Source organism: Apium graveolens, chromosome 7 (assembly GCF_009905375.1).
Source record: "Apium graveolens cultivar Ventura chromosome 7, ASM990537v1, whole genome shotgun sequence".
NCBI lineage: Eukaryota > Viridiplantae > Streptophyta > Magnoliopsida > Apiales > Apiaceae > Apium > Apium graveolens.
The window spans coordinates 35411729-35483817 of record NC_133653.1 but is presented as its reverse complement, the minus strand read 5'-3'; the positions used below and the strand labels follow the sequence as shown (position 1 = coordinate 35483817).

The 72089-nt window shown below is 35.0% G+C and overlaps 2 protein-coding genes and 1 non-coding gene across 5 annotated transcripts; 2 read left to right on the top strand and 1 right to left on the bottom strand.

The window, feature by feature from the left end:
- The first annotated feature begins 17875 nt into the window (after positions 1 to 17875).
- On the top strand, positions 17876 to 17982 carry LOC141675703 (small nucleolar RNA R71). Its single transcript, XR_012556343.1, has one exon. It is a non-coding gene; the product is annotated as a small nucleolar RNA R71 (small nucleolar RNA).
- An 8241-nt stretch (positions 17983 to 26223) lies between these two features.
- Positions 26224 to 34836, top strand: LOC141671580 (heat shock 70 kDa protein 16-like). Of its 3 annotated transcripts, XR_012555180.1 has the most exons (11): positions 26224 to 26348; positions 26527 to 27733; positions 29566 to 29778; positions 31202 to 31297; positions 31405 to 31554; positions 31920 to 32117; positions 32803 to 32949; positions 33022 to 33150; positions 33743 to 33873; positions 34379 to 34658; positions 34733 to 34836. XR_012555180.1 is itself a non-coding variant. In XM_074477861.1 (10 exons), exons 2-10 carry the CDS (start codon positions 26570 to 26572, stop codon positions 34476 to 34478), a joined length of 2328 nt encoding a protein of 775 aa, XP_074333962.1. In that variant the 5' UTR covers positions 26224 to 26348; positions 26527 to 26569; the 3' UTR covers positions 34479 to 34836. The 3 variants fall into 3 exon arrangements, 2 of the variants coding, with proteins under 2 accessions (XP_074333962.1, XP_074333963.1); XM_074477861.1 differs by having other exon boundaries at positions 34379 to 34836; XM_074477862.1 differs by having other exon boundaries at positions 26255 to 26348; positions 26555 to 27733; positions 34379 to 34836.
- Positions 34837 to 36082: 1246 nt separating this feature from the next.
- Positions 36083 to 41785, bottom strand: LOC141671581 (putative GPI-anchored protein At1g61900). Its single transcript, XM_074477863.1, has 7 exons — positions 41412 to 41785; positions 40119 to 40298; positions 39417 to 40022; positions 38708 to 38953; positions 37870 to 38013; positions 37712 to 37756; positions 36083 to 36682 (listed from the first exon to the last, which is right to left on the bottom strand). The coding sequence occupies exons 1-7, from the start codon at positions 41470 to 41472 to the stop codon at positions 36612 to 36614; spliced, it is 1353 nt and encodes a 450-aa protein (XP_074333964.1). The 5' UTR covers positions 41473 to 41785; the 3' UTR covers positions 36083 to 36611.
- Positions 41786 to 72089: the final 30304 nt, after the last annotated feature.

The window sequence follows — 72089 nt, the reverse complement described above, 5'->3', positions numbered from 1 at the left end:
CCTTGAAGGAAACAGTGGGAGCAAAATTGAACTTGATGAAGTTCAAGAAGCACAAACTACTACGGATCAAGTGGAAACACCTGTTCTGACTGAACAACCTTTTGTGGAACAGCCCATTCATAGATCAGGGAGAGTGTCTCGCCAACCTGAGAGGTAATATGGCCTTGTCATTGAGAATGACAATGAGTTGTCGATCATTGATGATGACGACCCTGTGACCTATAATGAGGCTATGAGTAGTGTTGACTCAGAGAAATGGCATAGTGCCATGAAATCCAGAATGGAATCTATGTATACGGTATACAAAAGATAGATTATAGCAGATGGCCAGGTGGAGACCTATAAGGCCAGGCTTGTGGCAAAAGGATTCAAACAAAGGCAATGGATTGACTTTGATGAAACCTTTTACCTGTAGCCCTGTTAAAATCAGTTCGGATTTTGCTTGCGATTGCTGCTTACTACGACTATGAGATCTGGCAATTAGCCAGATGGTTTTCTTTCCAAGAGAAATGAAAACCTAGTGTGTAAGCTGCTGCGAACCATATGTGGTTTAAAGCAAGCTTCTCGAAAGATGGAACATTCGTTTTGATGAGACAATCAAAGAGTTTGTTTTATCAAAAACGTAGATGAACCATGCGTCTACAAAAGGGTTAGTGGGAGCGCGGTAACATTTCTTGTATTGTATTGAATAGAGTTGACACACATAACAACATAGCAGACCCACTCACAAAGCTACTTTATGAAAGTCACTTTGATCGTCATAAAGACAAGATGGGTATTAGATACCAGAGTGATTGGCTTTAGTACAAGTGGGAGATTGAAAGGAATATGTCCTAAGTCCAATCATGTATTAGGATTTAGGAATAACTTTTATGTAATCTGTTTTGATTTCATTGATTTTAATAAAAGACTTGTTTTGTTTTTATTACGGGCTCTATCTATTTAAGTGTTTAAATTAGATATACCATAGTTTAGAGTAAAGCTTTTTATGGATTATGATGAGATCATAATAGTGAGACCTAAAAAGATGATAACTCTAAACTTAAATAGTTCCTGGTCGTATGATTACTAACTGGTAATTAATAATCCGCAGAGATCGGTACATACTATGCTTGCTTTATTATGAAGGATGTCTGTTCTCATAGACATTTGTGTGGTGACACTATATGTAATATCCGGGATATATCGTGTAATTATTTTTGCTATTATATAATTATTATGTGTGTTCAGTATCTATTCTGTGAGTTAATTGTTAAGTGTTATCTGTACTTGAATATTCAAAAATAATATTAATTGAGTATTTTAATTTTTATACGTCCAAAATAAAATATAGATAATTGTCATATCTTCCTAATTATTTTTATGTTGGTTTATGGATTTATAAGAATCATATGAAATTTCTAAAATCTTTTTCCGGGTAATTAAAATATATTTTATAAAAACGGGAACCAACCGACGTCAACCGTTGTTACGTTTTTGGAACCCGAAACTCGTTCGAGAACTCCTTCCTAACCTAATTGTAATATTCCGAGCATATTCCATGTTTCGACTTTTTCGATCCGGCTTACGGTTTGTCCTGCGCGGGTCCCGGCGCAACATTTTCGATACAATATTCGTTTCGGTAAATCAATAAAACCCGTATTTTCGATAAACGGGAGCTTTTTATTAAACTATCCCAATTATCACTTCGTAATACGTGTAACCAGGCGCTGAGACCAAGACCGCAGTACAAATTGTACTGATTTGGATAATTATCCCGAAAACCGATACCGTTTGGATCAATTTTTACAAATAAACGTACCGTTTTATATCCGGAATGATCCAACGGGATACAAATTTTCCATAATTATAAATAGCCTTTTACCGTATTTTATTTCGTATCAAAATCATTTGTAGATAGTTAATTATATAATTTTCGGAGAAAAGGCCTAATTTCTTAAAACTGTTCTAAGAATCAAACAGCAAAACGAAGGCGTTACCGATATTTGTTTTTAAAGCTTGAGTAACCAAAACGAAGGATTTGAGGTGTTCTATCAGATTCTGAGCTTTGTTTCACTGCAGAAATCAAGGTTATTTTTCTAAAAATTTATTTATTTTCGAATTTATTTTATTAAAAATATGAATTTTTGTTCGGATGATTGTTTGTATGATTTGATGATTGCATGTTGTAGAGCTTGTTTTCCTGATGATTTTCATATGTCACACGTCTGATTTGGAGTTCAATAACATGCTCAAAAGTGGGTTTAATTTTCGAATTTCAAAATTAGGGTTTATAACCCGTATGAATGTTTTCAATTGAAATTTGGGGGTTTTTGATTCAGGGGTTATTAACTGTTTATTTATAGTGGGTTGTGTTCCTTATAAAATTTGCAATCGATTGATATATAGCTCGTTAACAGAGAATGCTTGAATCGAAGGGAGTTGTGTTTTAAAATTTGCGATGTTCGCCGGAAACCGGCGATGTTCTTGGCCAATTTCCGGCCAGAACAGGGGTGATTAGAATGTTTTGAATGCATGAACAAGTTCCTGGTGTTGTGTAGTGTTGATCTGGAGGTGTTGGTGGGGTGAGGACGCCGGGATCGTCTTCTCCGGCCACCCCCGATTTTCCGGCGACTGAAACTGCAAAATTGCAGTTTAGTCCCTGTATTTTTGGAGATGGTGAAGTTTAGTCCCTGTAGTTTGCAAAGTTTTCAAAAATAGGATTCCTGTTTATAAAATGTTTAAAAATCATATTTCCTATTTATTTTTATTATAAAAATTAATTTTTAATTTCTGAAAATTCTGAAAATTATTATTTTAATTCCGAAAATTATTTTTAATTCACAAATAAATCTGAATTAATTAGTTAATTAATTTCAGTTAATTTATAATTGATTAATTGGTCAATTAATTCGAAAATTAATTGATTAATTGATTTAATTAATTATTAATTGATTTTAATTAGTTATTTAATTAGATTTAATTATTTAAAAATGATTTAAAAATTCTGAAAAATAGTTTCGAGCTTTAAAATATTATTCTAAATTATTTCCAAGGCTCGATAATTATTCTAAAATTATTTCGGAGCCAGAATGGGCCAACCGAACCCTGTTTATTAACCCGAAATTGATCCAACGACCCGTTTTAATTCCGAAAAATGTTTTAAAAATCATTTTAAATACCCGAAAGCATATTTATGACCTGAAACTTCTTTATAGATGATATGTCATTGATTACGTGATGTATTATGTGTTATACGTGACCTGTTGTTTGACTATCGGTCTATATATTCGGTGTTTACTTGGTTATTGCATAGATTCAATCCGTTAATCGGATTTGGGTAAAACGAAGGGTAGATAGAAGTATGTGTTGAATAGAATCCTGTGAGTTGATGATTGATAGATGCTTATGATATGTGAGCAGAAGAGGCAAGGCGTAGGAAAGGGAAACAGGTAGTTGAGGAGTAAGACGATTGTGATTGAAAGCAAGTGCAGGATAATAAGCTAATATCAGGCAAGTGTTCTGAACTCTCTCGAGATATTGTAATTCTTGACAGTCTTGTTGACATTGCAAGTGCTTTGAAGCACGGAAACCTAAATCCTGATTTCAGTTATTGTTCTTGAGCTATGAACCATATTCTTTCTAATCCATTGATTATTGTATACCCAAACAAGAACCACAAATCTACGATACTACTCCACAAATACATACAAACTAAATACCAGACACTGAACTGAATTATTATATACTCAATCCATGATATCTTATGCTTTGAAAGACCAAATCCTTGAAACCCTGAAACATTGTTTCCTTTGTTATCCAATTCTTTCATTACCCAGCATTCAAGCTTTGAAAGTACCTTGTTGATCCTTACAAGGATTGAAACCTTTTCATTGTTAAACATTTATTATTATTAATGATTTTGGTTATTGTTTATTATTGTATATTCTGTTATTATGTTAGAATTGGATTGTTTTTATAAAATTGTGGACCAGATTCGTGGTCAGACCATATAATGGTCAAGTTAGGCCAATGTGTGCCTTGGATCCAGTAGTTAGAGCAATGCTGTATGCCTTGCTCGGGGTTAGTGCGTGACTGATCAGCAGCCTAACCTTGGTTTTTAAATTAAAAGTATAATATCCAATTCTAAATCATAATCCATTGTTCACTTGATATCATAAACATATTGACCTAATGATCATTATTCTCAGTTTTGTCATTGTGACTTGCTGAGCTAGTTAGCTCATTTGTGCAATGTTGTTTATATTCTTTCCAGTTAAAAAGGAACCAGTTGGTAAAGAGGATCCCCAGTCCAGCGCGAGAGCTAGGGGTTCATGTTGAGAAAGCTGAGCTAGTAGGCTTCTTTTGGAATATTTTAAGTTTGTAAAAGTTTGTAATAATGTTTAATACTCAGTTTGAATTTGAAATAGTTGGGATTTGAACGGTTTGTAACATATAGTGTGTTTGGCTTGTGTGCATACTTTAACCTGTTGCGGTCCATGGTGATTGGTAAGTAGGGTCATTGCATATATTATTATTATCTTTATTATTGTTATAAGCAGGTTATAATTAAGGTGTTTGTGTGGACCCCAAACTTCTGACCCGGGTTTGGAGGGCGCCACAATAAATCTCTAAATTTTGATATAAATATTATATTTTGGAAATCTTTCTCAGACCCTTTTCCATAAGCACGGCCCGATAGACCAAATACAGAAAGCTTGCCATTTAGTTCAATATTTCCCCCATCATCATTTCTCGGGACACGATTAGCCTTTGTCAAGACTTCGTTCAAAAAATAGTCTGAGACAAACATAGAAATCTCATTAAAACTGTATGCCTCACATATCGAACCCTCAACACAAGCTCTATTCTTCACTGCCCATTTGAGCATTCCCATCAACCTCTCGAAAGGGTACATCCACCTATATTGAACCGGACCCCCAACACGAGATTCATAAGGAAGATTTATTGTCAAATGCTCCATAAAGTCAAAAAAAACCCAGGTGGAAAGATTTTTTCCAGTTTACACATGATCTCTATGATGTTTTTTTCAAGTATGGACATGTCCTTCTCATTTAATGATTTTGCACATAAATCATTAAAAAAATGACTAAGTTCCGTCAAAGTATCCCATATTGGTTTATACAACTGATCCCGAAATGCTATAGGTAAAAGTCTTTCCAAGAATACATGACAGTCATGACTCTTCATCCCTTTCAGTTTTCCATGCGGGGTCTTATCCGTCACACATCTTGCAATATTTGAGGCATATCCATCCAGTAGTTTCGGGGACTTAATCCATGTGCACACATCTTTAATTTGCTTTTTGGTCAATGTGTACCTTGCATGCGGTTTGACAGTCTTACCATTAGAGGATTTTTGAAGCTCTAATGCGGGACACTTACAAATATCTTTCAAGTCCAAACGTGCCTTATCATTATCTTTTTTCTTCCCTGTAACATTCATAACGGTGTTAAAAACATTGTCAAACACATTCTTTTCAACATGCATTACATCTAGATTATGACAAATCAAATTTGTAGACCAATAAGGTAATTCACAAAAGATACTTGTCTGAACCCAATTATGAGATTCACCAAACCCACTAATTTTCTTATCATTATTACCAAATGGGATGATCGAAAGTCTCATCACACGGGCTCGCATCTCTGTTCCTGACAATTGAGGTACAGGACTATCATTTTCTACTTTACCTTTCCTGAAGTTTTCTCTGTTTCTTCGAAAAGGGTGATTTTCCGGCAAAAATCGATGATGATAATCAAACCAGCAAGGTTTTCGACCTTTTTGTAGAGTGAAAGACTTGGTATGCTCCATGCAATACGGACAAGCCAACTTCCCATCTGTGCTCCATCCTGATAACATACCATAGGCCGGAAAGTCTCTTATAGTCCACATAAGCGTTGCCCTAAGGTTAAAATTTGTCTGTGTTGAAACATCCCAAGTTTGTACTCCATATTTCCACAGTACCTTTAACTCATCTATGAGAGGCCTCAAGTACACATCTAAGTTCTTTCCTGGACTTGTAGGACCAGGAATCATGAGAGAGAGAGAGAGAAACATGTATGGTTGTTTTATACACATCCAAGGAGGCAGATTATAAGGAGTAACAATCACAGGCCAGCATGAGTACGGAACAGCCGAGTGGCCAAAAGGGTTAAAACCATCAGTGGACAATCCGAGCCTTACATTCCTCGGTTCCAATGCAAATTGAGGATGTGTTTTGTTAAAATCTTTCCAAGCCTACCCATCTGCGGGATGATTTAATTCTCCATCTTTAGCCAGAGATTTCGCATGCCAACTCATATGTTCAGCTATTCTTGTGGACATGTACAATCTTGTAAGTCGATCTGTTATTGGAAAATACCTTAGAATCTTGAACGGTATAGATGATTTTTTTGTAATCACCCCCTCTTTATTAGGTTTATACCGATCATGACCGCAAATGGTGCATTTTGTAATCTTCTCATTTTCCTTATAAAATAGCATGCAATCGTTGAGACATGCATCAATCTTTTGGTATCCAAGACCCAACTTCTCATCTTCTTGCAATAGTAATAATTATCTGGTAATTTTTCATTGTCGGGCAACATACTCTTAATAGCTTTCAAGAGCGACTCAAAACACTCATGACTGATATTGTGATCAGCCTTGATGTTAAGTAATGTCGCCACTGCTGATAATTTAGTATTTTTAGTGCAACCATGCCACAAGGGCTCTCTACCCTCTTCTAACAACTTGGAAAAGGCCTTGGCATCAGAATTCATAGGTTGCTCTCTAGCTTGTTTCCAGCCAAAATTTTGCCCTGCAATATCATGAACCATTTCATCCATATAATAAGTGCTACTACTACCCGAATTATTACTTGTAAAGCCAACATTTCTTTTCTCCCCATGTGCCCACCAACACTCTTCGTAATTTCTCATGAAACCATTAACGAGTAAATGGTAGTTTACCACGTGTTTGTCCAGATAATTATTAGTTTTGCATTTCCAATATGGACATCGTATCTGATTATTTTTGTTCACATATTTCGGGTGACTATACGCAAAATCCAAAAACACTTGACAACTAGCTCGAAATTCAGTCGTAACACCTATCTCAGTATTTGACTTCCGTCGTGTCATCCAAATACGGCCGAGAAAAAGTCCATGATATCATAATACCTATATAGAGAGAGTGCATTTGTATTGCAAATAACATAATTAAATAACAAGTCCTATACATAGCACATAAATTAACGAAACCTTGATTATATGGTTATATGTAAATTTCGTCCATATAAATTTCAATTACATAATTAGTATATACATATGATATTGCCTTATGTTAATTAAGCCTCATTTTAGAGAATCAGTAAAGATCCCTTTCCTGAGTTATATAACATCTAAAGTTACTTAAATAGTTAGATACTTGCTTATTATTTTTACTAAAATTGACTAGGTGACTTATATTAGATTTTATTTTACGACAAAAGTAGAAACATAATAAGTTTTAAGTTGTCTTCTAGCTAGTTACCTATTACGTTGTAGCTAAAATGAAGGTAGGGATGGTTGGCACTCATTAAAAGAGGCTGCGAAAATGCTTGTCCAAACTAAGACGTATTTCACATGCATTCGAACATAGTTTTATTTATAGTTATATGATCATAAATTGAAGATTAAATGGTTGAAATACTAACTTTTAGCACTTAAATATTAAAAGAAAAACAAAAGGTCTAGTGAAAATGACAAAAAAATATATATATTGAATTTCTACGTATAACACGTAACATAGTCACTTAAGGAAATGGTGCCTGATGTCTAGATTCGCCGCCTGTGATTTTGAGTTGTATATATATTAAGCCCCTGGGAGATGAATGTAAATACATAAAAAACTTCTTCCTAAATTCATCAGTTTCCTCAACTTCAAGACCTTGTTTGCTTAGTTCTATTTTCTGGTTCAATTTTGAGCAACAATCTTGTTTGCTTCTTGTCTCTGTGCTAAATGTGTCTTGTACGTGTATTAGTTATATACACACACACGATTAGATCTGGAAGTTATGATTGTAAGCCTTACCATATAGTTAAATATATATAAATTGGTAAATTTATATCTATATATAATCCCCTTTGCTGAATAGGTTTAAGAATTGTTTAATAGAATAGAATAAATTATGATTTTATTAGAAACTAAGACACATAAAAAAACATGAGATACAATTAAATATATACACATAATAGGTGTGTTTATAAGCAATGAATAACTATATACAACACCCAGGAAAAGTATTACCACCACCCCGGAACACCCCCCGGAGGACTAGGCCCTAAAACAGAGTATGTACTCTCTGTCTCCAGGTAATTGACAAATATTTATTATGATTAATCTGAAATCTGGGATCACCAATTATTTTCTGAGATTAATCTGAACAACATAGGTGTCACAATTTAGCTACCAACATACAATGCAAATTACTAATAGTAGCTATATCCGAGTAACTACTAGCACCTACGTAAGTAAATAACTAAATCAAAACAATAAATTATTAAAAATATTATAATCTACAACTTATCCTTATTTCCTAAACAGGAGCTATGGCTATTAGGATGAATACAAATTGCCATCCCAACATCTATCTATTTATCTTTATACATCTTTGTAAGTTTTATTTATTAAGTATTTTAGGAGCTATATAACGGAAGATTACTATGTTTAGAATCAGAATTATGTTGAATTTTCATTAATTCTAATTATAATCATAAGTCATTTATTAAGTTTTATACCCGGTAACTAACTATTAGGAGACTTTAATTTATTATGTCTATATATGATTACCAATATATTAAAACACAAGATTTACAGAATGATTCTCAAATATGTATAACCATTAATCTCTTGCAATAGAACATAGGAGAAAGAGATACAATTGGCAGACCCAAACAATCACAAGGGCGGGATGAGCTCAAAGGCAGCGTTCACACAAACAGAAAGAAGATTTACAGAATGATTATCAAATATGTATAACTACCAGTAATCTGTTGCAATGCAATATAGGAGAAATAGATACAATTTATCCAAAAACTACATACAGAGGTTAAGCAATAGACATGTACATATCGATTAAAGAATTAATAAATAGATTACAAAATTAACAATAGATTACCTGGAAAGATGATCGGAAGGGTTTGTACAGTAGCTCTCTTCGCAGAATTGGGTATAGGCGGTATACTGGGGTTATGGGTACAGACGGTTCACCCTTGCATGTATAGTTCTTATTTAATAAATGAAAAATAAAAATTATATTATTTATTTTATTTGTTTTATTTTTTTGATTTTCTTTATATATTTTATTGTTTGTAAGTCTTAGATACTGTAATTTTCTCTGATTCAGATATTATTAAAAAATAATATTATATATCTCAAAATAAAAATATCTAAGAATAAAGAAATCTCTTAATATTATAAAAATAACAATAAATATTATAAACCGCTATAATATAAATAAGTATCGTAGTTTACTAAGCTGCGGTTCGCACCCATATTCTAAATAACACTCTTTTTCTTTATTTTGTACTCTGATGAGATGCTTTCTCATTATTCACAAATTTAATTTAAAAAAATTATATTATTTATTAATCAATAATTAATATATAATATTTTTTTTCTTTTTAATAATATCAAATTTTGAGAGAATTACAAAAAAATATCAAAACGATAAGAGAGGCGCCACCATACTGCAATTGTGTTCTCCTTTATATAAGTATAATATATTGATATAATAATTTTAAAAAATATTTAGGAAAAAATAATTTATTATTGAGAAAATCTAACATTTAATAAATTTTAGGAAAATACAATATAGTGAGTTGATTTTAGGAGAAATGGGAGAAATTGTACTAAAATGAAATTTCGGAGAATATCAAGATTATAAGTTAATTTAAATAGAAAGAAGTTTAAGGGAATGTTATCATGGTAATATTTATTAATTGAAAAGTTTAAGAAAATTAGAAAAATAAAATGAGTCGATTTGAATGGCGGCACATAGACGCCCTTATATTTTCCTTTACATAATTGTATTGATATAATGATGATTGATTCAATATTTAATTGTTAGATACATTAAGTTCACGTTATAACACAACATATACTCGTTGATGACAAAAACCGTCACAAAGCTTCATCACATAGTTAAAATAAATGAATAATTTATTTTTTATTAAAAAATTAATTTCAAGAAATGTTTCCAAATAATTTAGCTTAAAATATAAAATTTAGATAAAAACTCTTTGAATAAAAAATATTATTTAATTTTATATACTTTTCTCATATAATTGTATTCAGTCAATCAGAAAGAGCATTAAATTTCCATATAAAAATGTTTTTTTGAAAATTATAAAATATGTAATTATATAAAATTAATATCTTTGATAGTTTTTTTACAACATTCATTTGCAGTTGCTATTTAATTTGCTATAAAAAAGTTTGTCATTTTTTCATACAAAATTTGCTATTTTTGAAAGTTGATATTAACTAAATTTAAAAATAATAAATTAATATTATTTATAATAAAAAATTATTTTTTTAATATTTATCGTCAGTGACGGCATTCAGTCGCCGATACTTTTCGGTCGCTAAAAAGTGCGCCAAAAACCCCATCCACAAAAATTTCAAATTTGGGGGACTTTCTGCGACCGCAAACAGTCGCTGCTACCTTTCGGTCACTGATACTTCTAGTCGCTAAATTTGAGACCGAATGTTGTCGCTGTTTTTGGTGCTGATATGGAACTATCTGCTACCACTTGCGGTCGCTGCTAAAATTTAGTAGCAAAAGAAAAAGCGCCAAATTTGCGCGGTGATTTTTTTGCGGGGGGGGGAATGGTTGCCACTGAATAGCTAAGGGTTGCGGTCGCTAAATACCTATTAGCTACGAAAGTGTAACCGGTCGCGGAATGCGGTCGCTAATGCTTATTATGTGCTACCGAAGTTCCGGTCGCTAAAAAAGTTGGTCGCTGATAGGCCAGTTTCTTGTAGTGAAATAAGAAAACTAGCATCCAAGATTACAACTTAAAATAAAGAATCATAAAAATAAACTAGATCCTCTTCGCCTTGGTTGAATTGTGTTATATGGTCTTCTTACGCCTTCTCCTTAAACTCTGGTACGTCTCCTTATTGAAAAACGGTCTTAAGTTAACATTATATAGCACCCCATACAGATTAGAAGTCTAGAAGATCAAAATTGTAGTAGAATAAGGATCCTTGAAACCCAACTTGGCGCGCCGGTGAAGCGCGCGGCCGCGCTGCAATTCTGTAACTTCGGCGCAGCCGCGCGCTACCACCGCATTGGCGCGCTGACTTTACGGAAAATCTTTATTTTCTTGTTTTCTTGGCTGGTTTGAGTTGGCAATCCTCGAGCAAACTTCCTGAGCATCATCCTAACACCAATTTAGCACCGAAACAATGTTAAATCTCCTGATTCTTTTATTTATGCCTTAAATACAAAAACACTACAAAAATACATCAAATACACAAATAACACGAGTACAAAACATCAATTCAAGCCTTTATATAGCATTCTAAGTGGACATAAATGCCACTTAACAGACAAGATGATGAATACGAGGATGAAGATCTGATCAGAAAGAGAACAAATTCAAGTGACTAATTAAAGCGGACGATTCAGAACAAGAAAACTGAATTAAGTGGCTGATTAAAGCGTACGATTCAGAACGAGAAAATTGATTTAAGTGACTGATTAAAGCGAACGATTCTGTTTTTTTCAATTTATTTTAGCAAACTCTCGATTTGAGTATCGTGAGTTTGAGGGGGATGATAGGAAAATATGTGGAGATGGTAATAAATTAAAATATCGTAAAATATGATTTGGTTCCATTATTACGAGATCTTAAACTTGTTGACCAATTCTTGTAACCTATATATATTAAATTATTATGAATGAGAAAAGTATAACATTTAAGCATATTTATCACTGGTTCAAAAGGAAAAATATGGTCGCAAAGTAACTCAGTCATAAATCATTAGGGAGCCTGACAATGTAACTTATTAAAAGCATGTAAAATTCTAATATTACGTTTGATCGGAGAGAATGAAATGGAATGAATAAATTAATGAGAAGTATAGAAAGAGGAGGGATGGTCGTATGAGTAATGAAAAGATGAGTAGGTGCAAATTTTGGCAAGAAATAAAGCATTAATTTTAGTTTACCGTGTTAGACTTAGAGGGAAGAATAAAAATATTAGTATGGGCTTTAGGGGTGTACGCGGTTAGGTTTGATGCGGTTGGAAGGTCAAAACCGCACCAAATCACATATAGCGGTTTTCTTAAATCTCCAACCTCAGTCGCATTTGCGGTTGCGGTTAACCGCGACTTTTTCAACCACGCGGTTGCGGTTGGTGCGGATCAACTTGCGGTTCAACCATCGAGTTGTACGATAAATGACAAATAAAAATAGTTCATTATAATTATACTTATCAAATCTTAGAAATTTGTAAAAATAAAAATGTACTACAAAAGTACAAATGGTTACTGAAAATTATATATGGTTGTTTCTGCGTTTGATGATATATATTATTTCCCAAAGCCCCAAACTCTTTATCTTTTAATTTTTATATATGGTTGTTTCTATGTTTGATGATATATTATATATTATATTATATATATAGCGGTTTGTGGTTGCGGTTCGACTTTTGTGATTATTTAAAAATCAAATCCGCAGTCAATCCACGGATATGCAGTTCCTATAATTTCAATTCGCATTCGATCTGTATTTTTCCAGTGCGATTGTGAGCGGTGCGGGCAATTTGTGCGATTGAGCGGATTACCTGTACAGCCCTACTGGGCTCTATGCTAGAAGTTTAGAGGGAATATACTTCTTTTTTTTAAAAAAAATATTCATTAGAGGGTATATACTTTAATACTTGAAATTATTCATTTTTATTCACTAGCAATAATAGTGGAAATTAAGTTGCAGTGCGGTGTAAAAAAGTGGGGTCAAATTGAACACCATCATACTAGAGTTCAAACTCGATTAAAAAATTTGTGTTTGATCAAATTTTTAATTTCAAATTCAAAACTTGTAAAACGTTCGTTAAGTTTGAGATCAATTCTAATACTTAAATCGATTTTATCAAATATTAACAAAAATTTGAAATATATTTGGCACAGGTTGTTAGGGCGAAAACACGCGCTAATATTCACGCAAGTATACGCGTTCGCAAGTAGTATAAGATATAAATCAGATTCGTTTCCACAGAGACTGGTTTAGGTTAAGTTCAATTTATGCACCTATGCAATAATGTATGGTTATCGCTCAAGGCTAAGACAAATAACAAATTGGGTTTTTATTAAACTAAGAAATTATATTAAATAACATTAACTAAGAGAATTGAAGTTGAATTACTATATATGACAAACATGGGATTCTAACTTCATTAAATACTTCATTCAATAGCCTTATTATTTTTAACCTTAGCATATGATGGTGATGACACTAATCAGATAACACGAAACTGATAAACGCCAACTTTCGTTGCACGAGTACCATTCTACCAGACATCCACAAAAGAGATAGAAGCTGAATAGGCACCAATTATATTGAGACCCTATATGTCTATAGAATTTGACAACATAACGGTTTAAGCACAAGTTATCTATCTTGATTACATAGGGCAAGTAAAACGGTTAGAGTTACCTACGAATCATGTATAACAAATACATGAACCTATGCTAGCATGGCAAGTTCTAAACCTCTATATTCACTGTCGCTTCAATAGAGATTAACACGCTATCTTATATGTTAGCTACGCACATAAGACGAATAAGCACAACCAATACTAGGATATCAATCAATCACCACACACCAAGATATCGAAACAATTAATTATTGAAATTCATAAGTAAATCCGCTAGAACCCCATGACAACGATTAGCCCATAATCGAACTCATCGTCACCATGGGTTCCAATGAAAGCATGGTATAAACAAGGTCTTAATAAACTAAATAATAATCAAAGTACGAATAAACGAGATCTAGGTTCAACAAGAATGAAAACGAGCATCCAAAGTTACAACTAATTCAAAGAATCACAAGTTGAAAACAAGATCTTTTTTTTCGGAGTTGTTCTGTGCTTCTAGGCCTTCTTCTTGGTATCCCCTTCGCTTCTTGCGTAAAACACAATCTTCTTCTTCTTAATTTCTTTTTTTCTGTGAAAACGTCTCAAATCTACTTATATAATAGTCCCATAAAACTCAGATTACATAGAAGTTGGAAGCCAAACAGAAGTAGAAGTCTAAAATAATTCAGCAAAATTCCCGACAATGCGCGGTCGCTCAGCATAGCTGCGCGGGCGCGCAGGTTGCTGCGCGGCCGCTCAGCATAGCTGCGCGGGTGCGCAGGCCTCTACTGGAAAAAATCCAAGTTTGCTCCGTTTCTTCGCCGTAATCTACCCGTTCCTTTCCTCTCGCAATGGTGAACACATGCCAAGGCTTATTCTTGATAATTCCTCCCCCGAAATGCAACTAATACCCTGAAATGCATGAACACTAGAAAAACGCATCAAATACACAAAATACTTGATTTCAAGACACCAATGTAAGCCATTTTAAGACGTTCTAAGTGGTATAAAATGCCACTTATCACACCCCCAAACTTAAATCGATGCTTGCCCTCAAGCGTCACAGACTCAAAAACAAATAAAAATATGAATGAATATAATCTATATGAAAATGCAGCGATCCCCCTTACTACAATTAATCAACCAAATTGCCACATCTCAATGAATGCAGTTAGACAACTAAAGATCAATAAACTCATGCAAACGGACATACAGCCAGAAACGTGGTGTGTGCAAATGCTTAACAGATATGCTTCGGAACTAGACCAATTACTATGACTAGACTATCCTCAAGGCAATCCTACGATTATACAAAGAATAAAAATTCCAGGCACAAAGTGATATACAACACTACAAGAACTCTGGAGCTTACTACGGAATCGTGCTTTTTATTTACAACTCAAATGCTTATTTGACCGTGCAATGAGTGAGGTTCACAGAAGACTTATACAATGATATCCATGTAACGAGCGTTAGGTTAGCGGATCCCAGACTCTAAAAGCCTTAGGTCGCTAGGCACAAAGTCCCCTAAGAACTTAATAACTCGAATACCAAAGAGCCCACTCTTGATCAATTATGCCAATTTTTTTTTTTTTAATTTCTAAGCAAGTGCATTTCGCTCCATCTTGCTCAACCCTATACTACTCGCAACATACGCGAGCCGGCTACTAGCCATTTGACGCCTAGCCACAACTAGCAACAACTTCCATATTTTTTTCTCCAAAATTTTTCTTTTTCATGTCTTTATCACTAAGAACCTATAATCGAATTCTAAGCATAATAAGTAGATTGACCTTGAAAACAACCAAATCACAACACAATCTAGCCCTTTCGCATTCTCTAAGACTTAGTGGACTTACAATTGTTTCTAGCATGCATATCAACCTACACAACTTAATATCACTTTAATGCTATCACTACACTCACATCAATATCACAATTCAGTCGATAAATCATTGCAAAAGGGATCATGATAAATGCATGAGCTACATGACATTCATAAAAAAAAACTATATGGCATAAAGTATGCAACTACATGAACTAAACTATCATGAATATGCAACTAAATGACACGCACACAATATTCCTTAACTACCACCCCCATACTTAAAATTTTCAATGTCCTCATTGAAGGCAATAATAAGGATTTCAGGCATACCTAATTAGCGGGAGATTCACCCTCGTCGGGTGGAGGATCAGGTGGCCAATCAACCTCGCCACCAGTGTCTCGAACAACAGTACCGAAAGCATGTGTCAAATCTGCAGCAAAATGACGGTGAATATCGTGCATGGCCTCCATACGCCTAGTTACTCGCCTGTACTGCTCGTCACCAACACCAGTCCTATCAACTACCTGCTGCACATGAGAAGAACCCTCTATAGGCACTGGAGGATCCGTTCGGCTACCCTCTACATCATCAAAGATATATCCCAACCCCTTATCAGGGGGTGCACCTAAGAATGAATAACTCAAGTGATTTGGTAGTGGGTTGAGCTCAAGTGTAGGAGCATCTTCAATAGACGACTCGAGACGATCCTGAGAAATTTTCAGCTCTGCTAACCCAAGAGAATCGAATGGCACATCCAACTTCCTCTTCCACAGAGGTGCATTCAAAACCTGAATTTGCTCTACTTTAAAGCACTCCTCTTTAGCTGTGGGTAATTTTATTTCCTTGAACATATTGAAAGTGACCTTCTGATCATGAACCTTCATCGTAAGCTCTCCTTTTTGCACATCGATCATAGTTCGGCCTGTAGCCAAGAATGGTCTTCCCAAGATAATGGGAATCTTCTTATCTTCCTCGAAATCAAGAATTACAAAGTCAGCAGGGAAGAAGAGTTTATCCACCTTGACCAAGACATCCTCCACTATACCTCGTGGATAAGCGATGGAACGGTTAGCTAGTTGCAATGACATGTATGTTGGTTTCGGCTCAGGCAGACCAAGCTTCTTGAAGATAGATAAGGGCATCAGATTGATGCTAGCTCCTAAATCACATAACCACTTGTCGAACGACAAGTTTCCGATGGAGCAAGGAATAGTGAAGCTTCCAGGATCTTTAAGCTTCGGAGGCAACTTCTGTTACAGCACAGCACTGCATTCCTCCGTTAGAGCAACGGTCTCTAAGTCATCGAGCTTCACTTTCCGAGAGAGAATACCTTTCATAAACCTCGCATAGCTAGGCATCTGTTCAAGAGCTTCAGCGAAAGGTATGTTGATATGAAGTTTCTTGAACACCTCCAGAAACTTCTCAAACTGCTTATCCAGCTTTTTCTTCTGCAGCCTTTTAGGAAAAGGAGGTGGAGGATAGATCTGTTTCTCCCCTGTATTACCCTCAGGAGGAGTGTGTTCCACAGTAGTCTTCCTTGGTTCCACATCTACTTCCTTCTGCACATCTTCTTCAGCCATAACTGCATTTTCTGAATCTTGAGATTTTTCAGGCTCTTTGTCTTGCTGAAGTTGGGGGCTTGCGACCTTTCCAGACCTTAAGGTGATGGCGTTCACATGTTCTTCAACTTCCCTCTTTCCTGGATTGGCTTCTGTATCACTAGGAAGCATTCCTGGTGGCCGATTCAATAAGGCATTAGCAATTTGCCCTATTTGGTTCTCCAGAGTCTTGATAGAAACAGCTTGGCTTTGGCATATAAGAGCCTGGTTTTTGCACATAAGCCTCAACTCCTCTAATTCAGATTTTTCATTCGAAGATAGACCTGCATCATGAGTTTGTTGTTGAAGTTGGAGTTGTTGCTGAAAACCAAGAGAGTTGAACAGCTTATTTCCAAACGGCTGGAACGGCTGTTGCATCACATTCTGATTGTTGCTCCAGCTGAAGTTAGGATGATTCCAGTTGTCAGGATGATAAGTGTCTGGAACTGGTTGCTGCGATCTCTGAAAGTTGCTCACAAACTGAGCTGAGTCGCTAGATATAGCGCATTGCTCTGTCGCATGCGGACCTGCACACAGCTCACAAACACTTATTATCTGCTTAACACCATAGTTAGCCAGAGAATCGATCTTCATAGACAACGCCTTTAGTTGAGCAGTGATAGCCGTAGCTGTATCCACTTCAAGAACTCCTGCTACCTTGCCCTGTGGATATCTCTGGGTTGGATACTGATATTCATTAGCAGCCATCAGTTCAATTAGATCATAAGCTTCCTTATAGCTCTTTGCCCATAATGCTCCGCCTGATGCTGCATCGAGCATGGGTCTGGACTGTGCTCCCAACCCATTGTAAAAACAAGTGATGATCATCCAATCAGGAATTCCATGATGAGGACACTTCCTAAGCATCTCCTTGTAGCACTCCCAAGCTTCACTTAGCGATTCTCCCGTTTGCTGCGCAAATTGAGTAATAGCATTCCTGAGTGCAGCTGTCTTCGCCATAGGGAAGAATTTAGTAAGAAACTTCTGAGCAAGATCTTCCCAAGTAGTAATCGAACCAGCTGGTAGAGAGTGTAACCAGCTCTTAGCCTTGTCCTTCAGAGAGAATGGGAACAGTCTCAGCTTCACAGCATCTTCAGAAACACCGTTGAACTTGTAGGTGTCGCATATTTCAATGAAATCCGTAATGTGTGTATTGGGATCTTCCGTTGGAGAACCCCCAAACTGGACTGAAGTCTGTACCCATTGAATTATGTCAGGCTTGATCTCAAAGGTATTAGTTGTGATAGCTGGCCGGACAATGCTAGATTGAATGTCATTGATCTTGGGTTGAGAAAAATCCATCAAGGCTTTCGTTCGTGCTGCTGGATCTCCCATCGTAATGAGTACCTGAAACACAAACAAATAAACCGTGAAAGTAAAAGAATCCGAGTCAGTGAACTTTAACGACCACTGATGACAAGCACATAAACTAAAAATTAACACCGAGTCCCCGGCAGCGGCGCCAAAAACTTGTTAGGGCGAAAACACGCGCTAATATTCACGCAAGTATACGCGTTCGCAAGTAGTATAAGATATAAATCAGATTCGTTCCCACAGAGACTGGTTTAGGTTAAGTTCAATTTATGCACCTATGCAACAATGTATGGTTATCGCTCAAGGCTAAGACAAATAACAAATTGGGTTTTTATTAAACTAAGAGATTATATTAAATAACATTAACTAAGAGAATTGAAGTTGAATTACTATATATGACAAACATGGGATTCTAACTTCATTAAATACTTCATTCAATAGCCTTATTATTTTTAACCTTAGCATATGATGGTGATGACACTAATCAGATAACACGAAACTGATAAACGCCAACTTTCGTTGCACGAGTACCATTCTACCAGACATCCACAAAAGAGATAGAAGCTGAATAGGCACCAATTATATTGAGACCCTATATGTCTATAGAATTTGACAACATAACGGTTTAAGCACAAGTTATCTATCTTGATTACATAGGGCAAGTAAAACGGTTAGAGTTACTTACGAATCATGTATAACAAATACATGAACCTATGCTAGCATGGCAAGTTCTAAACCTCTATATTCACTGTCGCTTCAATAGAGATTAACACGCTATCTTATATGTTAGCTACGCACATAAGACGAATAAGCACAACCAATACTAGGATATCAATCAATCACCACACACCAAGATATCGAAACAATTAATTATTGAAATTCATAAGTAAATCCGCTAGAACCCCATGACAACGATTAGCCCATAATCGAACTCATCGTCACCATGGGTTCCAATGAAAGCATGGTATAAACAAGATCTTAATAAACTAAATAATAATCAAAGTACGAATAAACGAGATCTAGGTTCAACAAGAATGAAAACGAGCATCCAAAGTTACAACTAATTCAAAGAATCACAAGTTGAAAACAAGATCTTCTTTTTCGGAGTTGTTCTGTGCTTCTAGGCCTTCTTCTTGGTATCCCCTTCGCTTCTTGCGTAAAACACAATCTTCTTCTTCTTAATTTCTTTTTTTCTGTGAAAACGTCTCAAATTTACTTATATAATAGTCCCATAAAACTCAGATTACATAGAAGTTGAAAGCCAAACAGAAGTAGAAGTCTAAAATAATTCAGCAAAATTCCCGACCCTGCGCGGCCGCTCAGCATAGCTGCGCGGGCGCGCAGACCTCTACTGGAAAAAATCCAAGTTTGCTCCGTTTCTTCGCCGTAATCTGCCCGTTCCTTTCCTCTCGCAATGGTGAACACATGCCAAGGCTTATTCTTGATGATTCCTCCCCCGAAATGCAACTAATACCCTGAAATGCATGAACACTAGAAAAACGCATCAAATACACAAAATACTTGATTTCAAGACACCAATTTAAGCCATTTTAAGACGTTCTAAGTGGTATAAAATGCCACTTATCACAGGTCGACATTGACTAGATCTAATATATAAAAATGTGAAATATATATAAATTTTATAAATAATATATATAAGAGAGATTGAGAGAGAGAGCTAGATAATAATGAAAGAGATCATCTTGAAATTATCTATCATAAACAAAGTACAAGCAAGCCTTATATAGACTAGTAGAATGGATGTTACAAGGAAAATGGAGAGCCAAAGGTTGCTAGTAATTAAGATATGAAAGGCTAAGAGTCATCTATTTAATACATAACACTCCCCCTTAGATGACTCATAAGAACACCATGCCTCGTTAAAATCTTACTAGGAAAAACCCTGTGGGAAAAACCCTAGTGAAGGAAAAAGAGTACATGGTTTGCATGTGTAATAATGAGCGTATTATATCTTCCCCTCATTTTGACATAACTATGAATATCAATATAGATCTCGAAGTTTGCACATCTCGATCATGTGTACTAATTTCTTGAATGAAGTGGTTGGAAACGCCTTTGTGAAGAAATCTGCTGGATTCCTTTAATCATTATTCCTTTCATGTGATGCTGCCTCGTTAAAGATTGTATGCAACAATTAAATTCATACCAAAAGAAAATCTTCACTATAATTTATTCAATTTTTGATTCCCTATCACTTTCCGCCTGCAAAATTAGTTTAGAATTTTATAGAATAGGTTAGTGGAGATTAAATAAAATTATCATTTATCCAAGAGTAATTCTGCTTAAATACACCAAGAAACACTTTATCACATAATATAGCATGGAGTATTTTTATTATGAGGTGCAACTCAATTCAATGTCAACTAGAAACACATTCTAGTTTCCATCTGCTTTGGCCAGAGACTTTAAGAGTTATCCTTATAATTCGGTATACATTTATAACATGTATTTTGTGAAATAATTTTATGTCGGACTGTTAGTCCAAATCCCCTTTTTTATTTGAGGAGAGTACGTTCTCGAGAATTTGTCGGACTACTTCTGGCAGCTAATATCCTTCCGGGATAATCATTGTCAAGTGGGTTATATATAGAACTTAAATAAAATCACTCAAATATGGTGAGATTATTTAACAATTAAATAATCATATCCACCACAAGATACTATTTCTCTCCATAACCTATACAAGTTCATCTACGATTATTAGAGCTTTACATTCATAAATTTTTGAAATTTCATTTTGTTTCACACAAATAACCATCTATATTCCACTGACTTGGCACCTTTAGGTGTGTGAACTGCAGTTTCAAAAAGAAAATTTCTCTATTTTAAGAGAAAAATGATTCGCAGTGCACACTATTTGCACAACTTCAGGTGTGGAAGGACTACCAGTCCAAATAAATTTTCTTTATAATTGCCTCAATTATATCCTTTATTCTTTGGCCAATTTCAATATATTTTCTAACAGATTATGCTTCATGATCCTCATTATTATAAATAACCTCAAGTTCTATAAATATTATCGATGTCAATTCGATTAATGGTTCCATTTTATTCTGGACAAGACATAATATATTGAGATCTCAATATTTTTCATTACTTTTATTCTCTCTAATTTGTCATGTCTATAATCTCTTCCTAAGATCCAAATTTTATTGATTTCTCAATCTAGCCATCATCAATTATTGCTCCTTTTCACTTTTTTTCTTATATAAGATTTGGAACCAACTTGCCTATCAGGCTTCAGGCGTTCTTTAGACATAGTAGTATCTTGAGGTTGTCATTCTAATAATATTATTGGAGCATATGTAGTCGGTGTATGTGACACAGTCACTATTTCTGGTCATCAAATATATAAATGAATCATCTTATGAACTTTTGGTTCATATTAATATCCCTTTTTTAGGATCAAGATGAGGCAACAATAATTTATTCTTATAAAAGTATTCACCAACTATTTATTTTCTCCCTCTGATTTCAATCAAGTCATAAAGAAATACATTGATGATTCCAATATATATCCAATGGTGGAATCGATCTTACTATCGTAGTGGAAAATCTATGATGACCAAATAATTTGTTTATGACGGGGACGAAATATGAAAACTTGTTTATATGATGCGAATCAATACAAAATACTCAACAATTTTTAATTATGTCTTACAAGCAAATAACATATTTATCACTGAGAAGAATCTACAGGTTCTTCAACAAAAGTTCATATAAATTTCAGTTAGTGTTCGCATCTTTATTAAATTGATGGCTTGGCTGGTAATGTCCAGCTATAAAGTTATCAGTAAACTTCTGGTTTACTTCAAAATCAATTTCAATAATTTTATAAATAAATATATTCTTCAATTATATGGACAACTTCTGGTTGTTATTAGATGCAACTTCTGGTTACAATCATATACAGTCAATCTATTAAAAACAACGTTAAATAGGTGTTGTCGATAATACCAACATCATTTAACTTAAGTGGGATAAAAAAATCACTTTTACAAATGCTAAGATTAAATCACAGAGGCACATAGTGATTTTATCATTTACCAAAATATCATATAAAGATTTCGAAATATCACTTATTTGAAGCATGCATAATATGTAATACACTCTAATATGTGTGCAAGACAACTTAATACACGTGATATAGTGTGTGCACATAGGCCTTCTCTTTCAAATCATAATATATAAAGTTTTGACTATTTCAAAAATTTTATAGCAAATATAAATATTATATATCAAACATAAACCAACCACTTAAGTGTTCAAACATAAATATTTTAATATTCAAATAAATAAAGCAAGGTAATCACCAACTTCCATACGTGTAAGGTTCGAAGGATTAACTTGGCCTTCACCTCCAAGGTGGGCTTCAAGATGGGAAATTCCCAAAGGATCAACTTCTTCAGTGAAATTAGTTTTAACATTTTTCAAAGAGGCCTGATAAAGATCGACCAGATGCTTGGAGGTACGACATGTACGACTCCAATGAACTTTCATTCCACAGCGGTGACAAGCACTTTCACCCCTTTTATTCGTCATATTTACTTTAGGCTTTTCCTCATTTTTTGTCCACTTCTGGTGGTGAGATTTTCTTTTAAAATTTGAGATTTTTTTAATTATTATAACCTCGACCATGTAAGAAACCACAACCACGAGCATATCCACGAGTACGCCCAAACTCACGCCCACGCCCTCGTCCAAATTGCTTACTTGGCCCAAGATCATTACTGGTCACAACATTCACTTCAGAGAATGGTGTTGAACCAGTTGGACGGGCTTGATGATTTTTCATCAATAGTTCATTATTTTGCTCAGCAAGAAGCAAGACTGATGTAAGCTCATAATATTTCTGAAACTTTCTTTCACGATACTGCTGCTGCAGGAGCATATTATTGGCGTGAAATGTGGAGTAAGTTTTCTCCAACATATCTTTATCAGTTATATTTTCACCACGTAATTTCAGCTGAGAAGTAATCTTAAACATTACAGAGTTATACTCGCTTACACTTTTAAAATCTTGCAAGCCCAAGTGTAACCAATCATAGCGAGCCTTAGCACTGAGATGGATTTCCGCATCTAAAATTCATGTCAAGTAATTTTTTTCGGTGACATCAAGTGCGTTGAACTCAAGTTTTATAAGATTCGACATTTCTTATATTACTATAATAAACATAATATAATTAATCAATTATAATATGCACATTCGGTCAATATTTAAAATACGAAAAAAATACATGTGCATTAATATTTAAGAATGCATGACAATATAACATGTTGATGGTACATTGAATTCAATCTACTGGTACATTGAATGCAATCTACTGTATATGTAGCGTCTATCACGTTGCACCCATTTTCACCTTTATAATTTATCTCACCCCACTCCAAAAAAATATAGTTTCCTAGTATATTAAAGCAAGGAAGGTGTGAACTATTAAAGCAAATAAGGATGAAACATATAGATCAAATATCTCAAATCAAATATCGTACAAAATGGATAATTATGATAATATCAAATCTGATCATTTTCAAAGAATACCAATTTACTCTATGAAAATGATTTTATCTGAAAAACTATAAAACACGAAAAATGTAGAAAATTCCGGGACCTTTCCAGAATAGTAAGGCTCGTTGAAAACGAACAAGTAACGAATTCAGAAAATAAATATTTGTGGACCGTAAAATCAGAACCAACTCCTGATTATGATAGTATTTTGATATTTAAGACATCGAAATCACACTATATGGTAATGGAATGTAAAGACAAAAGGTAGATATCGAAAAGAGATTTACAGAATGGTATGTCTCTTGATATTTAAACAAATATTTAATTTGCTATGAATTTTAGAAGTTACTGCAAATCACCATGAATCATACAATCAGATTACACAAAATACAGATTTTGACATACTTATAAGCATATTTTGGAAAAACGCAAAGAAGAAAGATTGTAGATAATCAAAAATCCTTTACAACAAGTATAAGATCAATAAATTCCTATGGATAATGAATCAGATACTAAATATACAAGAATCAGACACATAATAAACACATAAAGATCATCTTATTGCAAGCGAAACAAAGTAAACTAAAAATAGTGTACTTACCTCATGGACAAACTGAAATAATAAAATTTTCGTAGAATCCTTCTTCTTTTTGGATTTCCAACACCTATTTACATTATCGTGCTAATAACGTGTTATAAATAATATATAAGAGAGATTGAGAGAGAGCTAGATAATAATGAAACAGATCATCTTGTAATTTTTTATCATAAATAAAGTAAAAGCAAGGCTTATATACGCTAGTAGAATGGATGTTACAAGGAGAATGGAGAGCCAAAGGTCGCTAGTAATTAAGATAACCATACGAAAGGTCTATTTAATACGTAACAAATAAAAATATATAAGTAACATAAAAATTAAAATTTTAAAAAACTCGATTAGGAAGTTTCAAAAAAAAGGTGGTGCTAAATGCAGTAAAAATTTGCTCCGCGCAGTAATCAATAATTACTACTATGTCCCTCACCTATAACCATGTCAGCATTAAATAGCAAACTTGTAATCTTGCAAGCATTAAATAGCCAGTAGGACACATGTTTTTCTTTTTTTAAGATTTATTACAAATCTTGTAATCTTTTATTAACCAAAACTAATCAAATTGCACTACTTTTTTAACTGAAATTTCTTGCCTATTATTTTTGATAAAATATTAATTTAATGTAATACAATTATTTAAAAAAATATGGAAATACTATTATTATATTAAAAAATATTTATACTTAATTCAAATAATAATAATTATTGTAAAATAAAAAGTGAACATATAAAAATAAGGTCACAAAATTTAGTAAATTATGTTTGTAATCGGAATAAAATAATAGAAAAAATTGCTTTTAAAAGTAAAAATATATTTTTAAAAAAGAGGAAGGAGGTAAAAAAGATTGAACTACATTGGGTAGATAAAAATAAAACATTTTTTTTATATAAATTTTGATTTTTGCACGTATTTTAATATTTTTTGATTGAATAATTAAAAATATTATTTGTATTTTTTTAAAATAAAATAGACAATATGTACTCCCTCCATCTCTCCCAATTGTTATCGTTTTTGAAAAAGTATTCGGCACGGGTTTTAATATGAAGAAAAAACATAGTTCTTTAACTTTTTTTAAAAATTTTATTTTTCTGAATAAAAGTTTAAACATTCTATTTTTATTCAGAAAAATAAAAATTTTTAAAAAATTTATAGAAATATACTTTCTATTCGTCTTAAGATACGTGCCGAACACTCTACCAGAAACGATAACAATTGGGAGGGATGGAGGGATTATATATTTTAATTTATAAAATATTATTTAAAAATTATATTTTTAACTAATCACTCAAAACATATTAAAATATTAATATATGTACAAAAGTAAAAATATCTGATAATATCAAAGAAGTACTTACAAATACGGAGGACGTGGCCCGCAAGAGTTGACTCAGTTGGTTAAAGAGGGGATAATTATCTTCTTGGTCACAGGTTCGAATTACACGGGAGGAGAATTTATGATTATGCCTCCTGAGTCAGAGCCTGTCGCTTAAATGCGGTTTATCTTGGTTCACGTGGTTTGCAGGCTATTACGTGAGTCTGTAAGGTTTACCCAGTGCGCAACCGAAGGATAGCGGCTGCAGGTTACCTACCATAAAAAAAAATACGGAGGACGTGTATATGAAATTGGGAATTGATAAGTTATTCATGACCATTTAATGTATTACTGATTTTTGTCAATTTTGCACAGAAAAAAATGAGGGACATAATAGTAATTACCGATTACTGGTCGGAGAAATTTTTTAGTGCATTTAACAATTATGAAAAAAGAAGCTCGATGAGGGGTACAGACATTTCAGTTTAACTTGAAATACTCTCAGAAACAAACTTGATATTGCTCTAGGGTTAATCCGTCAATCCTCTCTCCTTCTTTAAAGGTATGTTTCCACTCCAAATACTACACTTGATGCATATCTATACATACAATCTCTGTATATATCTATCTACTGCTTTTCTAATTAACCATCTAATCAATCTTTGCTTAAATCATTTCAATTAACTTTCTATTTTGACTTACTTTTAATGCATTTTAATCTGTCTACATATAAATTCTAGGTACTGAACTGTTTAATCGTGATACTAGTTAGGTTATATCGATATGAGTGTGGTAGGATTCGATATCGGAAATGAGAATTGTGTAATTGGTTATGCTAAGCAACGCGGAATCGATGTTTTACTTAATGAGGAATCGAATAGGGAAACTCCGGCTGTTGTATCGTTCGGTGAGAAGCAAAGGTTCTTAGGGTTAGCGGGAGCTGCTTCTGCGACGATGAACCCTAAATCAACTATTTCGCAGGTTAAGAGGCTGGTTGGGATTAGGTTTAAAGAGGTTGAGGAGGAATTAGGGTTGTTGCCGTTTGAGACGAGTGAGGGGGGCGATGGTGGGGTTTTGATTCATGTGAGGTATATGAGTGAGAGACGGAGTTTTACGCCTGTTCAGATTGTGGGGATGTTGTTTGCGCATTTGAAGCAGATGGCAGAGAAGAGTCTTGAGATGTGTGTGGAGGATTGTGTTATTGGGATTCCGTCATATTTTACAGAGTTTCAGAGACGGGTGTATTTGGATGCGGCGGAGATTGCGGGATTACGTCCGTTGAGGTTGATGCATGACTGTACTGCTACTGCTTTGGGGTATGGTATTTACAGGACGGAGTACCCTAGCAATGGACCTAGTAATGTTGTGTTTGTTGATATTGGTCATTGTGATACACAGGTTACTGTTGCAGCGTTTGAATCTGGATATATGAAGATATTGTCTCACTCGTTTGATAGAAATTTGGGAGGGAGAAATTTTGATGAGGTTTTATTTAAACATTTTGCTTCGAGGTTTAAAGAAGATTATAATATAGATGTTTATTCAAATACCAGGGCCTCTGTACGGCTGAGGGTGGCATGTGAGAAACTAAAGAAGGTCCTGAGTGCCAATCCAGAAGCACCACTTAATATCGAATGCCTGATGGATGAGAAAGATGTCAAGGGGTTTATAAAGAGAGAGGATTTTGAGAAGCTCTCTTTGGACTTGTTTGAAAGGATTAGCATTCCATGTCGAAAGGCTTTGGCCGACTCTGGTCTTTCCGTGGATAAAATTCACTCTGTGGAGCTTGTTGGGTCTGGATCTAGGATACCAGCTGTTAAGAATATTTTAGCTACTATGTTCGGGACAGAACCTAGGCGGAGTCTGAATGCAAGTGAGTGTGTCGCTCGTGGCTGTGCCCTTCAATGCGCAATGCTTAGTCCAGTATTCCGTGTTAAAGAGTATGAGGTTCGTTTCCTGTTAAATCTATCAAGTTTGAAAATTTTCTTTTGCATATGCTTATGTGCATGCTGTTTATCGTTTTTCTTGCAACAATTAAAAGGAATAATAAAGTTTTTGACATTTTCCGGTTCTTACCTGCCAACCTTCATGCTTGATGTGTATACTGAGGCTTTAAATGATTTTTTTTACAAGAAAATTCTGTAATGGTGATCGATGTTTTTCTTAGAGTATACAATAAGACCCAGTCTTCACTTTTTGTTTTTATATACATTTATAGGGACCGGTGTTTTCTCAGCTACAAAATAGTTATGTTTGATTTGCTATCGGCCTTATTTAACCGGTGCTCAGTTTGGGCTTGTCTAATATTTTTTAGTGGAGTAATCGGGTTATAGTCTCAAATCTTAGTATTTTAATTCATATTACACATTGGTTTAAGTTGCAAAATAACAAGTTAAAATTTGAATTGTATATTTGATTTAATAAAACAATAAAACAAGTAATTCGAAGATAACCGTACAATCTATTGTGGAACTTGTCAGGAATTGGTGGTTCCTGAACTAGTTTTGTACCTGTTTCTAGTATTTTCTTATATAAGAGAGATAACAGCTAGATATAGCAAAGAAACAGAAGATTAGAGGCAGAAATAGAGAGATGGAGTCAGAAATTGTAAAGAGAGTGATAGAATCAGATAGAAACTTGAAGAAGAAGATAAATATCTAGAGAGAGAAACCCTAGAGAGAGAAGAGAGAGAGACTTGTGGAACAAGTTCCATTTTCATATATTCGTAATGCATACTGAAAATCAAACAAGTCTTGCTATATATAGGCTACCAACTAACTAAATTAGTAAATGACACATAGACCCTTACTATTCCTATTACCCCCAATACTACTATAGACTACTACTAAGCTGATTCCTAACAGAACTACAGGGTAGAACTGATGATTCTGTATCTATTTGCAATTCTGATTCTAAAACCAATTCATTGCAATAATCAAAACAAACACCTGTAGTGTTTCCTGAACTTTACAGCAGAGATGCTGTTGTCGAAGTGTTTTCTCCAGATAAAAAGTTGGTTAATGTACCAGGATACTAGTATATTTTCCTCAACTTGCATGTTTTTAATATGCTGAAGTCATAGTTCCGGCTCATCTGCTCCTGCATTTCAGACATTGTTATTGGATAAATTTTGGCTTACGTTATGGCAGTTTTTTTATATCCTTTTTTTAATCCACTTGGCTCATCTTATGCTGAAGTTTTGGTCTTCATACAAACCTAAATATGTCTAATTGGTGAAATGTATATCAAGCCTACCCTTTAATTCCTATGTTCTTTATTGAAAGAGATTCTGATAATATAAATATGCCTTTAGTATATCTAAGTGGCTCAAAAAGATGCATCTTATGCATGAAGTGTGGAATTGAACATTCTACACATTTTTATTTTCTGCACGAAGATAACAATTGATTCATTGCATGCTTCATTACATGATTGTGGGTACTAATCTAAAGTCTTACTTCTGTAGCTGTATTAAATGACATGCAATTGTCATTAATAGACCTGGAAATTAATAGCGCTTGTCATGAGAAATTTGCCAAGTACATATCATCAAGAACTATTCTCTCCCCTTAAAAAAACAAATCTCGAGTCATCTGACAAAATTTCTAATTATTATAACAAAAATCATTTTTTCACCTTGAGATATGTAGAGATCCATCTGATAATGAGTCGATCTTGACTAAGAAATTTCTTTGTCTGAGTTCTATACTTCTATGTATAAATGTCATGCTCTTGTATATTCTTTAAAGTGTCAAATTTTATTTTCATGTTATATACAGGTGCAGGATATATCTCCATTCTCTATAGGACTTTCATCAGATGAAGGTCCAATCAATACAGTATCAAATAGTACGCTGTTCCCAAAAGGCCATCTACTTCCAAGTGTAAAGATAATTACACTGCATAGAAGTAATACATTCAATCTGGAAACCTTTTACACTGATCAACATGAATTACCTTCTGGTATATCACCCAAAATCAGAAATTTTATCGTAAGTATGCCATTATTCTGTCTATTTTTTTATTTCAAACATGATAGAAATATGCCTGAAGAATTGCAATGAATTGGTGGCTTAAAAGTTCGGGTTTTTTTTCCTCTTCAATTTAGTATATCAAACACTACTGTTGTTTTTTTTTGGCAAGTGGCAACAAATTTAGAGTAGTCCCTTGACTTGAGAGATTAGCTGATTTTATTTCGCATGAACTCTCAATTTTCTCTAATTGTGATTAACACTTGAATAGAGGGATGCAGGCTATGACAGAAAGCTTAAAAAATGACATTCCTATATCCATAAAGAACATTATGTATTTATTCTGAGTTCTGGACTATCAATACTAATAGAATAACAATAGAATAACTATATTAAAAGAGGAAGCTCTATATGCATATGCTTGTTAAATTTAATTAAAACTGAAAAATAAATTCATTTTCTGTATTGTGATATGAAAACTAATGTAATTAACCTACTATTCTATAAAATTAGATACTATAGCTGATAATTGTAAACAAAAGTTTTGGTATTAATCGGTTATAGCAATTTAAATCTAGTGTTTCTAATTTCTGGCAGTCTTTAATTTGACTAGTGTGATTTTAGGAATTTTAGTTTTGCGGACATTTTCAGGAAACTTGGAAATCGTTGTTGATGTTTTGTTCATATGAATTTTTGTGCATTGTTCAAGAATGAAGCGAGTAATATCTTGTTAGTCTTTTTTTAATTAATATTAATGTTAGTAATATTAATGTTAGTAATATTAATTTCAACATTCATTTTTATGTAGTTGTTGTTATCTTCATATTGATGTCAGGACTAAGCAGAAAGTAACCGGTCTCATTTCTAAAACTGATTAAATGTACCCTGATGAGTTGTAACAAACTTGAGTGTAAAAGCCAAATCTTGGTTTGGTGACTAGATGTATGGTGGCAATATTTAAGGAGGACTAGTAACTTAACTGTAACGTAACTAAAGGGGATCATTGTTTCGCTCAGAAGATCGTCTATTATCTGTTTTTAAAACTACAAGTTTTATCGGTCTGCACGAAGCCTATACCTCTGGACTTTGTTTTTGAATACTATTACCATGGCAGTTGTCATTTATCAAGGATCCTATTTGTACCTTAGCCAAAACACTTGCAACTTTATAATTTATTTTTAAAATCACAATATAGTATAGATTCTATGCATGCATTGAATAAAGATAATCTCATCCAAGGCAATTACATTTTCTACCTAATATCTCAGTTAAATTATCATATTATGTGATCCATCGAAAACAAAAAACCAAATGAGACAAAACAAACAAGTGCCTCAAACCTTCCATATATAGGATGGATATTTTAAACTAGCTTTTTTTTTTTTTAATTCATGTTTTTTATTTTCTGTTTTTCAAGCTGAAAATTTATTATTTAATTTTGTAGATTGGTCCACTCGAAGTGATTGATGCAAAAAAATTTAAGATTAAAGTCAAAGTTCAGCTAAACCTCCACGGTATTGTTACTATTGAGTCAGCCTCTGTAAGTATAGATTGTTATGTTCTGTTTATGGGACACCTAAATATAATTTCTTTAAGTTTGTGGGTATTAATAAAAAACTTCTTGGCAAAATTTAATGTTCCATTCAGCTTATAGAGGAATGCAGGGACATTTCTGCTAAGAGTAAGGCTCATTCGACTTTGGGACACATCGAGGGTGATAATGATGTTTCATACGATGTGGAAACTGGTGCAAATGATTCTAGCAATGCAGAGTCCAACCTCTCAAGGAAGCACACTGTATGTTTCATTGGCAGTTCATTTTTTATGTGGTTGCTTTTGAGATTTTAGTTTGCAGATAGACTTTATATGATGTTTCTTATCCTCAGAAAAGAAACATGTTTATAGTTAATAAGACTCGAAACTTGTTGATGCTATACATTTTTAATGTGGCAAGTGCTTATTCCGGATTATATGGTAGCTCTGGGTCTATTGAACCACCATACTCCATTGATATTAAGGAGGGAATTGTCTTGACCATGTACTGGCATGTTTGGACGTCCAGGGGCATATAATGATTCTCTTGCTGAGGGATAGTTTGAGTAGTTTAAGCTAGATAATTTCTTGAACTTGAAATTAAAAAAGACAAATCAATCTTTCTGCAGGCTGATAATATAAGAAAGGAACAAACACGTAGACGGGATATACCAGTTAGCGAGAGTGTCCATTGTGGAATGACAAGGGATGAACTCTCAGAAGCTCAAGAAGAGGAACTCTTGTTGACCCAGCAAGACATAAAGATGGAGCAAACTCAGGAAAAGAAAAACTACCTTGAGTCTTACGTCTATGAGATGCGTACAAAGGTAATGCTCTAGTTAGTACTTTGTAATTCTCTGTTCAAAATATCACGTCCGGTATTGTTAATTATCTAGATTACCCTGTATGGAGCATTTGTTATTTTTTTGCAAGATGCTTTAAACACAAACCTCCTTATACTTGAAGAAGCTTAGCCTCATAATTGAGACCTGATTAAAACTTGTGCGCAAACGTGTACCTGTGCACAAGGAATAACTCCCGTCATGTGCTATTATGCTTATGTGGTGTTATAGATTCTAGTGCTTCACCCGTGTTTATTGGATTTAATGATATATCATGCAGCATATGTGCTTGTCAGGAAAATTTCAAATAATTTTATGTTGCGTAACATGTAGTGAATAGCTTGTAGTAAAAGGTGTATTGACCTTGTAATCTTTTTTTTTACTTGTTCAGAGCAAAAGAAATAGAGTGTTTCCTTACATAAAAAGTAAAGAATAAATAAAAATATCGTTACCTCATTAACCTTAACTTGGGTATTTGGTTAGAAGTCTTGTTATGTATGCATATGCAAGTTTCTGCTGCCTTTTTTACTTAATACTTCCATCCTGTGTTTGTCATCTTGTATGTCTATATCCTATTCTCCGACATATCTGGTTGGTTAATTATCAATCAGTTATTCGTCTTTTAAATTCTCTTCTTTCGAAAATGAGTTTAATAGATATTTATTTGTAGCTTTTTGATACACACGAGAGCTTTGCCACGGAATCTGAGAGGGAGGGGATCTCTGTAATATTACAACAGACAGAGGATTGGCTTTACGAGGATGGAGATGATGAATCTGAAATTGTCTATACCGAGAAACTAGCAGATTTAAAAAAGGTCTTTGTAAAGTTTTCGGTTTCATGTCTCCTCAGTTATAAATTCTCACTCAATAGTCTTTTATTTTGACAGCTAGTGGATCCAATTGAAAACCGATATAAAGATGAAGAGGCCCGAGTTCAAGAGACAAGGAGGTTACTAAATTGCATTGAAGACTACCAGAAGGTTGCAGATTCACTTTCCTCTAATCAAAGAGAAGCGGTATGGCTGAACCTGTTTATTTTTACCCGTGAAAAGTAGGTCACTTTTTTTGCATGCTTAATCTGATGAATTGAGGGTTAAAGACACTTTGAGACTCTTCTTTATTTGCAAAACACTTTGCAAACACTTATAAGTCTGCACAATGACTCGGAATATATATGGAGCCCATTGCACTATCAATCAAGAAACAAATGGAATTTTATATTACAAAATAAGTACTGTGTTAAATTTGCATAATATGCAGTCAAATAAGTAGTTTGTATACAGTAATATGTTTCACTATGGTACTTCTACTACCTCCATACTTAAAAGGAAGAACCTTTTTCGTAAAACTGTAAAAGAACTAAGAACTGCATTTATCTTTGTCGAGTTGTAAATTGCAACAACTTGCGACGTTTTGATTTGGATTAATCTAAATATAATATTGTAAGGCCTAAGCTGCATTTTTTTCTGGTTTCTGTCGAAGACTACAGAAGATAAAATACAGGATAATTAAATTGAATTCTGAAACGAATTATAAAGTGTGTCCACAACAATGACTAAGATGTTGGTTTGTGGCAGATTCTAAACCTATTTGAGTTTTGCTTTGTAGGTTGTGGCTGAATGTAACAAGGCAGAACAATGGTTGTTAGAAAGAAAACAACAGCAGGAGTTGATGCCTAAAAATGCGGATCCAGTTTTGTGGTCGAGTGAAATAAAGAAAAAAACAGATATTCTTGATGTGTATGTCTCTGTCTCTGTCTCTGTCTTTCTTCTCTCTTATAATAGCAAAGATGTGTATGTACCTCATGTTACTTATATTTTCAAACAATTGAATGTTAATACAGAAAGGAATTCCATGTCAAAATCTTTGTTGGAGGAATCCTGAGCTATCATTGTTGTGTCAGTTGTAATGTTAATAATTTGTGGTAGTGTTAATGTAGACAAGGATTGGAAATGGTCTTTCTGCATCTCCCTTCGGCTAATGTACTAAAATTTGTCTTTATGTACCAGTATCAATGACAAATTTGGGTGAAAGAGCAAAAATAGGTTTGCTCTGTGTGATAGTACTGAAGTAGTCAATATCTATAGATGATTTAGTGATACATGCTACCAAGTGATTCTGTTTATGAACAGTCTTTAGCAAGGGGAATGTTGCAGCAGGAACTTCTATTTTTGTCTTTCCTCGTGCTTTTGTTGTCCGATCCTTTTATCGATCTGATAGGAATTTCTTTGCTCTGTATGTCAGGATGTGCAAGCATATAATGAGCTCCAAGGCCTCAGCTACAACACCAGATGAAATAATGGAAAGAAGAAACAAAGAGGATGATGACATGTCAATAGATTGATGTTCATAAATTTAGACATGTAGCACAACACGATGGGAATATCCAAAATTAACAACTTGATCGACGAGCAACTGCTCAACGAGTACTTTGCAGTTATACCAATGATGAAAATGCTCTTTTGACCATCAAAGCTGATTGCACCCAAATTACGAGAGGACTAACTTGGTTAATATACCTTCAGTGAGTTGATATTATTATACTTAATACAGGTTTGCATATATAATTTTATCAATGATTAAACATTTTCATAACAGAGATTTCAGGTCTGATGAAATGATGACTGGATTATGGATCTCTGTGGAGATTTTTTTAGAGCTTATATGTGTTGGTACCTTTAATATGCTAACTTCAATTTTCAGTTGCTTTCATTTTTTTCATCTTTGTATTTGCATAATGGAGTTGAGAAGACATATTGACTATTGTCATATCAGTGCTTTCTAACATACTTGGAGAATATGTTCAGGACAACATGTGGGTAGTCAGGTTCCTTTTATTGTTGATGGGGAAGAACCGAACCCAAAGTGGTTTATTTATGTGGCTGTGTGCCCAATTTACATTCTCGCTTTACACATTAGCAGATGGCTTCTGAAAGCTGGATCAATGTCGTTTCCGAGCCAGCTGTGTGACTGAAGAGTGATCACCCTTATTTTTTTCAAAACTGTTCCAAGTTTTACATTTCAGCCGAGGAAACAATGCACGCGTCATTCTTATATACAGTCTTGGAACCCACAGTGATCTTTGGTAATCCTTCATACCCTCATCAGAGATTGAGTATTTCACAAATACTGGTCCAAGCTTTCCCAGCCTTCTCTACCTGCGATTTTACAATTGCAACAATCACACTAGATGAATACAATTACTGTTCAATTACTTTAGAATCTCAGAAACAACTTGCTGAAATTTAGAAACACTCTTTTAATTACTGTTCTATTAGTTTTCAAAGAATCTTAGAATAATATAGTGAAGAGGAAAAGAAAAATTAGAATGGTTGTGACTAATATTACAATATACTGAAATGTTAGTCCGTTCATTTCTGAGAGTGTAACTTGTTATTTTTCTTTACATTGATCAACTTATAGTAAGAGTGATATTTTTTTGGGGGGTACTCTTTCCTTTTTTTCCCCAGCTTCTGTCCTCTAGATTAATCCAGGAGAACAACATAATTAATTTTCCGGAAAGATGAGAGCAATAAAATGCAAGGCATGTTGAATGATTGGCATAGCAATTTTCTTAGACGGTAAAACCCGATTCTGTACTCAACCCAAAGCTTGGTTGCTGCAATGCGTGCATCTGTGTGAATGTTTCGGTTTGATAGAAAGTGAACCAATATATCTTTGGCTATATGCCTATATGTATCAAAGCATACAAGGCCAAGTGATCACCCAAGAGCAGATAAGTTTCTGGTGATGCATTTCAAACTGGCAGATAGAACCACTTTCCTCCTTTTTCCAGAGGCAGATATATTTGTCTTACATACAATATAACAACATATAACAATATTATCTTATCATGGTATTTCACCATGCTTATTACCATATTGCCTTTTTCAAAATTTCTAATTAAATAATTATGAGGATCAAAATTTGAGAAATTACAACATGACATGCCAAATACTTTACATTAACCACATTATCCATTAATTTATACAATGAAGAGATGCATTGGACACACTTTTAGTCCTTGCCCTTTTCTCCATTCAAAAGTATAAAGTGATTTCAAGTTACAATAATTACATAGCTATCATTCTTTTCTGTTTTGCTAATTTTCAACAAAATAGACATGCACTCTTCTATCACTACTGAAGTTTGAAACTCCAATCTTTTGCTACTACAAAGGGTGGTAAACTATTGTGGGATACATAAAGTAAACTGAAACCTTTTCAAGGGAAAAGAATAATGAACTAAATATATGTGGCAGGACTTCAAATTCGAATTCCTCTCTGGTAGATTAACTCTGAAGCTCAAAAGTTTCCTTGGTTCGTATTACTCAGGCGTGCTCAACATGGATTGAACCTACTTTCATCAGTGCAATTCCCTTTGATTTTCCTCTAGAGCTTTAAACCATGTAACATTGTTCAGACAGAAAGGAAAATTTCTATCACGTAAAATAGAGAACTGGACTGCTGGACTGATTTCACAGTTTTATAACCAGAACCAATGAGGCAACAATGAGAAGGAGATATTTTACATCTTTGTCGTAAATACCTAAAGAATGAACAAATGATAAGTCAATAATTGTTCTTATAAATATATATATTCAAGTCCAAGGGCAATATGTAGCAAATACACCCGGTATATCTCTAGTAAGTAGGGTATGTGGAGGTTAAGATGTACCTATACTTTACTCCTACATCTAAAATTAGGGAGTTTTGTTCCTTGGATTTAAGAAAGTATAGTAGAAAAGTTACAAAAGATTTTGAAATCATGAATATTTATCTAAATTCTTGGTTTTAAAAAAAAACAGTTGTGATTGTTTTGAAAAAACTGCGGAAACTGCAAATATATAAATAAATAAATAAACCATCTACAAGAGATAAATAATGTAAAAAAAGGAAAATTATCTGATTGAACAAATAAAGGCATGTAACAAAATACGATAACATCAAACAACATAGAGGATATTCATACTATGATAAACAGCAAAGAAAATAGAAATAAACATTGAAAAATTCCACGAAACTTCACTTCCATGGAAAAGAAGATTTCTTTTGTAGCCTCGCCATAAAACTTTCAAAATGAGGAATTTATGCATTTAAGCTTATGGTCTGTAATGGGTGCACAAATTGTGACTCCAGTACTTAAGGGTCAAGACTTCATGGTTACAAATAAAGAACAATTTTAATCATTTTAGCAATTATTTATGATGAACCGTTTGCCAGTTGATAATAAAATAATACTTCTATAGGTTATTGTCTTCGGGAGCAATAACAAAATTATAATAATATTATTCCAAATGCTATGTAGCTGCTACTAAAGTAGTCTTCTTACTAGTTCTCATGTTATTACCATAATTAAACTGCTACATAGACAGTTTTCTAGCTTCTATTATCTTATCTTTAAAGAGTAAGGATAACTCTCTAACTATAAATATATAATTTTTTTTTAAAAAAAACTGTTTTCAGGACTGTAATCACTAAATCGTATTTGTCCAACTTTACAAAGTAGATATCCCCCTAATCTTTTTTAAATATAAGGCATCTCTACATTAGCATATTTCGAAGTAGTAAACCTTACTTTTCTGTCCAGATGCTGCCGCAGGAAGCGCAGGAATTTTGACAGCTGCAATGCAACAATAATATGTCTATAAGAATATTCTAGAAAAGCTGACCATGTATAACACTGTACTAAAGAAGATTATGTTATGAACTTTTAACATAAACCAATTTACTAACTCTTATTGCATGATTGAGCTGGCAACTGAGAAGTAGATGGCCAAGGGGCAGGGATGTTATCATTCAGATCACAAAGGAAGCTGATCCCTGAATATTGGTCAAATATTACATCGGATGGCATGCTAGGTAAAAGGCATCCCGACTCTGAAAAGAAAGTGAAGTGAGTTATTGATGCCAAATTATTATATAAATGTATCAATAAAGAGAAGGCAATAAGTTCCGGCTGGTGCCTCCCTCAGCTACTTAGTTTTCACTGAAGTATATCAACAGTTTGAAAAACTAGATCAAGTTGGTGGGTATAAGGAACGTCAACAGAGAGAAAATTAAGTAGGCAGAGATGCTGAGAAATAGATTTCAAAGAGCAACAGGGGCTGAGGCTAATTCATGAAGAGAAACAGAACGCGACATTCATTAATATAATGTGGGATCGCTATTTGACACAGTTAATGATTTCTTCTCTTTTTTTGAGGGAAGTTAATAATGACTTAATTTAATATTATAATTTTGTTTTAAGAATGGTTTCTGGTCTCAAAATGGGTTGCAAAAAAAAAATTGCTAGCAGATATCTTAAGAGGTACAAAATTGCTTTCAACAGAATCAAAGTTTTCTGATTTCTGGACGTCTCTATCAACATATATTATCTCTATGTTTCTTTTTAAATAAAATGACTTGCTAACAAAATAGTTACCTTTTGGTCCAACTGGGCGCATTCAAAAAGTTCATTCCCACGTTGAGAACACCAAACACAAAGAAAAAGTGTATTAGTCTTAGCATTGAGGATGGGACATTGACGCACACGTTACATTCACCTGGATTTGACATCATCAAAACGACTAACCTTGGAGGGAAAAGTCCTTTAGACTAATATGGCAGAGCTCATAAACATTTTTGGTAATGTTTTCTTTCTGAAGTTTCATTCCCAGTGTTGCAGCACAGTCTAAAGCTTGCAAGTTGGTTGTGAAGCTCTGTTTCTGCAAATGAGATGCATAGCCTGCTATGGCATTGCAGCATGCTCTTTGGTCACTTACCCCATCCTGACAACCTAACTTAACAGGGCTCACATTGGGGAAGACCAATGGGCAAACTGAAAAAGATATTAAAAATCAGCACAAGGATATCAATAAATTGATAGCAGCAGTGGATATGAAAGCAAGGTTAGCATCATCTATTCTAATCACATAGCGAAACAAAGAACTGAATTCTCATCAGAAGTATGAGAAAATAATAAATTTGTAAGAAATATATAAAGTTACACATGTAGCTATTTTGCAGGTAGAATGATAATCAAATATTCTTTTTGACTCCTAATACACAGAGTTAACTGTAGGATGTCAATCTCTGATTAGGTTTGGCAGAGCTATGTAATTGATAATAACTGTTGGGTAGCACCTAAGCCTTTTCCAGAGCAATTATAAGAATGCATTCTCCAACTGTAAATACTATGTGAAACTTATAATAGTTGTTAAATTTCTATTTCAATACTTTGCTACAATATTAGATTTGCATGCAGCAATGCAACGTAAGGAGTATGCTCATTCCTAGGTCACCTTTGTTTATCTTGCAATTAGATAATCCTCTAAGGACCTTTTTTGCTTGAGAAGGATTGTGTTTGTTTGCCAACCATCGTAGTACAATATTTCTGCAATCACCAACCCTAGTAGACTGGTCAGTCACTGCATGACGTCCATCAATGCTCATAAGGTCATAAGCTTTCAATGCAAGCTTTTTAGCAGCTTCTGATATAGCATTCTGGCAAACTTGCTCACAACATTCATTAACGAGATCAATCTTTTCACAGGCGCTGATAAGATTAGATGTATCAACTACGCTCTCAAATTCATCAACATCTTTGACTGGGCAAGAACCTTCTGTGAGGTTTGACGCATGAATTGAACATATCTGCTGCAAACTATTGTTGGCACCCTGACTCACTAGAATTTTCTGAAAATCTGACAGGCAGTGCTTTGCAGATGTTCCATTCAAAGCAAGCTCTTTGCTGATTTTACTTGATTGACCAATAAGGACTGTTAAAGTCGCTTCCACTTGTGGACAGCATACAACATTAGCGAGATATGGTGCAAATGTTGCAACACAATCAATGGACGCGTCATTCATCATGCTCTGAACAGCACCAAAGTCTAGCAAACATTGTCCTGCAAGACCAAAAAGGGCTCAGCATGCTACTGATGAAACATGTATTTAAGTCTCTTGCCTTTGGGCCCCTGCCCCTCTTAAGTGAAAAAAAATACCTGATAACTTTGGGACACTACTATAATTAGTAAATGGTGCCAGTGGAGAAGGAGCCAAAAGAGGAAGAAAGGGCTGAGGAGCTGCAGTTGGGGAGATTAAAGGCAAAAGAGGTTCGCTGTTTCCATTCAATATCGCAGGACTCGGATTTTCCAATGAATTGCAACAGGATCCAAATAGGCCTAAGCACACAAGTTCCATAAAAAGTATTAGTTCCATATCTGTTACTTACTATGGAAGATTAAACATTATTTAACACAAGAGCACGCAACTTAGCAAGCAATAAGAGGTTGCATGAATGTATTATATATTGGGAACAAAGATAAATTAGAAAATGCATAACATTACAAGGATGGAAACATAGGAAACAATAGATACACAGCAGTAAACCGTGTCAAAGCTGGCATGGATATATTTGTGCTCGGACACAGATGCTAGTTAATAAAACATGGGTACTATATCTTTTCCATACATGTTTCATTTTTATTACTTAATAATGGAAGTTCACAGGAACAAGTTAACAAAAAATAAAGTTCCCAGGAATGAAATCTTTGGTTGGAGCTTCATTTTACATATCCAACATTGACTTCTCATCAAGTATGACCACTGTTTGATTTATAGAATAAGGACATAGCTTTTGGTACACAATGAGCCAAGCGACACTCTAGAGAGATCATATGCAAGTCAAGTTACAAAATATTTTAAATAAGTAAATGGTTCATTATAGGCTGCCCTTAAATCTAGTAACTTAAATCTTGATAACTAAATCTTACTATTGGCATGGAAATATATACAAAATATAAACCGAAACAAATGTAATAGCAGAAATCAGCTTCTTCCAGCACCACATTATGAAAAAAAATGCTACAATTTGTAAAGGCTCAAATTGTACTTATAAATCATTCAATTATTCTATAACATAATAGTTCCTAACTAATCTTCTAAGAGAAAGCTACTGAAATTAACACAAAACTTCTCCTAGGCCATCTTTTTAGTCACAAAACATGCTATTTGAGCAACACTGATACAATGTAATGCCGGCATTATTAACAAAAACCAAGGAACTAAAAAGTACTAATCCCAAAAGGGTACAATTTAAACCAAAAAAAATACCCATTACAGAATGTTTTAAAAAAAATTAGATACAAATTGGAATCTAAGCCCAATAATGTGGAAAGTTGTGAACTTTCAAGAAACCCATCAACTAAACACCCAAAAGAGCACAGATCACACATTAACAAAGAAACCCCAGTTCAGAAATTCAAGAATTAACACAAGAAAACACAAATACTTACATACAACCACAATGAGAAGATAGAGATAGATACACATATTTTGCACCACCAATTGCCTCATGCCAGCTGCTCTGTAAAACCCAAGAAATGTCTGTTTATTAGTGTGTCTCTATATGTAGACTAAGCAGTTGAAGAAGCTAAGAGGGATGGTTTGAGCTGAAGTTTTGTGTTAGAAGTTGAAATTAGAAAAAGAGGAGAGAGAGAGAGAGAGAGAGAGAGAGGAGGGTGGGGTTTGAAGTAATAAAGAAAGGAGTGAAGAGGGAGTTGAGTTTGGGGGGGTGCCATGAATGAATAAGGAGCAGCAGGTAAGTATTGTGGGGTCAAAAGCAGCCCATCAGCTATGTAATAGCTGTCTCCAAATTAATACCCCCCCTCCTCCTTTACTACCCCCCTTGAACTATAAATATTTATACACTTTCATCTACTAGTATTTCTTTAGATTTCTGAAAAAAAAAAAAATTGATAATCAAGGGTCTAGAACCTGCTAATCCATATTTAAGTCAATTTTAAAAAGAGTTAGCACCTTATCACACCATATGTTGAATGCATGTATTCACCTGTAATCTAAAATTTTGGATGGCAAGCTCTTGTACTACTGGGGACTCTACTGTTGAGCTAGCCTGGTAGAGTGAGATTTCGAAGTTGGACTTTTGTATTTATGTTTTCATGGACATTCGAGGAAAAATTATAAATTTAAATTATTTTAATTAATTTAACAGCACAACTATAACTTCATCCGAAAACACACCAAATATACTTCTCCGAAGAAAGTGATGGAATTTAGTTTCCTAGTCATGTGCAACTTGTTTCGCATTAAAATCCATGAATGCCCTTTTTATATTTCTCTTGAACAGCCTCCTGTAATCCTATTACACTTCACATCAACCACACGTCATATGTGAAGAAAGATTCCACCTCATTTTATATTTGTCTTTTCTTTTCTATAATTGGATGTTTAAATAAAAGATTTTATTCAACACAATAAACTCTGTTACAATATGGAACTGTCCTCTCTCAGTGATGAACAAAATATCACGAGAGCTGCTAGGGTTACAATGAATAATAACTTCGATAATGATAACACTTATAGTGTAAACCCTATGTCTGTGTTTATATACTACACAGTTACAAGATAAATTCTAATTGATATGGAATATAATTCTGCTTCCTAAAATATATCAACTAGTTATCTTTTCTTCCAAGTATTCTATTCTTCATAGAATTCTTTCTTCATGCATAATTCTTTCTGTCTTAGTCTCGATCTTCTTTCCTTTCAATCAGCCACCTGCTTTATCTAAACGTCATCTTAAGTCCTGATATTATCTCCTGATAAATATCTTCTGATAACTTAAGTTCTGATATTTTAAGTTTTGTCTTCAGTATAAGTGCTGATTTTCAGTTAAGTACTGATTTTTCCTGTTAGGTAAGATCTGAAAACTAAACACAAATCATATTACACATGACATTATCAAATATATCTAACAATCTCCCCCAACTTGTAAATTAGCATAATATACAAGTTCAATAGATATTTGATGATGTCAAAAATATTAAGTACAAATGCATGAGAATTTGACTAGATAACTACAACTTACAGTCCTTTCAGCTTTACCATCTTAAGGTCTGATAACAGTTTCAGTCTGTATACACTTCAGAATTTAAGCAGTTGTAGATCTTTGACTTGGCTTCAATTTCTGATCTCTTTGATATCAGGAGCTGTTCTGAGATAGTTCTTCAACAAACATCTCTCAGCATATTCAAGTTCATTGACCATCCTCCTTTTAGCATTTATCAATTCAGCTGTATCTTCACCAGTTTGAAAAATAGCTGCTCTGAGATCATTTATCTTAGCTTTTCTTATCTCCTGATCTAGTCTGATCAGATATGCCTTGTCAGACTCTAGATTGAATTCCACAGCCTTATAACCTAGAAAAGTAGTTATAATCTTAGCAGAGTTAGGCTTCATTTCGAAAATATCACCTCTGTGATCTCTATACTTGGAACAGTATGTGCTGTCAGACTTTACAGAATAAAGCTTCTTATGTCTTTGAATTTGAGATTTTAAATAACCTGCAACACTATCTGTTAATCTGTCTTTCACTTGAAGTAGGAATAGAACATGTTCCAGTTCCTCAAAATACTTCAGTGGTATAGCATTCTGCCTAATCTGGTATACCCTTCCATCTGTCATAAAATATAACAAGATGTGTTCTTTCAAAAAGGTATGGTAAACCATTTGTACAGATTCAAGTCGATTCAATCTTTCAGGAGTTGCTCCAACACCTGATTCACTTAAGGAAGTTGGATCATTGGTAGTGTTATGTACTCTTCTTTCATCAGAACTACCCAATCCAGATTTATCTCTTGCTTCCTTTCCTTTAACAACTCTTGCTTCAAAACTACTTGTTGCAGTCTTCAAAGGTTGAGCCTGTTTAGCTTTGGTGAATCCTGGTAGGAGTATCTTTGAAGGTTTAACATGAGCAATGTCAGAGGTTTCCTTTTCCTTATCTTCTGATATCAAGCCAACTTGAGCTATGTCAGAGGTTGCTTGCTTCACTGTCATATCAGAACTTACTACATCTTAACTCTGAACAACATGAGCCATGTCAGATGTTGTTTGAAAAATCTTCTTTTGCATCAGAGTAAGATTAGCATCTTCTTCATCATCAGTTATTTCTTCATCCATGACTGGCATATAAACCTTTACAGGTTCATCAACTTTTTCTTTGCCCTTGGATCAATTTCCACTTGTGATTTGGCTTTGGTTGCCTCAGAACTTGTTCTTTCCTTTATCACAATACCCTTAGGCTTTGGAAATTTCTTTTCAACAACAGAAGCTTTAGATTTTGTCTTGACACCTTCTGCTTTGAGTCTAGCTTCTTCTTCCTTTAGACTCTGGTCTGTCTATCACCACAAACCTAGTGATCTCACTTCCAAGAAGACGCAGAGCTAAGAGTCAAGATGCGGGTTCATCTGACGAGCTGGATTTTGAGAAATGACGTAAGTAATAGATCGAAAAGTACTAAAATCTTTACAGTTTACACTTTCGATTGAGAAAGCGGCGGGCCCAAAGATCTCTCCAATAGTTCCATTCCTGGATTTTCTTTAAGAAATAACTGCTTTGAAATTTCTTCATCAAGTTCCAGATGTTTAACAGAACTTATCCTTTTACCAATATCAGAACTTATTCTTCTCCCAGTATCAGAGCTTGTTCCTTGACTTGTAATTCTAGCTTTACTTGATAAAAATCCTTTGCCTTGACCTTGACCTCTACCCTTATTAGAGTTTCCCTGGTCATCATTTCCATCATCCTTTCCTTTCAGTGTCTGAATAGATTTGCATTTGGACTTAATTACTTTCTCCCCCTTTTTGGCATCAACAGGTAAAAGAAGAGAGACAAGCAATTCCACTGAGGATTGGATCTCATTGAGTTGATTTTGATGAGAAGCTTGATTCTTCATAATTTCTTCAATTTGAGTTTGTTGCTTCTCCTGAGTTTTCTCAATATAGGCAATTCTGTCAAAGGTTGGCTTGAAAAATCTGTTCTTTTCAAGTTTCACATTCATATCTTGCTGGATCAAAGTTTCTTGAATTTTATTCACCTTGGCATGAGTTGTTGAGTGTTGACCCTGAAGGTGCCTAGTACTCAATGCAGTAACTCTCAGCTGTGCCTTGAAATCATCATTTAACAGCATTTCATCAGCTTTTTCCAGATGCTCAGCAAGAATCTTTTCAGAAGGAACAAAACTAACTGTGTTCCATTCCTTAATCCACTCCTTTCCTCTAGGAGTTTCACTCCAAGGTACTGGTGCTTCCCCTGTAACAAACTTCTTGACTAAATCAGCTTTATTAACTGTTTGTTGAGGTGCATGTCCTGATGGACCAGCTGCATCAGCATCTAAATTAGCAGCAGCTTCACCAGTAGTTTCTTCATTGGCAGCATCAGAACTTGTAGATCCTGCAATATCAGTATCCTCTGATAAAATAGCAGTATGTGAGGCTATAGAGGCTTTAACATCATCCTCTAAATTCTGATCTGCAGCCAGGTTCTGATCAACATCCAAAATTGATGTTGTTGGTGGAGTGAGTTGAATTGGTGGAGCTTCCAAGTACAAAACCTCAGGCACAATCAAGTTATGAATATCAATTTCAGCACTTGTACCTGGTTCTTCAGTATGTACTGGATCAACTATAGGTGACATAGGAGGTATAGGCATTCTGTCTTTAGCAGTTTCTGGTTATGCAGAAGGAAGTGCTTCAATAACAATTGGTTCTGTTGAGATCAGAGATTCCTGATCCCCTTCCTTAGCTGCTTCCACTACATCTGAATCTGACTCAACTATGTCCCTGTGAGCTCTCTGTTTCTTTAATTTCTTCAATGGTGGAGACACTGTAGTAGCTTTATCATTAAATTTTAACTTTCTAAGCCTTTTGAGGGGCCTAGAACTCCTAGTTACAGTGTCTTTCTGAGAAGAAACCTTCTCAGCTTCTACAATAACAGGTTCTGATATGGGAACCTGTTCCTCAGTATCTGATTCATCTCACAGAATAATTCTCCTTCTCTTCTGTAGAGGCTGAGGTACTTTCTTAGTCCTCTTGGGTTTGGAAGATGAAGGCTTCACTGTAGAATCTGAAGGTTGAGGTTGAGAAGTTTGAGGTGTTTGTGTAGAGGTGGTAGATGCTGATGGATGAGGTTCTGATGGTTGGACATCAGGATATAGTTCAGTGTATTTAACTGGATCATAGGTTATTAAGGCTTGTTTGACAGATAAAGGAACTAGGAGGGATCGTAACATAGCCTTCTTATTATCAGTAGATAATAAGTCATTAAAAGCTCTTTTAGCTAGTCTGAATGATGAAATTAATTCACTAGTTGATTGGGGCTTATCATCACAACAAAAACTATAGATAAGCTGACAGAATCTAGCAAAGTAAATAATATTTCTGTCTTCTGTCATTCTATCCCCAATAAAACCTAAGACAACACTTGCATAATCAAAATCAGTTTGATTTATGAGAGCATACCCGATTTGTTGGCTGAATATGGGGATTGCATCGAAATTAGAACATTTGTTTGCAAAAGCCTTGGTTATGCAGTCAAATAAGAAACTCCATTCCCTCCTTATTTAAGATCTCTTCAACTGACCCAGCTTTTCCAATGTCCTCTCATACCCCAACTGGCCATCATGTTTTGAAGAACTGGCTCTTCAACAGTAGAATAAACACAGTTCTCAGGCAGCTGCAGTGCTTGTCGAACCGTAGCCAATGTCACGACATGCTCATCCTCCCCTGATGAAAAAATAATACTTGGGGACCCTTGAGCACCACCATCATCATATACTCCGCTTCTCCAGAACTCCAGCACTTGAGTACCGGAGACTGCATCAGGTTCGGTCAAAGCGTACCCAATATCAGATTTAGCAAGAAAGTCTTGAATGAAGTGAAGTTCTGATGGGGCTTCTAACTTGCTAAGAACAGCGGAGAAGTTATTAGGAACAAACTTAGCTCTATCAAAAATTACGTCTTTTGGTGCCATCTCTGTAAGAAATTAAGTGAATAAGAGAATGTTTGCAAAATGTTTGTAAAAAGTCCTGAGAGAAAAATAACTTCAGAAAATAAAAGAGAGAGAGAGAGAGAGAGAGAAAGTAAAAGAGATATAGAATAGAAAAGTAAGTAAAAGATTAGTAAATCTTTTATCTCTCATATATATACTCTCTCCACTCAACAATTGTATTTTTGAAGCATGGGATACACTTTACACCTGGCACCATGTGAACAGTCAGTAAATGGTTAGATAAAGAGTTAATGGGCACGTAAAATAAGCAATAATTACCGTGCACATGCAGTTTTTCAGGACATACACGTTAACCACTAACCCTTACTGATTATGACCGTTTTATCTCACATTAACCAATATTCTGTAAAAATATTATCGTTCAGGTAATGACCAAAAATAAACCAAGTAAATAAATACTGCCACATCAGCATCAAAACTTGATTATTATCAGGATTTAAAAGTCATCAGAATATGGCTCCTTAACTCGAAAAGTGAATGTGTATTCCTGTAATTCTTCACACAAATACTGATATGTCCTCAGAATTTATGCAATCTGACACATAGACTGTTCATCTAAAACAACATTTATCACCACAGTAATTTTCATCATTCATATGGAGTGTATGTGTGTGCATTAATCTAAATATCAGACAAAAAGTAAAGTCTGATTCACTTCAGTACATCTAAGAAATAAGGCATAACTAAGAACTTTACTCAAAATCTGTCATTATTCTGAAGTCTACTTTAGAATGAGTTCATGCATGAGTCCACCTCAACTGTTTTGTGCTCATTTTATGCATCTTTTGAAATTCCATTTTACAGTGGCTTCTCAGTGTAAGTGAGTCACGACTGCTTTTCAGAATTTATGTTGTTATCAGAGTATTTCTCCAGTAATCATAGAGTGTGAAAAGTCACCAAGAAAATTTTATTTTGCTTTTCTAATGCATATTACTTAATACCAGCAATGCACTTGGGTCTCCCTTCCCCATTTTTACTCTAGAACTCAAAGGAGTACCTGATATTTATTTCTTTTCTTTTCTTTTTCCTTTGATAAGTGAGGCTTATCAGCACTTAGTACATCCACCATATTTACTAACATCAGAACTTAACAAATAAGAAGCATTATTCTAGTTTTTGACTTAGTAATAAGATACACAAAGTAAACTTAACTAAGCTCAATATCAGAATTTGCTTGTGTTAAAAGATTTCCACATAAACAATTACTTCAAACATGGGATCTTTAGTATATTAATGACTACTAGGTCAGCATCTAGCACAGTTATCCTCATTGGATTGAATAGTCACAGAAACATTAATATCACTATCAGAGTTTAGAAATTCACATCAGACAACATTCAGCACTTAAGCAAATTTCAATTTAAGCACAAAATACACAAAAATAGTAATATCTGTAAATACTGATCATTAAATCTGATGTATCAGAACATAAACTAAGCAGATTTAGAGAAAGAACCTGAAACCATTCCAAGTTCATTTACCAATCTTGTAAAAGTAGCTTCAGATAGTGATTTTATGAAGATATCTGCTAGTTGTTGATCTGTTGAAACAAAACACAATTCCACTGTACCTTCATCCACATGTTCCCATATGAAGTGGTACCTAATGCTGATGTGCTTTGTCATTGAGTGTTGAACTGGATTACCTGTCATAGCAATAGCACTTTGATTATCACAATAAATAGGGATTTTAGAAAAATTCTAACCCATAATCCAGTAACTGATTCTTCATCCAAATAATCTATGCACAACAGCTTCCTGCAGCAATGTATTCTGCTTCTACAGTTGATGTGAAAATTGACTTCTGTTTCTTGCTAAACCAAGAAACTAATCTACCTCCAAGAAATTGGTAGCTTCCACTTGTGCTTTTCCTGTCAATTTTGCATCCTGCAAAATCTGAATCTGAGTAACCTATTAGCTTAAAGTCTGATTCTCTAGGATACCACAATCCCAGATCATCTATACCATTAAGGTACTTGAAAATTCTTTTCACAGCTGTTAAGTGAGGTTCTCTTGGATCTACTTATGAAAGGTATAAGTAGTTTGAGGTACTCTTGCAGTTAGATAGAGTAGAGAGCCAATCATACCTCTGTAATCAGTAATATCTACTGATTTACCAGTATCCTTATCCAACTTAGTTGCAGTGGCCATAGGAGTGGATGCACTTGAATAATCTTGCATTCCAAACTTTTTCAACAAATTTTTGGTGTACTTAGATTGACAAATAAAAGTTCCTTCTTCATTCATCTTAACTTGAAGGCCCAGAAAATAGTTAAGTTCTCCCATCATACTCATTTGATATCTTGACTGCATCAGCTTGGCAAACTTCTTACAAAGTCTGTCATTTGTAGAACCAAAAATGATATCATCAACATATATTTGCACCAAAAGTAAGTCCTTTTCATGGTTGAGGTAGAACAGTGTTTTGTCAATAGTCCCTCTGTTAAATCCACTTTCCAGAAGAAACTGAGCTAAAGTCTCATACCATGCTCTTGGAGCTTGTTTAAGGCCATAAAGTGCTTTATCAAGCATGTAGACATGATTGGGAAATTTGGGATCTACAAAGCCTGGAGGTTGTTCAACATATACCTCTTCTTCCAATTCTCCATTGAGAAAAGCACTTTTCACATCCATTTGAAAGACTTTAAACTTCTTGTGAGCAGCATAAGCCAAAAATATCCTTATGGCTTCCAATCTAGCAACTGGTACAAATGTTTCATCATAATCCATTCCCTCATGTTGAGAGTATTCTTTTGCAACCAGCCTTGCTTTGTTCCTTGTAATTATGCCATCACTGTCAGTTTTGTTTCTGAACACCCACTTTGTACCAACAACAGACATGTTCTTTGGTCTTGGCACTAGGGTCCAGACTTTATTTCTTTCAAATTCATTTAACTCTTCTTGCATTGCTTGCACCCAATCATCATCTTGAAGAGCTTCTTCCACTTTCTTTGGTTCAGTCTAAGATAGAAAAGAATGATAGAGACATTCATTTGATGTAGCTGTTCTAGTTCTGACACCTGCATCAGGATTTCCAATTATTAAGTCAGGTGAATGTGCTTTAGTCCACTTCCTTGCAGATGGAAGGTTATCTCTAGAACTGGGTGCTCCCCCATGATCCATGCTGTCTCCATCAATATTTTCTAATGCTCCCCCTGAAATTATGCTCTCTGAGTTGGATCCTTCAGAATTTGAGTTTCCAGAAATATTAGAACATGAGTTTCCAGAATTATCAGAACTTGGCCCATCAGATCTTGACGAATCAGAACTTGAAGAGCCTATTGTAGATTCTGATACTTCTTGAGATGTGGTTGGATCTTCAGTATGCTCCCCCTGCACAGGTGCATCTTTTTTTGGCGTAGTCACCACAGTTTCAATAACATCAGAGTTTAATCCATCAGAGTTTGCAGTATCAGGATTTAGACTGTCAGGAGTTACAGAATCAGAATTTAAAACTTCATTCTCAAATCTCAGTTGATCATGATCATTGAAATCTTCAAGTCCAGTAATCTTCTTATCATCAAAAGAGACATTGATAGATTCCATGACAACCCTTGTTCTTAAATTGTAGACTCTGAAGGCTTTTGTGGAAAGTGGATATCCAACAAAAATTTCTTCATCAGCTTTTAGATCAAATTTGGATAGCTGTTCGGGATGAGTTTTAAGAACAAAACACTTGAATCCATATACATGAAAATACTTCAGATTTGGCTTCTTTTTCTTCACCATCTCATATGGTGTTTTTCCATGCTTGTTGATAAGTGTTGCATTCTAAGTAAAACAAGCAGTCTGCACAGCTTCAGCCCAAAAGTAGGTTGACAACTTTGCTTCATCAAGCATAGTTCGTGCAGCTTCAATAAGAGTTCTATTCTTTCTTTCAACAACTCCATTTTGCTGTGGAGTTCCAGGAGCAGAAAATTCCTGCTTTATTCCATGGTCTTTGCAGAACTCTTCCATGATCAAATTCTTGAACTCAGTGCCATTATCACTTCTTATGATCTTCACAGAATCTTTGACCAATTTATCCAGTTGTTTGACATGATCAATCAAGATAGATGTAGTTTCACTTTTTGTGTGCAAGAAATACACCCATATGTATCTGGTGAACTCATCCACTATGACCATAGTATATTTCTTCTTTATAATAGACATGACATTCACTGGACCAAATAGATCAACATGTAGTAGGTGATAAGGCTCAAGAATTGATGATTCAGTCTTGCTCTTGAATGAAGATTTTCTTTGTTTTGCCTTCTGACATGAATCACAAAGGCCATCAGGAGCAAATACTGATTTTGGCAGTCCTCTCACAAGATCTTTCTTGACTAGTTCATTTATATTATTAAAATTTAAATGAGAGAGTTTCTTGTGCCAATCCCAGCTTTCTTCAATTGATACTCTACTCAACAGACAGATCGCAGAACCATCAGTACTTGTTGAAAGCTTGGCTTTATAAATGTTACCATTCCTATATCCTTTCAGAATAATTTCTCCTGTAGATTTGCTTACAACTTCACAGTGTTCTTCAAAGAAATTCACATGATAACCTCTGTCACAGATTTGACTCACACTCGGCAGATTGTGTTTATGTTCTGAGACCAGAGCTACTTTTTCAATGATGACATTCCGAAGATTGATATTGCCATATCCCAGAGTTTTTCCAATGTTTCCATCTCCATAAGAAACACCTGGGCCAGCTTTCTCCACAAAGTCTGATAGCAGGGCTTTATTTCCAGTCATATGTCCTGAACATCCACTGTCCAGAACTAGGATGTTTTTCCTGTTGCCCTGCAATCACAAAGACCACTAATGATTAGTTTTAAGGACCCAGACTTGCTTGGATCCTTCGGCCTATTTAAGTTTGTTAACATTTGCAGCGGATTTAGCGCATCACAGTTTATGTTAACATTTTTCTTATCAGAATTTGCAATATCAGACTTTGCATCAGAACTTACACTATAAGGAATAATATCAACTTTCTTTACAGAAGGTTTTATTTGATAATAATCATAGTACAAACTATGATATTCCTTACAAGTATAAACGAAATGCCATAAACTACCACAATGAAAACAAGGATTTTGTGGCTTATATCTAACAGACTGACTCTTAACTCCTGACTTTGAAGGTAAGGAGTTTATTTCTTATTCTTCCTGCAAAAAGAAGCCAGATGGTTAGATTTTCCACGGTTATGACATGTTTTTCTAGGAGCATTAGGAACAGGCTTATAATTGTTACTTTTGTTCACCCCTTCCTTTCCATTCCTATTTTTCCTAGGTGGCTTTACCTTGTTTACATTCTTTACATCTTTCAGCTTATGTTTAAGCTGCTTCTTAGTCATTAAGCCTATGTTAACTTTAGTTGGCTTATCCTGTTTAGGTTTGTTAGAAGTTACTTTCTCCTTAACTTCTGATTTCTCAATATCAGACTTTGCAGTTACAAACTTAACAGGATTTACCTTTGGTTTTTGTTTAACAACTATAGGCTCAGTTTCTAAAGTTCCCTTACTGTTCTTATCATCTCCATAACCTAAGCCCTCTTTCCAGTTTCCACTACTAATAATATCATGAGTTGCTTTACCAGAGTTAGTCCAAGTCCTGATAATCTTTCTTTCCTTTTCTAACTCAGTTTTTAGAGATTCATTCATTTTTAGCACTTCATCCCTAATATAAAAGGCATCATCTCTATCTTTCTGAGTTTGATGGAACATGACAAACTCTTTTTCTAAATAATCATTCCTCTTTTTATAAGCAAGATTTTTAGAAGTTAATCTTTTACATGTTAGAGTTTGATCTTTATAACTAATGAACATGGTCTTAAGATATCTACTCAACTCAGTAATATCATCAGTATGAAAGGCATAAGTAGTTTGAGGTACCTTTAAGTCAGCAGTATCAGAACTGCTATCAGCATTTGCCATCAAGGCATAGTTTTCCTCATCCTCAGAATCTGAAGCATCTGACCAGCTTTTCTTCTTTGTGACAAGAGCCTTGCCTTTGTCACTTTTCCCTTTTCTGCAATCTGGAGATATGTGGCCTTTTTCACCACAGTTGTAGCATTTAACATTTGAGTAATCTCCTCTGTCAAACTTTCCTCCTTTGCCTTCAGATTTTTTGAAACCTTTCTTATCAGAACTTGCACCTTTCCTGGAAAACTTCTTTCCTCTCCTGAATTTCCTGTATGCAATCTTTGTGATTCCTTTCACCATAAGATCACACAGCTTCATCATCTCCTCATCAGGGTCCATCTCAGGTATACTTTCAGTTTCTGAGTCATCATCACTATCAGAACTTGATGACTCAGTATCATACTTTGTGATGAGAGCCTTTCCCTTGCCTTTCTTTGAGGCAACAACTTTGGGACTTTCCTCCTCAGCCACAAAAGCAACTGTCCTTGACTTTCTTCCATTCCTCTTGCTTCTTTGTTCCATCTCAAGTTTATGAGTCTTGAGCATCCCATAAATTTCATCAAGAGTTTTTTCATCAAGATTATAGTTTTCTCTTATTATTGTGGCCTTCAAATCCCATCTTTCAGGAAGAGCTAATAGGAATTTAAGATTTGAATCTTCAATATCATACTCTTTGTCAATTAGTGACAAATCATTCAAGAGTTTGACAAATCTATCATATAAATCAGTTAATGATTCATCAGGCTTTGAGTCAAATTGCTCAAACTCTTGAGTGAGTATAGTCTTCCTGTTCTTCTTGATTGAATAAGTTCCCTGACACCTTGTTTCCAAAGCATCCCATATCTCTTTTGCAGTCTTGCATTGAATTACCCTATTTGACATGACATTATCAATGGCACTATACATCAAGTGTCTTACCTTTGCATCCTTTGTAATCGATGAGATATCTTCAGCAGTGTAATCACTTTTCTCCTTTGGTACAGACTTTGATGGCCGACCTGCAACTTCCACAGAGAGTTTGGTTGGCATATGTGGTCCTTCATTAATCATGTCGAGATATTCAGGATCTGTAGCTTCCAGAAACATAGCCATCTTCACTTTCCATATGGAATACTCAGAAGGTTTCAACATGGGAACTCTTATAGTCTCATATCGACTATGAGTTATGGTTTTTGGAGGTTCTTCAGTTTTGGTGGGCTTGGTTGGAGTTTCTTCTTCAGACATGACTGTTTTTGGATCTTAAACTGAATGTGTGTTAACAGATCAGCTCTGATACCACTTGTTAGGTCACACACACTGTAGATGGGGGTTGAATACAGTGTTTACTACCATCAAATCGAATATAAGAACTCAAGTAACAGAAAAAAGATTTTATTCAACATAATAAACTCTGTTACAATATGGAACTGTCCTCTCTCAGTGATGAACAAATTATCACGAGAGCTGCTAGGGTTACAATGAATAATAACTTCGATAATGATAACACTTATAGTGTAAACCCTATGCCTGTGTTTATATACTACACATTTACAAGATAAATTCTAATTGATATGGAATATAATTATGCTTCCTAAAATATATCAACTAGTTATCTTGTCTTCCAAGTATTCTATTCTTCATAGAATTCCTTCTTCATTCATAATTCTTTATGTCTTAGTCTCTATCTTTTTTCCTTTCAATCAGCCGCCTGCCTTATCTGAAAGTCATCTTAAGTCCTGATATTATCTCCTGATAAATATATTCTGATAACTTAAGTTCTGATATCTTAAGGTCTGTCTTCAGTATAAGTGCTGATTTCCAGTTAAGTGCTGATTTGTCCTGTTAGGTAAGATCTGAAAACTAAACACAAATCATATTACACATGACATTATCAAATATATCTAACATATATGTATGATTACTTGTTTATGTGCAAAAGGTCGGTGTGAAATGATTAAAGGTATAAAGTATATATAGACAAATGTGACTATGTGTTATGTGATTAGTGTGGTCAAGTTATGTATATATAAGTTGGGTTATGGTTAAGCGAAAGGGACAGTACAGTTAAATGTACAAAGAAGCGTCGAATGTTTATAAGGTCCCTAATTAGGTTTTATTGTTATATTTTAGATTTGGAAAGCGAGGACATTCGAATCAGGTCAGGAAAGAAAATCCTAGGTGGCAGTAACTCGATCTCTGTGAAAAAGGAAAGCATTTGAGGCAAGTAATTATGCCATTTCTTATAAATGTTGAATGATATGAAATGATAAAGGAAGTGTTGTGATACGAAATGGTAAAGAAAGTTAATCATTGATAATATTACCCAAATACATGATATACCACTGATTAGCCTGTTTCTTTTGAATACCTATACATCCTATACTTTCTAATGCTTCGTTCTCATTGTTATTACCTATACGTCCCGAGATCTTTATGATAATAATACTTATGATTTGTTGACACCCCTGCGTTAAATTAGCCTTTGCTTTACACATACCGTTAATATATTTGCTTACCCTTGATCATTCTTTAGCTTACGTTCCCTTCTACAGCTTTGTTCACCCCACTTGAATTCCTGAAATAAAGCTAAAAATGATTTTCGACTTCAAAGAGTCCAAATGATTTCAAAGGTTGGTAAATGTTTAAAAAAAGAATTAAGTTTTATAAATACAATAATTTTTCTAATATAAAGGTTTTGTTGACTTCCTAAAGATTGGATATGGGGATAAGAGGCTAGCGAGGCTAGTCCAATATTAAAGGTCAATATAGTGCCTTAGGTACCTTATGACCGGAATGGAGATCAGTACGGGCTGATCACGGTATTGTGTTTAAAGGATGGATAATCTAATAGAACTAATTTTATAATAATAAAAGATAAAGATTTTAATCGTGCCTTAAGCATTAATCCTATGAACATTATGCTTTGATCTTTTAAAATTTATCTTGAGACCTTCTGGATTCTTTTACAGAAACTTACTTATAAAAGATACACTCAAACCAAATACTTGATTCTTCCAGAACCTTGATCTTGAACCCTTTAACCCTAGATCAAAGAGATAGATGTATTTCTGTTAAGTTACTGCCAAGTTCTATTATTTAGAGTTATATTATTAGTACTTGATGAGCCTTTTAGATCATATTGTTAGATATATTTGTGATATCATGTGTAATATGATTTGTGTTTAGTTTTCAGATCTTAACTAACATGACAAATCAGTACTTAACTGGAAATCAACACTTATACTGAAGACAAAACTTAAGATATCAGAACTTAAGTTATCAGAACTTAAGTTATCAGAAGATATTTATCAGGAGATAATATCAGGACTTAAGGAGACTTTCAGATAAGGCAGACGGCTGATTGAAAGGAAAGAAGATCGAGACTAAGACCGAAAGAAATATGCATGAAGAAAGAATTCTATGAAGAAAAGAATACTTGGAAGAAAAGATAACTAGTTGATATATTTTAGGAAGCAGAATTATATTCCATATCAATTAGAACTTATCTTGTAACTGTGTAGTATATAAACACAGGCATATGGTCTACATTATAAGTGTTATCATTATCGAAGTTATTATTCATTGTAACCCTAGCAGCTCTCGTGATAATTTGTTCATCACTGAGAGAGAACAGTTCTTTGTAACAGAGTTTATTGTGTTGAATAAAATCTGTGTTCTGTTACTTGAGTTCTTATATTCGATTTGATTGTAGTAAACACTGTATTCAACCCCCTTCTACAGTGTGTGTGACCTAACAAGTGGTATCAGAGCAGATCTGTTAACACACATACAGTTTAAGATCCAAAAACAATCATGTATGAAGAAGAAACTCCAACCAAGCCCACCAAAACTGAAGAACCTCCAAAAACCATAACCCATAGTCGATATGAGACTATAAGAGTTCCCATGTTGAAACCTTCTGAGTATTCCATATGGAAAGTGAAGATGGCTATGTTTCTGGAAGCTACAGATCCAGAATATCTTGACAGGATTAATGAAGGACCACATATGCCAACCAAACTCTCTGTGGAAGTTGCAGCTCAGCCAGCAAAGTCTGTACCAAAGGAGAAAAGTGATTACACTACTGAAGATATCTCATCGATTGCAAAGGATGCAAAGGTAAGACATATGCTGCATAGTGCCATTGATAATGTCATGTCAAACAGGGTAATTCAATGCAAGACTGTAAAAGAGATATGGGATGCTTTGGAAACAAGGTGTCAGGGAACTGATTCAATCAAGAAGAATAGGAAGACTATACTCACTCAAGAGTATGAGCACTTTGACTCAAAGCCTGATGAGTCATTAACTGATTTATATGACAGATTTGTCAAACTCTTGAATGATTTGTCACTAGTTGACAAAGAGAATGATATTGAAGATTTAAATCTTAAATTCCTGTTAGATCTTCCTGAAAGATGGGATTTGAAGGCCACAATAATAAGAGACAACTATAATCTTGGTGAAACAACTCTTGATGAAATTTATGGGATGCTCAAGACTCATGAACTTGAGATGGAACAAAGAAGCAAGAGGAATGGAAGAAAGTCAAGGACAATTGCCTTTGTGGCTGAGGAAAGTCCTAAAGTTGCTGCCTCAAAGAAAGGCAAGGGAAAAGCACTCATCACAAAGTCTGATACTGAGTCATCAAGTTCTGATAGTGATGATGACTCAGAAACTGAAAGTATACCTGAGATGAACCCTGATGAAGAGATGATGAAGCTGTGTGCTATTATGGTAAATGGAATCACAAAGATTGCATACAGGAAATTCAGGAGAGGAAAGAAGTTTTCCAGGAAAGGTGCAAGTCCTGATAAGAAAGGTTTCAGAAAATCTGAAGGCAAAGGAGGAAAGTCTGACAGAGGAGATTAATCAAATGTTAAATGCTACAACTGTGGTGAGAAAGGCCACATATCTCCTGATTGTAAAAAAGGGAAGAGTGACAAAGGCAAGGCTCTTGTCACAAAGAAGAAAAGATGGTCAGATGCTCCAGATTCTGAGGATGAGGAAAACTATGCCTTGATGGAAAATGCTAATAGCAGTTCTGTAACACCCCCAAATCCGGGGTCGGGGATTCGGGTTGTCACGAGTTCCATTTCCCTTAATAACACCCAATCTTAGTAAACAATCAACTACTCTGTACTGTGACCCCATAATAAACACACACACCACAAGTTTTAGTCTCAGAGATGAATATCCAAAAATAATCACAAGTCGTTTTATTCCACAATTATAAGCCAATACACCTTAAAAGGGTTTCTGAATAAATTTATATTTTCTTTGCCATTATTACAATTGATAAAGATACATAAGTTTGGTACATCAAAAGTTGAAAGCCTAGCCTATTGGTAGTTCCTACCTCAGCTATAGCGACATCAACGCCTATAGGAAACTGCGGAACGTTTCCTAATCGCTTGCGAATCGGGAGCTTGGTCCTGTTCATCTTTTCTATCTGTTGTTGTGTGATGGAAGAAGAAAGCAAGGGTGAGCAGCAAGCCCACCAAAATAATATGTATTATGATTAACAATATATGAGCCTTCTCATAGTACTCATGAAAGTCTTGGTCAAAAGAAATGAACCAAGTTTGATCTCTTAATGCGATGAAGTCGTAAAATATTCAGTATATGTACATATATACTTTTCACAATCTTTGAAGTCCTCTGACATGTATAATATACACAGAGTTCCAGTTTATAACTGTATAAAAATATCGTTACAATGTGATCTCATATATCTAACCTTGTGTCAACGTTTTTCTGAAAATCTTTGACATGCACAAGATAATCATTTACTAGATATAAGTTTAAAAGATGAAGTTACCAGATACTCCAATATACTTATATCTTTTCCAAATACTACTTGAACTACCAGCGTTCAAGTTATAATTAGTTTCAAAAGTTCATCACATAGATGAGACTACAAGACAAGACTTGTATAGAATAAAGCTTTAAAATATCATCAAAATAAAATGAAGTTACGAGATACTTCATTTGATGCAAACATCATTTTGAAAACTCGACCCTGCCAACACTCAACAATCGCCCAACCGTAGCCTTTCTATCGAAGTGCTCTGGGTAGTGTTGCAGAAATATCCAATTGGATGATGAACTCATTACGGTAGTTTACCGCGCCAGGAAGACCACTTACGATGATCAGTCGCAGTAGTGCAACCCCACCATTTTCTACATGTAGAGGATAACCTGTCAGATTTACTTGTCAACCGAACACTGGACTCCTAAGGAATGGACCGTCTTAGCGGAACTTCCAGGCCATTTGGACCAATATAATAAGGTTGGGCCGGCGCCACTCGACCACTTACGCCACTCCTAGTTCAGATGAAATCCATGACTCTGAAACGTAAAGCTCGTCCCCCTTTTCCCCAAGTAGAAACTTGTTGATACGGCTCTACCAAAAATCATATCTAGTTGGAAAGGAAAACTCACCGATATTTCCCAGGCGATGCCTGTTATTGGATTAACTTGTTCCAAGAATTTTACTTCCCGAGTGTTGGGTAAGTAATCAAAAACTCTTTTATCAAAATAACAACCTTGTTGCGAATATAAAACACACCACAGAGCCGGATCCCTCAGGTTTTGAGCGAGTATTTAAATCCCCTTCGAAAGGAGGATCTTAAATATAAAAAAAATGAGTTTTGGGATCCGCCCTAACTTTTAAAATCATTTTGAAGACTCGAAAACATTTTTAATAATGTTTGGAGTGATGCTGATTTAATAACATAAATCAATCCCAATATATTAGAAAATATCTTAATATTATTATTTAAATAATATTCCCATAAAGAATAATCTTTATAAAAATAATTGAAGTAGAAGTTATAAAACTTATACTTGAAATGAATAATAAATAATCAAAGATATACTTATACGAAAGTAATATCTTTATTTGAATAATCAAAAGTGAGTTTGATTATCGACACATTATTCTTTAATAAAGTAAATAATATTAATTAGTAAATAATCGGAGTCATAAGTCCTCGAATGAATATTCAAAATAATATTCATTAAATAATATAAAGTTATCGAATAAAACTTATTCGATTAATAGTTTTTAAAAACTATAACCATATATATATAAAATATATATATTATACTCGGGAACATCGACTCCCGGTTTAGAAATATGTGCACCTTTTTATCCCCTACTAAGGGTAACTCAAATACCGCTTATCTCTAGCATAGGTATTATGCAACTATAAGCATTTTAACCAACAGATATATAATTCAAGAATATGAAACAGGCATGCATATATACCATATCACATCCTACAATATATCGCAAGAATTTGCTAATAAAAAATATGCATTTATCGCAAGATCATGCATATACACATATACATCACAACAACAGTTATACGGGTAGAAAACTTGCCTGAGCGACTGGGGGTTACAAATGGCTCGGGACGAGTCTGGTAACCTATAAACAACATGTAAGTTGGAATTAAACCAAAGTCACTTGTAAACCTATACTTTAACCAAATTAGACTCTAACGCTCGCTTTGCGCTTACTGATTCTCTTAAGTCGCTCGAGTACCCTCGGCTCCACCATTTTTAAATAAATTAACCATTAAGGGTTTTAAGGCGATTCTTTCGTGAGTACCTTACCAACTGCCTAATCCACTTTACATAATTGTTTCTTACCCAAATTAGTCATTTAAGGTCCTTAACCAAGGTTTCAAAGTAAGGCGAGGGGTAATGTTTCGTTCGCGAAATGTCGTTACTTAAAACGGCCGTTTCTCCTAAACCGTACATCGGAATCAAACGAACCACATATCAAAACGAAGCTCATAACATGAACTATCTAAACATGGCAATGGTCAAAACCTAGCAGGGAGTTCTCGGGTCCTAATGTTATGAACAAAAGCAGTCTAAAGTAAATCAGACATTACGACGGCTATGTTTACGCGATTTCCCAATTTTATACCATTCCAATTCAACCACCAATCAATCCCAATCCATCCATACAACCAAAATCCATCCTCACTACATCATAACAGCCCCAATCAACTCAACATTAACAATTTATACTTATTCTTAAACTTGAATTTAAACTATACTTAAGTCCTTTAACCAAACCATAAGATTTCAACCTTCAATTCACTACCATTCCAACCCAAACTCTAAACCAACAAGCATCAAGCTACTCTTTACCATAACTATCAAAATCATCCTAATATACAAAGTAAAGCTATGGTTTGGAGATGTTATACCTTCCTTGAAGCTTTTAATCAATGAAAGATCCTTGGAATGCCCATGGAAGCCTTGATCTATGCTTAAGCTACCTTGAACTTTCATAAAAAATCAAGAAAACCAAAGTTATTTCTTGAAGATTACTATTCACCATCTTCTTCCTTGATTTATTGGAAGAGATTGTGAAGGAATTAGAAGCTTAAACTTATAGGGTATCCATATCTATGTACAAGGAACCTTAGATAATTACCTTGTGATTTAACAATGCTTGGAACTTGATTTTTGATTTTTCTTCCTTGGAAAAGAAGAAAAAACCGAGAGAAATGTTGAAGAAATGAAAAAATTTTGTGTTTGCTTTGATTTGTTTTGTCTAGCTTGGTTGTTTTTGTTTTGTTTTTGGGTAATTACCTTTCTAACCTTGACTTTGTGTGGTTATCATTCATCCACACCTCCTTCCCTCCTATGTCATGCTTATGTCACTTTGTGATGTCATCATCCCTTACTTGCCCTCTTCTTATTGGTTGGATGACCTCATCATCCCTAACCTTCTTGATTAACTTCCTAATTGTTTGCCTAATGACCGCTGATCTGTTACACGGTTCGCTTAACTTTCGTTTTCGTTTATCGTTTGAGGGATCATACCCGGGATCTTATTACTTGGGTTTCCTTAACCTTTCTCAATACATTATATTCCTTTTATGATCCTCTCTTATAATCCTTTAATTTAAATCCTTTTTTATCCTGTTACCTTATACTCAATTCCTTCCGTATCTAGTGGATTTCCGGGAAAAATCAAAGTGTTCGGAATTGGATTTTGACGATCTTTACATACACTTATATACCATATAGAGTACTAATAAAATCTCAGAATATCCAAAACAGAACCCCTACATAGTGTGGCATGAAAAGTTTTCTCATTCAGCAAAAACACTATTCATAAGGGTTACAAAAAGTTCAAAATTTTGGGGGTTATTACAGTCTCCCCTCCTTAAAAGGATTACGTCCCGGAATCAAATAGAAATAAATGGGGGTACTTTTCTAGCATTGCGCTCTCTAGTTCCCAAGTTGATTCTTCCACATTATGATTCTGCCATAGCACTCTGACTAGCTTGATTACTTTGTTCCGAAGCACCTGCTCCTTCTTATCGATAATCCTTACTGGCTTCTCCACGTAAGTCAGATCTGGTTGCATATCCACCTGCTCGTACTCCACTATGTGTCTGGCATCCCGATGATACTTCCTTAGCATTGACACATGGAACACATTATGAACTTGCTACATGTTCGGGGGTAGGGCTAGCTCATATGCTAACTTCCCAATACGTCTTACTATATCCAAGGGTCCAACAATTCATGGGCCTAGCTTTCCTTTCTTTCCGAACCTCATCCATCTTTTCCAAGGGAATACCTATAACAGCACTAGGTCCCCTACTTCCTATTCCTTGTCCTTTCATGTCAAATCAACATATTTATCATGTCCATCTTGGGCTACTACCAGCCGTCCTCTGATAAGATCTATCATATCCTTGGTCCTTTGGACCACTGCTGGTCCGAGCATCTTGCGCTCTACAACTTCATCCTAACATAAGGGAGATCGACATTGTCTTCCCTCAAGGATCTCATAAGGCGATATCTCAATACTGGCATATGATCTATTGTCGTAAGAAAACTCAATCCGTGTTATGTGATCATTCCAAATTCTTTCAAGTCTATTGCACAGACTCTCATTATAACTTTTAGCATTAGAGCTTTTGCTTCTCAATACCCATTCTTTTCCAGTTCGTAATCGCTACTACCTTCCTTTCCTAATATTATACTGGTTATACTTTTGCTTGTTAGCGTTCTATAACCTTTTAATTACCACGTCAACCTTAGTATCACTAACGCGTTAGAATCGGAATACCACCGTACTGATACTACTTCCTTTAGCTTCTTCCATCTTCGAAAGCTTGATCCATCATATAGAAGTAAAGGAATTTGTTGAGAGATCACTATGATCATGAACACTTGTTCTATTGCATAGTTAGTACAGAAGGTGGCCAGCCTTTAGTACTTGACAAGCAATTTAAACAACATGTGGTATCCTACTAGGCTTCTATCACACAGATAGATAGTCATTCGGCAATACCTCCCCTTCTGGAAGGGTTGTTCTTCTCAGCTTATATGAAATGAAAAGAAGAGAAAAGAACGAATTGAAGAGAATTGTATATATGAAAAAAAAATATACTGCCACAAAATATCTGGCTTGGAACCTACCTCTGAACTATAGAGGTTTGTCATAGGAGAACAAAACATATATGTATTTATATCAACATCAAGTATTATAGCATCGTATTTCACATGCCTAAATATTTTCGCTATTCCGTCCATCATTCTATGGACCCATGCTCTTCCTCGAGCTTATACTCAATCACCTTTGAAACTCCCTCGACATCGAAAATTGAATCTGGAATCTCATTTTATACATCATCGTTACTAGAATTCTATGCTTGCACCGCAACCTTCCTCGTATAGTAATACGACTCTCTATTCATAAGAGGGAATAAATATATAATATGTAAATACTCCACTAGGTAGTCTATCAATGATAACTTATACATCACCACGACCCGATTAGTGGTACTCAATCTCAACATCCATTCTAATACAACTCTTACGGTTGTAATCTTCTCATTACTCGCAGAATCATTGCTACATTACTATGGTCCATCGCTGACCTACTGTAGTCATTCATTTTCCATAAAGCCTTAATAGCTAACCATACGGAGTCCATACATATCGTATCGAATCCTTCTAAGGAGGTAACATAATCACCATTCATGATTCATGAAGAACACTCCTGATCCTGACGTACATACATGACATGAAGAAGATAAAATTGCAGAAGAGTTTCAATGAAAGCAACGATAGCAGGCTAATAACATTATTAACCATATTTCTTTATTAGGAGATATGAAGCTCAAAGGTTCATTTAGTCCTTTCATAACATGGTCCTAGTTTATCTCAAGATAGTAATGAAAGCAACGATAGCAGGCTAATACCATTATTAACCATATTTCTTTATTAGGAGATATGAAGCTCAAAGGTTCATTTAGTCCTTTCATAACATGGTCCTAGTTTATCTCAAGATAGTATCTTCTGAGATAGATAGCCCGCTCATGGCGATTACACGAATTAAACCTTTACCAACTACTATTACGGTTGGGTATTGCACAGTCATCAGAAGGAATGTCAATCTTCCAAACCCTAATACAACCTTCACGGCTTTTACCATTATTACTGTATTCCTCTGGCACGAGCGCCTGTAATTGTCCTCTTACACTTAAAGTGTCGGCCACCTTTTTGGCCTCTCTTGATAGTAATATATCCTTACAATCAATGTCATCTTAACCACTTTCACTAATTTTCTACCTCATTTCCCATCACTGCTTGTGTGAAGATATTTTCCTTAAAATCTGATGAGTAAAATAAAAAAAAATTATCACCATTTTTCCATAAGTTATTGCCTCAGTCTTTAGAGGTTAATCACTGTCACGACTGACTCTCAATCATACTTAGAACATCTTTTATCTTAGGCCCTAATTGCCCTGAACAATTTCGACCTTTACTGGTTCAATCCATACTTTCTCGTGGTTTAACACGTGCCCACCTGGCATTATTATAATTACGCCATATTTCCTTCCTCAAAATTTCTATTCTTGAGAACTTTGAATATTATCTTTCTCCTTGTAAAACCTCTAAGGTTATCCTTAAATCCTTCATCAGGTACACCCTAGGCACAGGGCATATCAAGATACCATTTATTAATACCAGAATCATTGTCTATATACTTCTGAAAAAATATTCCACTGATCCTTAAAGGTTGTTATTACCTTAATCCTTTCCAATTCATACTGTCAAAACTCATACTATCCCTATTAAGGGTGAAATGCCAACCTTTATGCATTCCCCTAGGATTCGTTTTAAGTTACCGATGTTCTATCCTTAATTCCACCTTTAAAAAGGTACATACATCCTTCCATGGATAAATCAAGTCATATATCCCTGATAAGGGCGTCTTATTCAATCATTCCCACCTCGATAGTATATGCCTAATTTCGCAATAACATCTGTATTCAAAATGAGGCCAATCAATATGGCCTCCAAAAGATAACAACGGTTATCCGCTTTTCTTGCCTAATTTGGTAACGATAACAAGGATGTTCTGGAAGATATTGGTCGTGTTCAACGTGAACCTCTTCTTAATAATTCCTTATTTACTTTTGTTGGTTATCTCAACAGTCACCTCAATGTTGGGATATCTTTCATACCTGGCGTCTCCCTTTCTGGGTATCGAGCCACCGGTCTTACACTTCATATTCTTGAAGGTCACTTCCTTCATCCAATTTTCCTAATTTCTTACTTCCTTCTCTCCTCAGTCTATCCGCGTCTCATTATTTATCCTTCGAATTATCTCAAGGTTTCCTCGAATCCTCCCAACTTACAGGGGATAAAATATATGTATCTCTTATGCCTTCAATCATCAATTTTAACTCATGGTGAATCACCCTCATCCTAACGAATGCATACTTTTCTATTTCTATTGCTACGAGTCTATAGGGTTTCCTCATACCCAACTCCCTTATCATACCTCAAACTCTATTGCCTTTATATTCCTTTCCACTTCAGTTTCTTTTTATTTTCCTTTCTCTTATCATTATTTCATGAACCAACACAACATAAGCATTGATTTCAAACATCCCGTCATTCTGGATTCGTGTCCTCAGAACGAATCTTGACAACTTTTACAACTTAGATTCATAATTCATCATACCCATCCGCTTTTGTTCTAGCTCCAAAGCTTTTACACTATCTCCTTATCTTTGGGAATTACTTTCCCGAAAACAATAGACTGAACTTAAATCAGTTTATTATAATCTCTTGCTCCGTGCCTTCCTTGGCCTTTCACCAGCGGGTGGTCTCTCTCTTAGGAGGGTAAGTGATAGAAACAGTCTTTTACGATTCGTCAATCATTTAGAATCTCAAATGATTCCTCTATTTCCTTTAGCCAGGCTTTTGCCTCGACTGGGTTAGCTTGTTCCTTGGAACTCTGAGAGCTTAGCGACTTAAAGGTCCTGAAAGAATTTCCCACTACATTGTTTCCTCAAGGTGGTGGTTGGGAATAAAGTATAAGTTCTGTTTAGACAGGTCCATGAATTTCCGTATAGGAGTACCGTCCCGGGTCTCCTTATCTCGCTCGACTTCTGTTTTCTTAGTCTAAATATTTCTTCCTACTCCCCATAATTGGGGTCATCTTTTAATTTAAACTCCTCATTTTCCACTTTATTATATTCTGGGTTCCTTATATCTTAATTGCGACCTCCCTGATTATCACATTCAAGGTTTGCCCCTAATCTGATTCCTTGTGGGGGCATATTACTTGGAAAATTTTTGAGAATCTCTGGATATTTGTCTTACTTACTTTGCTTAAGTCTTTCCCTCGTTTAGTCCTTGCACGATTGCAAATTATGAATTCTCAAGTTCTATAAACTTCATGACACTCTCTTAAGTGTTAATAGTGTAATTAACAATATGAACTTATCACCACGAACTGATCTGAACTGATATTAACGAATATATACATACCTATTGGTTCGAGGGTACAACAACTGAACATATTAAAGAGAATTACATCATGTGATCTGATCGCTTCTATCCCAAAAGTACTACCATAGATAATCATCTAGTCATTAAAACTAATCATTCATAACTTAGGCTAATCCTCCAAAAGCGGTGTTACACGAAACCCTTGTCTGATTGCTCTGGCTCTGCACACTACCATGGATCAAGAAATGCGGGCACGCATGACATCCCTAACCTGCTCCATCACAAAGGTGATGAGGTCTAAGATAGTTGCAAGTAGAGCTGGATCAATCTGACCCTCAAGATGGCCTCTAGCTGTAACACGGGTGGTAGCCTCAATCCTTTCCATGCTATGAGCTAATCCTGCCGGAAGTACCCCGCCCTCAATCCTTGGTGCAGTAAGTCGATCCAACAGATCACTCCTAACATTACGGGCCTCGGACAGGCCACCCAAAGTCATGTGATAATTGGCGATAAGAGAAGCCTGAGTGGTAGCATCTAACAGTCCATGGGGTGCAGGTGGCGCAGACCCAGGAGATCCAAACGGATAACCAAGCATGGTATCAGGTGACAATGGTGCAGGAGATAAAGGTGGCATTTCCTCAGTAGGTGTTGGGCTCTGTACACGGGAGGGAACAGGAATTGGTGGAACCTCATGGATGTCTACAGGAACCTCTGGAAGAGGGTCTGATACTGGTATAATTGGGGTCGTGGAAGGCCCCACTCCTTCTGCCCTCATTAACCTTTGTGCCCTTGGTAACTCTTCATCCTCTAGTGCCACCCTCGCGGCCATTCTTGCTCTGGTAGTCGCCCTGACTAAAGTCATCAATTCCTCAACGGTCCTCTCTTCATTCTCATCAGGATCCTCCATGAGATCCTCCTCAGCCACAATCCTTTCCGGAATAACATCCTCAACCGTAACATTCTCAATATGAATCTCATCCGGTCCCTCATTAGGGTACTCTATCGGATTCACAATTTGATCTCCAACTTGTAATAAAACATCCTCATGCTGATGCTCCTGAACCTCAGGGTTCGGTGCCCCTCTGCCCTATACGAGAACGAACTATGTTACTATCACGATATTTATAAGGGTTCCCGTAAGGGTTTTAACTGTCAGTACTACGTTAGGTAGCCCGACTATGAACTTGGCAAGAGTTCTTATTATCTTAGTGAACTTATTATCTTAACGTCACATCATCTCTGAGGTTTATAACGCTTAGCTCTGATACCATTTCCGTAACACCCCCAAATCCGGGGTCGGGGATTCGGGTTGTCACGAGTTCCATTTCTCTTAATAACACCCAATCTTAGTAAACAATCAACTACTCTGTACTGTGACCCCATAATAAACACACACACCACAAGTTATAGTCTCAGAGATGAATATCCAAAAATAATCACAAGTCGTTTTATTCCACAATTATAAGCCAGTACACCTTAAAAGGGTTTCTGAATAAATTTACATTTTTTTTGCCATTATTACAATTGATAAAGATACATAAGTCTGGTACATCAAAAGTTGAAAGCCTAGCCTATTGGTAGTTCCTACCTCAGCTACAGCGACATCAACGCCTATAAGAAACTGCGGAACGTTTCCTAATCGCTTGCGAATTGGGAGCTTGGTCCTGTTCATCTTTTCTATCTGTTGTTGTGTGATGGAAGAAGAAAGCAAGGGTGAGCAGCAAGCCCACCAAAATAATATGTATAATGATTAACAATATATGAGCCTTCTCATAGTACTCATGAAAGTCTTGGTCAAAAGAAATGAACCAAGTTTGATCTCTTAATGTGATGAAGTCGTAAAATATTCAGTATATGTACATATATACTTTTCACAATCTTTGAAGTCCTCTAACATGTATAATATACACAGAGTTCCAGTTTATAACTGTATAAAAATATCGTTACAATGTGATCTCATATATCTAACCTTGTGTCAACATTTTTCTGAAAATCTTTGACATGCACAAGATAATCATTTACTAGATATAAGTTTAAAAGATGAAGTTACCAGATACTCCAATATACTTATATCTTTTCCAAATACTACTTGAACTACCACCGTTCAAGTTATAATTAGTTTCAAAAGTTCATCACATAGATGAGACTACAAGACAAGACTTGTATAGAATAAAGCTTTAAAATATCATCAAAATAAAATGAAGTTACGAGATACTTCATTTGATGCAAACATCATTTTGAAAACTCGACCCTGCCAATACTCAACAATCGCCCAACCGTAGCCTTTCTATCGAAGTGCTCTGGGTAGTGTTGCAGAAATATCCAATTGGATGATGAACTCATTACGGGAGTTTGCCGCGCCAGGAAGACCACTTACGATGATCAGTCGCAGTAGTGCAACCCCACCATTTTCTACATGTAGAGGAGAACCTGTCAGATTTACTTGTCAACCGAACACTGGACTCCTAAGGAATGGACCGTCTTAGCGGAACTTCCATGCCATTTGGGCCAATATAATAAGGCTGGGCCGGCGCCACTCGACCACTTACGCCACTCCTAGTTCAGATGAAATCCATGACTCTGAAACGTAAAGCTCGTCCCCCTTTTCCCCAAGTAGAAACTTGTTGATACGACTCCACCAATAATCGTATCTAGTTGGAAAGGAAAACTCACCGATATTTCCCAGGCGATGCCTGTTATTGGATTAACTTGTTCCAAGAATTTTACTTCCCGAGTGTTGGGTAAGTAATCAAAAACTCTTTTATCAAAATAGCAACCTTGTTGCGAATATAAAACACACCACAGAGCCGGATCCCTCAGGTTTTGAGCGAGTATTTAAATCCCCTTCGAAAGGAGGATCTTAATTATAAAAAAAATGAGTTTTGGGATCCGCCCTAACTTTTAAAATCATTTTGAAGACTCGAAAATATTTTTAAGAATGTTTGGAGTGATGCTGATTTAATAACATAAATCAGTCCCAATATATTAGAAAATATTTTAATATTATTATTTAAATAATATTTCCATAAAGAATAATCTTTATAAAAATAATTGAAGTAGAAGTTGTAAAACTTATACTTGAAATGAATAATAAATAACCAAAGATATACTTATACGAAAGTAATATCTTTATTTGAATAATCAAAAGTGAGTTTGATTATCGACACATTATTCTTTAATAAAGTAAAGAATATTAATTAGTAAATAATCGGAGTCATAAGTCCTCGAATGAATATTCAAAATAATATTCATTAAATAATATAAAGTTATCGAATAAACCTTATTCGATTAATAGTTTTTAAAAACTATAACCATATATATATAAAATATATATATTATACTCGGGAACATCGACTCCCGGTTTAGAAATATGTGCACCTTTTGATCCCCTACTAAGGGTAACTCAAATACCGCTTATCTCTAGCATAGGTATTATGCAACTATAAGCATTTTAACCAACAGATATATAATTCAAGAATATGAAACAGGCATGCATATATACCATATCACATGCTACAATATATCGCAAGAATTTGCTAATAACAGATATGCATTTATCGCAAGATCATGCATATACACATACATCACAACAACAGTTATACAGGTAGAAAACTTGCCTGAGCGACTGGGGGTTACAAATTGCTCGGGACGAGTCTGGTAACCTATAAACAACATGTAAGTTGGAATTAAACCAAAGTCACTTGTAAACCTATACTTTAACCAAATTAGACTCTAACGCTCGCTTTGCGCTTACTGATTGTCTTAAGTCGCTCGAGTACCCTCGGCTCCACCATTTTTAAATAAATTAACCATTAAGGGTTTTAAGGCGATTCTTTCGCGAGTACCTTACCAACTGCCTAATCCACTTTACATAATTGTTTCTTACCCCAATTAGTCATTTAAGGTCCTTAACCGAGGTTTCAAAGTAAGGCGAGGGGTAATGTTTCGTTCGCGAAACGTCGTTACTTAAAACGGCCGTTTCTCCTAAACCGTACATCGGAATCAAACGAACCACATATCAAAACGAAGCTCGTAACATGAACTATCTAAACATGGCAATGGTCAAAACCTAGCAGGGAGTTCTCGGGTCCTAATGTTATGAACAAAAACAGTCTAAAGTAAATCAGACATTACGACGGCTATGTTTACGCGATTTCCCAATTTTATACCATTCCAATTCAACCACCAATCAATCCCAATCCATCCATACAACCAAAATCCATCCTCACTAGATCATAACAGCCCCAATCAACTCAACATTAACAATTTATACTTATTCTTAAACTTGAATTTAAACTATACTTAAGTCCTTTAACCAAACTATAAGATTTCAACCTTCAATTCACTACCATTCCAACCCAAACTCTAAACCAACAAGCATCAAGCTACTCTTTACCATAACTATCAAAATCATCCTAATATACAAAGTAAAGCTATGGTTTGGAGATGTTATACCTTCCTTGAAGCTTTTAATCAATGAAAGATCCTTAAAATGCCCATGGAAGCCTTGATCTATGCTTAAGCTACCTTGAACTTTCATAAAAAATCCAGAAAACCAAAGTTATTTCTTGAAGGTTACTATTCACCATCTTCTTCCTTGATTTATTGGAAGAGATTGTGAAGGAATTAGAAGCTTAAACTTATAGGGTATCCATATCTATGTACAAGGAACCTTAGATAATTACCTTGTGATTTAACAATGCTTGGAACTTGATTTTTGATTTTTCTTCCTTTGAAAAGAAGAAAAAGCCGAGATCAATGTTGAAGAAATGAAAAAATTTTGTGTTTGCTTTGATTTGTTTTGGCTAGCTTGGTTGTTTTTGTTTTGTTTTTGGGTAATTACCTTTCTAACCTTGACTTTGTGTGGTTATCATTCATCCACACCTCCTTCCCTCCTATGTCATGCTTATGTCACTTTGTGATGTCATCATCCCTTACTTGCCCTCTTCTTATTGGTTGGATGACCTCATCATCCCTAACCTTCTTGATTAACTTCCTAATTGTTTGCCTAATGACCGCTGATCTGTTATACGGTTCGCTTAACTTTCGTTTTTGTTTATCGTTTGAGGGATCATACCCAGGATCTTATTACTTGGGTTTCCTTAACCTTTCTCAGTACATTATATTCCTTTTATGATACTCTCTTATAATCCTTTAATTTAAATCCTTTTTTATCTTGTTACCTTATACTCAATTCCTTCCGTATCTAGTGGATTTCCGGGAAAAATCAAAGTGTTCGGAATTGGATTTTGACGATCTTTACATACACTTATATACCATATAGAGTACTAATAAAATCTCAGAATATCCAAAACAGAACCCCTACATAGTGTGGCATGAAAAGTTTTCTTATTCAGCAAAAACACTATTCATAAGGGTTACAAAAAGTTCAAAATTTTGGGGGTTATTACAAGTTCTGATAC

Excerpts from the sequence above, each read along its gene's own strand:
- LOC141671581 (XM_074477863.1), bottom strand. The coding sequence starts at position 41,472 with ATGAGGCAATTGGTGGTGCAAAATATGTGTATCTATCTCTATCTTCTC. Across the intron at positions 40,299-41,411 it reads TCTTCTCATTGTGGTTGTAT|GCCTATTTGGATCCTGTTGC; the intron begins GTAAGTATTTGT and ends TTGTGTGCTTAG. Across the intron at positions 40,023-40,118 it reads TAGTGTCCCAAAGTTATCAG|GACAATGTTTGCTAGACTTT; the intron begins GTATTTTTTTTC and ends TTGGTCTTGCAG.
- LOC141671580 (XM_074477861.1), top strand. The coding sequence starts at position 26,570 with ATGAGTGTGGTAGGATTCGATATCGGAAATGAGAATTGTGTAATTGGT. Across the intron at positions 32,118-32,802 it reads TCTATGAGATGCGTACAAAG|CTTTTTGATACACACGAGAG; the intron begins GTAATGCTCTAG and ends ATTTATTTGTAG. Across the intron at positions 32,950-33,021 it reads AACTAGCAGATTTAAAAAAG|CTAGTGGATCCAATTGAAAA; the intron begins GTCTTTGTAAAG and ends TTATTTTGACAG.